Source organism: Eulemur rufifrons, chromosome 10 (genome assembly GCF_041146395.1).
Source record: "Eulemur rufifrons isolate Redbay chromosome 10, OSU_ERuf_1, whole genome shotgun sequence".
In the NCBI taxonomy this organism is placed as follows: Eukaryota; Metazoa; Chordata; class Mammalia; order Primates; family Lemuridae; genus Eulemur; species Eulemur rufifrons.
Window position 1 is genome coordinate 22535822 of NC_090992.1, and position 72089 is coordinate 22607910.

The following is a 72089-nucleotide window of genomic DNA, read 5'->3' on the forward strand; positions in this document are numbered from 1 at the left end:
CACAAAGGACAGAATTTCCTTCTTTTTTATAGTGAAATTGCATTCCACTGTTTTATATATATATTTTTATATATATATCACATTTTATTTATCCATTCATCCTTTGATGGACACTTTGGTGATTAACATATTATTACCTTTAAATAGAAGATCTGTTCCGTATCACCAGCAGCCATCCCATCACCAAAGTGCCTGATAAATGTCTAATCATCCTTCAAAAACTAGTTTGGCTGAAACTCTCATTTGGAGACTTCCTTCCTATCATTCCCCGTGTGTAAATCCCTTATACTTGCACATTTATCAGTAATTATCCGCTATACCTGCACATTTATCAGTAATTATACTTATTATAGGCAATATTATAATTTTAGGTTCACTTTCAATCTCTATGAAATTGTGAACTTTCCAAGAGTATATTGTCATCTTCATCTATGCAATCTAGGTATCTACTTTAGTAGCTGAAGGATTCTTAGAGGTTGCAAATGTTTAGTTTGTGGTTAAATCACTAGCAACTCACAGAGCTGGTATTGGATCTCAGGTCCACTGACTGACTCATGGTCCAGGATGGCTTCAATTCCTCTTATGTTTCCGAAAGTGTCACCTTGAACATCATTAGCTTCTACAGATTCGATTTGCTAACCTTATGAAGAGCAGCAGGGCACTTCTCTTATCGTGCCTGTTAGAATCCTTTACTCTAATCATAATATTTATTTTATTATATGTGTCTGATTTTCTGTCTTCCTTCTACACCAAAACTATGGTTTCCTTAAGGAAAATGGTCATATTTACCTCCCCATCCCCATCAATGAACACAGTCCTTAGCACAGGGAAGGGACTTAGCAAAGTTAGGAGAATTTAGTTTAATTAAATTGAACCAACATTTCAACTTAACTTGTTTGACTGAATTGTGAGGATAATATAATCAAGTCACATATTTGCTCTTAATCATGAGACCTGGATAGATTTTAGAAAACTCCACCAGAAGGTTATAACTAACTGGTACAATGAATTTCAAACAGATGGTCAGCAATAATGCCAGGCCGGTTCTTATTTTGATTCCTTTGATAATTATGTGGTGAACCTTGACATTGTTTGCTTTGATAGCCAAAATAATCATCATTCACTACATTCTTTCTATTATGAGGGCCCAGTAATCAATGAATGTGGTGGTTCACCTCGTTTACATGGGCAGTTTTGTATGCTAAATCATTTTGTTGGAGAATTTTAAAATAATTTTTTTAAGTTGTAAATTATTTTTTAAGGAGAATATATGTTTTATTTGTTAAAATGCAATTTATTTTATTTTGATATGGCCACTATCTAACACAGAAAGATTTTTTCCTTATGTGGTCTGGTGTGTAGAAACTGTGTAATTTTAGGCCTATCATTTAAATAATTTTTCTATTGTCTTTCAAGTGAGTATAAATATTATTTACTTTGATCTATTTGGTTATGGCAATATTAAGGAATTTAATAAAAAATAAAAAAATATTAACAATGTAATAACCTTGGCTACATAGTAAGAGTCATCTGGAGAGCTTTTAAAACTCCAGTGCTCAGACTTCATCCCCAAAACAATTAAACCAGAGTCTCTGGGGGCATATCAGAAAACAAATTCCCTATATTAACAATAGATATGAGCAAACTTCATTATCATTTCAGATTTTACTTCTGTTCTATTTATGTTTTAAAAATTTTGAAGTGCTGCTAATAACACCAGATACCAGGTATTTAGTAAATTTCTATATTTTAAGTAATTGTTTTAAAATCACAGTTTAGGATAATACTATTGAGACATTTTCAAAAATCTTTCAAGTGGCCTAGATTCCTGTTAGCACTTGGTACTTTTAGGTGCTCCTAACCTAAAAATGTGTTAAAACAGGACAAAGGAACGTCCTTTTAATACTATGAAAAGAGAGTCAAGTATTCCATTTTATTATTGAATAATGTTAGCTTTATTATTATAATAGAATACAGTATGACATAAAATTAAGAGCTTTTGCTAAACTCTGTAAAGCAATACATGCATCTGCCATAAACAACCTTGATTCATGTTAAGTTTTATTGCCACTTCACTGCACTAAGGTGCAATAAACATTCAGTGTCATCTTTAAAAAAAAATTCCCGGAGTAAACAGGAACTGTCCCCTATAAGAGTGTATCTTTATTTTCAAGGAAGACTTAACTAGTATTACATGGTTTAGCAAAGCACTGTAGAAAAGCTACATAGAATAATTTGTCTTTGATAAACTGTGCAATCAATTTATACAGTAGAATACCATCCACATATACTAACAAACTAAGAAATGATAGAAATGCAGTCATTGCATAGCAGAAAGCAGACTAATAAGAAATATTCACATCTAATGAACAAAACACACACCAAAAGTTAGCCATGAGGAGTATGAAAGTCAAAAAGCTCTCAATTAACACATTAGGTTAACGCCAAAAAATAACAAGATAAACAGCAACACAGAAGTCAGAGCCATAATTTATTTTATTTTCTATACATAATATCTATACATGATAGCAGAGGATGAGATGTCCTTGGTTCAGCCTTTATTGGCCTAGCTCATGAAATTTAGGCAGGACCAAATCAAACAACGAAGCACATTTAAAAAGAAAACCAGAGTTTGTTGAGGAAAACACAGTGTATTTTCCTACATCATTGGATAGCAGCTTTTTGAGAAAAACATTGCTCAAAACTTGGGTATGGATCCCAACTGCCTCATTTGGCAATTACGCTAACAGTTTATGTTGTCGTATTCTAAATGTGTTTAGACCATGACCTGTGGATTCTGAACATGAAATTTAAATATCTGTGAAACTCTGTCAGACAAAAGGAGACTTCAAAAATACCTTCTGCATAAATATTTATCTCTAAAACATCTGGGCAGTAATGAAACAGACTAGAATTTTTATCGAGAATATTAATGGACCTCTGTAATTTAAAGCCCTTACATAGTATACCTACAAATATATTGCTACAGTATAAATGAAATGTAATAATATTACTCAATAAAAGCTATTTTCTGTACATTCTTTTATGTATTTTATATTTAATGCTACATATGGTACAACACTTATTGAAGTAGTTGGTATCAGCAAATATAGCAGTAATGTACAGTAGATTTTTCTAGCTCCAACTAATGCTTCCCATTTTCTTTTTATATTACAATAGTCTAAAATAGGGAGATGTGGTGTGGCATGACTTGAACAGATAGCAACTGATCTACTACTGTACACGAGACAACGTTTGAAATTATAAGTTTTTTCTACATAAGTGGACTTCATACCCATATGTTTTAAGTTCCATCTGATTCCTACCAGCTGTTCTGTTCTTAAATGCAGGCTCCAAATGCATTTCCATAGCATTTAACAACATTATAACAGCTAAGAGTGGTGATTCCTACACAATATTTTAAGAACACAACTTTTAAAAAAGTAAAAAATGTACAATCTCATGCTGTATATTTACATATATAATTTATATATTCTATTTTTGTTTGCTAGTCATAAATTTCAATCTACAGCTTTTAATGTAGTTATATAAAAGAATACATTCAACAATTCTAGAGCTTGCAAAATATTTTTGCCCCTCTATAAACATCTTTATAATGAGAATCAAATGATAATTGGGCCCATGTGCTATCAGGAAGTCGGGTGGAAAAGGGAATATTTTTAAATTATTTTATTCTATTTTAATTTTTTTTAGTTTCTATTGAGTGTATGTGTCTATTAAAATGATTCTTCCTTGAGTCTAGTGGTAAAAGCTCAGATGATAATGAAGTAGCCTATTTAAAGCATTTCTCTCCATTGGACTAAATGTGTTCTACAGTGAGCAGCTGCACCTTTGCCTATGAAATTTCCATGAATTTAAAAATAGCATTTTATGACAAAATAATGCATTAGGCATTTTTTAAGAGGAAAAAAATTGGGGATTTTTAGCTTTGGAAACAAAATGTTAAAGCTATCTATACATCAGCTTAAAAAACTAAACAAAAACATAAACACGCCATAGTTTGTGCAATAAAGACATAGATCTTTCAAAATTTTTCTTCATGAAACATTTATAATGTATCCTTTTAAACACCTTCACATAAAAATATTTTTCACATATACAGTATCTCTTTTTTTAGAATATTTGGAAATATATATCTACAAATGATCTTGGGTTTATAGTTAAGTTTTATTTTTCTTCTACTTGCTCTCTTATCTTTGAACCTTCTTCCCCCTCCTTTCCTCTCTCATTCTGTCTCCTTCTGACATGGTTTTGCTCTCTCCCCTCCTCTTTCAGAATCCTGTCTCCACACTGTATACTCCACTCTGCTCTGGACTGCCAGACAGGGGTCTCTTGTTCTTATTAGGAATTATGGAAATAAGGAAACCTTCAAATTCTTTAAGACAGAGGCAATAAAGCAGATGGGAATTACTGCGTCGAGAACATAAAGCAATTCCCAGTGCAAAGGACTGAACGATGGAAGATGACTAGAAAGACCTATTGGTGTGGTGTGGGGGCTTTTAGCTGAGGCTCTCTGTTTAAATAGGTAGCCCAATAGACTAAGTTAAAGATTCCAAATAGCAGCGGGAAGGCTATTCTTGACAGTCGGTCAATTTTGCTGACACTGTTAAAGGTTTTCTTGGGTTCTGGCGGTTTTGTTTCGGGCTTGACCTCTTTTGGTTCTATGGTTGCACTTTTAGCAATGGTGGCCAATCCAGGGTCACCCCTGGCCAAATTCGGGGTGTAGCTGGTTGCTGTAGGAGCATAAGTGTTGTTTTTCTTAATGAGAGGATCCTTCACTTTCTTTGGCTGTGGAAGAAAGAAAACAATAAAGCATTTTGTTTAGTAAAACTGTGAGAAGTAAAAATTATAAGTTGTTAAGCAAAGTAGCCCTTACTTTGGAACCCAAGTCTGTGCTTTATTGAAAAATCTAAGAAACATAATCAACGACTGTCTTATTGGGATAAATTTAAAATGTGGATAATATCTTACAGCCTTTGCCATCAAGAGGGGGAGCACCTTAGATTCTATTAAATATGGTAGCTGTTACCACCACAAAGGATTATTTAATCTAATACCTTTGTGTAACTATGACATAAACAGTCAACTGATTTTATACCATAAGACCCTTTCAGCCTCTTTAATATACTTTGACTATGCAATACAGAATGTAGCGATATTCAAGTGGATTTGACCACAGAATCGAATTTTCAGGGACTATCTCAAGACACCACTATTCTGTAGAATAGAATTTGGGAAAAACTGCTGTAGCGCAAGTCCTCCTAGATTACTTCTAAAACATTTCTTGGTAATGTCTGCATGTTATGATCCCTAAAGCAACTGTCTATGTTGGAAAGAGAAAATGTGCCTGCCTTTGATTTCACTGAAAATTGTGGATGGTTCAATTTGCAAACTCAATTCAATGGAAGTATTATAGCTATAAATTTATGCTCAAAGTGATTCGTCTCAGAAAACAACTGGAAGACTATGATTTTCAAGTTACAAAAATTATAATGGACTTGTTAAATAATGATTTGTGTAAGTTTATTTGCTCCTAATTTCAGGTTGGTTAACAGTTTGTCCCTGTTCTCAAATCAATAGAGACAACAGGAAAGCATATTTGACTAGAAATCTTTACCTTCATGTGTCTCCTTTATCTCCCTCACTCTACTCTGCACTTCTATCCACTCAAACAGCCACTCCCTTTGGCAGTAACAAAATTATCATAGCACGTAATTATTTATGATATAAGAAAAAAAAAGAATCTTCATTTCTCCTCTTTCTGCTTACTCATGCCAACCCCCAGGGCCAAACATTCTTTCTCATAGGTTTAAAGAGACATAATAGTTACATATCACGGGGACTAGGAAAGCATTTACCTTTTCTGGAACCACACTTTTGCCATCCCATGCATAACCTCTCTTGGTGAAATAGTTTACAGTAGCAAACTCGATCAGAGCTGAGAACACAAAGGCATAGCACACTGCAATAAACCAGTCCATAGCTGTGGCATAAGCCACCTTAGGGAGAGAATTTCTGGCACTGATACTCAAAGTCGTCATGGTGAGCACAGTTGTCACTCCTGTAAAGAAAAATATTAAATGGATATGTAGGTCCATATTACAAAATTTTATCACTGGAGGTCAGCCTACTTGAATGAAGGGAAATCAACAGTACCATGACAGAATGTGGGTTCTAATTCACCCCATTTGGGTTTGGGATGGATGAATCTTCATTTATCCCTGGTGTAGTTTGTGGTTCATAGTGTATGACAGTACTCAGGGTGATATCTTGTAGGCATAAACTGCTCTGCTATTGAGGAGCTATTGGTAAGATAGTGAACTCCTTTAAATGGGCACTTCGAACATGGTATCCTGGGTGAGACAGGAAATAACACTCCTCACTGTACTCAGCTCTTGAAATATTATACATCTTCACTGCCTCTGATCCATAAGGAATCTCTAAATCCTCAATTCTGTTTAATATTCTGTGTACCCCAAATATATAAACCAAAAAGGCAATGACTTCTTGGTAACAGATAATTGAACAATTTGGGGCTGATAATTTTCCACATCAACTCTTCTGCTTTTATACTAATTTTTTTCTGATTCTAAAATACCTATTCTTTTGAAGAAATTCCTGAAGCCAACACACACACACACACACACATGTGTGTGTGTATATATATATGTGTGTGTGTGTGTGTATGCCAACATACATATAGACATGTATTATACACACAGACATATATATATATATATATAAAATACTAAGTTTCATGTAACTTGCTAGAAGTCACATAGTTAAGAATTAGCAAAACCAACATATAAGCACAGATTTGTCTGATTCAAGTGTTCACAATCTTTCCCTTCCTTCTAATGCTGCCTCATCTTCCCTACTCTGCAAATCTATCCATAGCAGTTTTCAAGTTGGCCCTGTTTAGTTTATTTAGATAATTATATGAGGTAATATGTGAAAGATGATATCCTTTAATGTTCATTTAACAAGTTAATGCTGCCTACCTACTATATGTAATGTACTGTACTAGGTACAGAAGTATAAATCCATAAGGTTCCTTTTAAGTCATTTAAAAATGTTTAATAAACAACTCATAGTAAGCCGGTTGGGGTGGATCAGGCTACATGCTATGGAAACAATCCTGACCTCTTCCAAGGACAAGTCTCAGCCTCACCACTTATTAGCTCTATAATCTCAAGTAAGTGAATTAACTTTTAGGGACCTCAGACTCCATATCTATAAATGCGATAATTTGTCTTTCCTTCTCTCTACTGTCTATACCATCACTGAAATTCTAGGAAAGGGAAATTTCTGCCCAATCATTCACAAGATTATTGTGAGGATTAAATCTAATAATGTGAAAGTATTTTAAAGATTATAAATAAAGTATTGCTGTGGAAGGTGTTGTCATTCCATGTATCTAAAACTCATATCTATGATTCTCTCTTTTGACAGATTTTAGCAAATCAGCATGGTCACATAGCTGGTATGTAGCACAGTTTTGTAAACTGCTCTAAATCAACCAGTATTCCCTAGTTTTCCATGAATTTCAAGGTAGATGGGCTTTGTAACTACATTAGGAAGTGATATGATTAAGGAGAAACACTGTGAGATTTTTTATTAAATTGCATTTTAGACACTTGTTCAGAGTTGTAAGAAATTGACTTACTTTGAGCTTTGGGGATTTGCAGAAAGTTCTGGAGCATTATCCATATTGCATAACTAACAAATGGTTTAAGGAATATTGGCTGGAAAACTGCCTCCAAGCTCACATATCAATATGAACTTCAGCAAATAATAAGATAATTAAAAGTCCAGGGCAACCTAGTTTCAAATACCAGTTCTATAACTGCTGCATGACCTTGGGAAAATTGCCTCAAAATCTTGAGCTTCTGTTTTTTTTTGGTTTTCTCCTGCTTTTTAAAAAAAATTTCCCCATAAATTTATTTTAATAAGTCTAACTCAAAGGACTTTTATAACTATTATGTGAAATAATGCAATAAAGCCTTTAGCACTTAGCCTGATACTTACTAAGGGCAAAACTAATTACTGTTAAATTTACAACATCAATCCTTTTTGATAAATTCCTGCTACAGTGAATTCTATTTTTTTCAAATTTTGGTTTATGTAGGCAGCTGTCAGAAGTAATTTGAGAATAGGTATTCTTAAGCCAAATGTATCCATAATTTAAGAGCAGTTAAGAATAACATAAAGAAAAGTGTTCGTGTGTGTGTTTGTTGCCTTACAATTCCTGCTACAGGGAAAGGGAAAGGAACACAAATGTGTCGAACAGCTATTAAGTTCTAAGCACTAAGCCAGACGATTTATATATTTTATTTTATTGTTCTCATTTGATTTTTTTAAATAGCATTACTTCACTTTTCTTGTCCTCTCATGTTATAGGCAACTGAAGCTGAGAAAGATGAAGTGAATTGGCCCATGTTGTACAACTGGTAGGTGGTGAGACTGAGCCTAAAACTTGGATGCATTTGGCAGCAAAGTTATATGACCACATTGTCTACAAACAGCATGGAAGGCCAAGAAGATGATCTTTTTAAGCACAAAATAGACTTCAACTTTGTTGCATTCTGGGTGCCTTTTAACACACTGTTATAAAGTACAGAATTTAATTTTTCTTTTTCTTTTGGTATTTTTTAAAATATTTGTGATCCCCTCAGGCATATCACAGAGTTCAGGAAAATGTGCTGAGTTCAGACTAAAAAGAATAGAAACGTGTGCTAAATAAATGTTAAAAGGTTAAAGGTCTGGAAAATTGTATTTGTGATTCTATTGAAGTTAAAACATTATAAATATACAACTTGAAACACAGAAATACTTGCCACAGCTGAGTTTACAGATATGTAGCTATGTTCGCTAAAAGGGCATGCGTCAGTTGAGATACAAGAACATTGAAAATGCTAATAACAATGTTTTTCACTTATAAAACATCCTGAAACACTTTACAGAATTTCCAAATACATAGAGTAGAATTTCTTGGGGTGGGAGGGGGAAAAGTCATCATTTAAAAACAATCTTTTTCACTATACTTCTGGGCTCATTCTACAAAAATAAAACAAAACAAAAACACACAAAATAAGCGTATTCTGTGTCCTGTTTTTTTTTTTTTTTAATTATTTCTTAGTGAATAAAGGGATCAAATGGCATATACGTATAGAAGTGAGCACCTTAACAAGAGTTCAGGCTTCAACACTAGTTAATACTGATAAATGGTAATAGGCAAAAATGTGTTCAAAATGAACTGCTCGTTTGCTCTGCAGCTAGAATTATTCTGGATATTCATTTAGCTGTGTGCTTAGGCTATTGTCAGAGCAAAGATTTGGTGGTTTCCAACTTAGAAGCAACTTGCCAAGTTCAGAAGAAAAGATACTTTTCTGAGCACTTGTAGCAGAGTCTTGCTTTTTTTCTGAGATTACTGATTTTTCCTATGTTGCATATTATTGCAGGATGATACCATAGGAATGTCTCAGGACTTAAAGACAGCAGGTGCCTAGTTGGTATTTGTGGAATGAACCTTGATAACTGAACTTTTCACCGAGGTTGCTATTTCTAGATGAACGAAGTTGACCACAACTTCATTCCGTGTCTTGTCATTGTAGTATGATAGCACAGACGTGATGATACAGCGTCATCACTAGGAGCACAGACTCCAGAGCTAAGTGCTTGGGTCTTCTTCCAGACTCCTCTACCTAACAGCTTCTGACCTTGGGCAGAGTACTTAATTTCTTGTTCCTTAGGTTTCACTTTTATACGATGGGGATAATTATAGTATATAGGCTATTAGGGTTAAATAAGATAATGTAGGCTAATTGCATGGAACAGAGCCTAGTATAAAAGCAGTCAACAAATGTTATCTATAATTTTACGACTATTCCAAGGTTAATCTCCAGACTATACTATCATGAGGGGAGTGGTTTATGTTCAGTTCACTACTGTATTCTGTGCCTAGAATGTAGAAGGGCCACTTGTAGGTTTCAAATAAAAATACATTGAATGAATGAATCAATAAATTTGTTATAATGGAATTTTTATCAGTCTGTGAAGTACAGTTGAGATAGCATACTGGGATACAGGCAGGAGATACTTCTTTATATGAAACACAAATTCTATAATAATAAATTACAAGGGAAGTTTTCCTATTAGTAAGAGGTTTTTTTATCCTTTAAACAATTCCCCACTAGATTGCATTAACTTGAAGCATTTAGGTCATTTACAATATTTCAATAGAAAATACATATATTTGTAATTCTTCAGGAGTGCACAAATTAGGTAAATTGAGATATTCCTATTGCTGATATCATGGTCATCAATTAGCTCTCCCTACTTAAAGAAACCCAACTTTTACATATGTAAGGAAGTACTTTTGCTGCTATTTTCTAAGATTTCTAAAAAATGCACTGGTACATGTGATGTATTCTAAATATATGATTTAAATATTAAGGTTTCTGTGTATGCATTTTTGATCTGGTATTATGCACTTTATTCCAGCTTTACTTCTTTTCTATACCCAAATATCAAGTCAAATGTTTATTAATACATCTATTCACATGCACTAAAACAGCATGCTATTTAAAGAAAGTATACCATGAGAATGACAAGCCCTTGACCCTTTCTACTGTACTAACTTCATATTTGAATGTATAATGATTTTTTCATTTTCTTTGCAATGTCACAGATATGATATAACTTGCCCTCCCCACCCTTGCCATGGTATCTTGACTGGCACTTACCAAACACAGTTCTCGCTGGTACAGACTCTCTGTTGAGCCAGAAGGAGACTTGTGAGAGAATAACCGTCATTATGCAAGGTAGGTATGTTTGAATAACAAAATAGCCAATCTTTCTCTTCAAGTGGAAATGAGTGGTCATAACAACATATTCTCCTAGAGAATGAAACAGACAGTAAGGTTGAACAACTTGACCTTGAAAATAAATGTTATCTCTGAGGTTTAGTCTCAGGAGCAAAGGCTTGGAGGTTAGACACATCCTTTCTCCACCTGACACCCAGTTCTTAGAGAGAGACCTTTTTATCCAGAAGAGAAAAGAAACATTTTTAACACACAGGAAAATGGCTCTGAGGATGAGATGGAGGTGCCAGAGTCTTCACGGATATTCTTACCTCCTAATGCTGATACATCATATATTAAAGGGACAAATCTGAAAGCATATTTACAGATGGGCTTTACTAACTGAGAGGACAATGTGCTAAATTTTCTGACATACAGCAATGGATCAGAAACAGATTAGATCCTCAGTGCCTCCATTACAAGGCAAATTCACAAGGTCTGCTGAAGGAGCTTTGGTGTGCAGGTCAGGACAGTTTAATTCTAGCTCAAGCACTTCCTTAAGTATCTCTCTGACCTCAGATGAGTAATTTAGCTTGGCGTGATCTACAAAATAAGAGTAGGCTAGAATCCATTGCTTTGTAACAGATGTAAAGGATGGAAAAAGGGCAATGAAATGTTTTCCAAGTTGTCTCTGAAAAACCCCTCACCCTTTTGGGAATTAAAGCCTGAATTCCTTCCCCAAGGCCAGTAATCAAATGGGCAGAAAAATGTTCTTTGCTGTTTGTTTTTCTAGTATCTTAAGCCACAGGAGATGGCTCAACAGAATTGTCCGACAAGGGTCACCCGAGATAAGGTCAAGCGAAACCACCAATTATAGTTAAACAACAACAGCCCGAAGCCACAACATGTGACACTGGTCATGTAGACTGAGCCTGACTACCAAAAAACCCCTTCTAGAAAGACCTCTTTTTCTGCTTAAAGGCAGGATGGCAGTCTTTGAGATGAAAGTCCACTGCCCTCCTCATTTGCCAGCAAATTAATAAACTTCTCTTTCCTTTTGCTCAAACCACTTGTCTTCATACTTCATTCTCACTGATTTGGCCTAGGATGCAAGTACCAAATTTTCAGGAACAGTTTCTCAAAATTTATTTTTCAGAATCACCTAGGAAGCTTTTGAAAAATGCAATTCTTCAAATCCCACCTAGATTCACAAACCTGTCTTTGAATTGCCAAGACAATCTGTATTTATAACCAGCCCTTGAGCTTCCCCATGTCTAACATGGTCTAGGAAAAAAGTGGATTGCTTAGGCACTCTCCATAGTCTTTATATAATCCAAATTCTGACTTCATTTAAAGGTGTGAAGCAATAGACACACAACCCAAATTGCAGAAGGGTTTTATTTTTCTTTGCTTTATATTTTCTCAGTTACAAATCTCAGCAGTTTTTGTCCTTATTCACTCAGAATGTATGGCTAGCTAACTGTGGGTGGGGAGGAGAGAAACAGATGTGCGCTAGCTAAGAAAATATCACTTTCTTTAGAACTCACCTTTCTCCACCTTTCTCCTTCCTTTCTCCTCCAAACAGAACCTCCTCAACCTAACATTTTTATCTCAGACCATGGATATCTAACTGCAGCCCCTATAATGTGACTACAACTGCTCAGGACTTCATCATTATCTTTGTAACTAAAGCCTCTTTCTCAGTCTTCCAGCAAGATGCTCACCTTCTTCATCGCATCAAATGATGACTGTCCCTACCTTCTTGACAGCACACTCTCAATTTTCATTTTCCCTTTTTTGCTCATTTTCTATTTCTTCTTTTCACTCATTGATTATTTCAATTAGAAATTATTTATTGAGTTTGTCATATTCATCAGATACTTTTCCTCTTTCTTTAATGTAAATGTGGGAGTTCCTAAAGAAAAAATGAGGTGCAATTCTCTCCTCAGCTCTCTTCCTTACGTTTTCTTGACTCTAACAAGCAATTCTCCTTGTTATTCTTGCTCTTAGTGTCATCTTTATCTAGCTGTGCAGATGGCTGCAAAATCTACATTTGTAAGTGACCACATCCTCAAAATTAAGACCTGTATTCCCGGATCTAGACTAGACAATATCTATCTCACAGATACTGATTTCTCACTGATACCACCAACTAAATCTGTTCAAAACTCTCTTTGGCTAACTCTTCTCACAAAAGAATGTCCAGCACATGGCAGTGCTGGTTCTCCACTGGGGCCCTCTTTTAATTAATGGCACTATCATCTGTCTATTTACTCAGGCTAAAAACCTGGATTTAGTCCTTGGATATTGGGTAGTGCTTTGGAAAGAAAAAGGAAGGAGCCAGTTGATCATCACAATTTCAATTCCAATATGCAGTATCTCTGATTCGCCTCTTCTTACCTCATGGTCACTGCACTTATCTCCTTTGTGGATTTATTAGAACAACCTATTACCTGTCTTGTTTCACATTCTAACTCCAGTTTTCACTAATTTTTGATGTAGAGTGATCTTTTACATATGTGATCATACCACTCATTTTCTTACTTACAATACCTCAATGGATTCTCATTATCTACATCAGGGTTTCTCAACCTCAGCACCATTGACATTTTGGACCAGATAATTGTTTCTTGTATGGGGCTTTCCTGTGCACTGTAGAATTTTTAGCAGCATCTGGGGCCTCTATATACTAGATGCCAGTAGCAAACACTTTCCTCTAATCCATGACAATATAAACTCTCTCCAGTTCTACATAATAACAAGCAAACTCCCTGACCTGCTTTCCCAAAACTATCCATGTCATAGCTTTAATATGCATTTCATTCTCATATCTCTCCAGATGCTTTTACATCCCAATATGTTGCCTACAAACCTCTACTTGGTATTTTCTGTGGTTGAATATGTTGTTCATCTATAGGTTGGGTTCAGGCCACATAACAGGTCTTCAGTAGAATAAAAAGGAATGTCCTATAGAGGAATATGTATTTGCATGGGAAGAGAATGTATTTGCATTCAAAACCCATATCCACAATTTTGTTGCCATGTTGTCTTGGAAAACTCACTTAAACTCTCTTGTCCTCAGTTTCCTTGTTTACAAAATAGTTAAAAGTATAATGTGGGGAGAATAAAGAATAATGGCTCCAAATAAGATGATAATACATAAGCATGTTACAATAAATTTTAGTTCTTTTATTCATTTTCTTCACTCTTCTCTCCAAACAGTATTGGTAGAAGTATTAGTAAAAGAACACATTCGCTCTCTACAGCAGGAAATCATCCATGCATCCATGCATGCTTTCATTATTAATTGTTATTAATGATATACCTGCCATTTACTGATCACTTAGTACATTCAACTTCTTAGTTCTTGTTTATATGTATGGTAATATACCATACTTTGTATTTGAGTTATTTATATGCATATATCCCTCCCACTAAACTTCAAGCTAATTGGGGAGAATGATAGCCTTTGGATATAGCATTACCTTCCATATCCTCAGTGCTCAATACCTGCCTATGGTGAAAATGGAGGCTTAAAGGCAATCAATCAAAATGAAATTCATAAGCATCTTTCTTTTGAAGGGTAAACAAAATGTTAACTAATTAATTTCGTTTTATTTTCTGTGCATTCCTTTGGTGACATCTCCAAGGTCATTTGAAAAGAAAGAAGTGATCCAAATTTAGAAAAATACAGAAAAACAATTTTCCCAGGACTCTGTTAAAATATAGCCTTGTGTGGATATGTGACGTTTCACCATCCCTGGGGTGCACATTATTCCTAACAATTCCTTCAATTGTGGCCTGCAAAATGTCACCAGCTCAAAAAAAAAAAAAATCCATCTTTTATATAATGTCAGAAAAATGAGTGCCTATATGTATTCCATTATCTTTTGTTGTTTGCAATGTGACATTTTTGCAAAGATTCTAAAAAGAATATAATTTTTGGAGATCTGAAGAACCATTATTTGACATTATATTTGTTTTATAAACAACTTCTTTCCTAACAGATTAGGGGAGGAATAAGAGGAATTTCAATGTTTTGAAACCATTCTCCTAAATTAAATAAAATCTAGAAACTGTTGGCAAACAACTTTCAAATAAGGAAAGGAAAGGGCAGCAATATCAGAATCATTTTGAATTAGCTTAAAAATGAAAGAAAAACACAGCAACAACAAAAACAGTCTCCTAATTGGATTGAAAGAGTGTCTAGACATCAAGTGCTTATGCACTAAGCATGTCAAAATCCTTTCCTCTAATTCAACAGTCTAAAAGAATTTTAATTCAAATATCCTTGCACATCATCTAACCCTGAGGGAAACTTGTAAATTAGATATGACAATATTTCTGATATACTACAATACAAAAATTAAGGAAAATGGAAGAAAAGAAGCAAGGGTATAATTTTGCAAAGCAGCATTAAGGGTTTCTTTAGACCTGGCTTCCAATCTTTGCCTTCTCAAGTGTTAATTACTTTAAGGTAAATACTTTGCTTAACTTCATTTGGCTTCAGTTTCCTGATTTATCCAATTAATACAATAGTATTTAACTTAACTGTTTCCTGGGATTCTGTGAAGATAAAATTAAATAATAGATGTAAAAGTATCTTAAAAAAAATCAGAGCCCTATGCTTATTTATAATGTGAAGGTAGAAAAGTTAAGTGTATTCTTTCTCCAGCTCAGGAAATCAACCAGTCATTCAACAATTGTATTGAACATTGATTGATTCCATGTGAAGCTGTCAGTTTCCTTCAAAGTAGTCTAAACTCACTGTTTTCCATAGATGCTACCATTTCAAAATGTGAGATATATTAAAAATCTTATTGAAATAATCATGCATCAGCAGAATCAACATTGTTAAAATGTCTATACTACCCAAAGTGATTTACAGATTCAATGCAATCCCTAACAAAATACCAATGTCATTTCTCACAGATCAAGAAAAAAATAATTCTACGCTTTGTTTGGAACCAGAAAAGAGCCTGATTAGCCAGAGCAATCTTAAGTGAAAGGAACAAATCTGGAGGCATCACTTTACCAGACTTTAAGGTATCCTACAAGGCTATAGTAACCAAAACAGCATGGTACTGGCACAAAAAGTGAGATATAGACCAATGGGAAAGAACAGAGAATCCAGATATAAAACCATCCATATACAGCCATCTGATATTTGACAAAGTAGACAGCAATATGCTCTGGAGAAAAGAATCTCTATTCAATAAATGGTGCTGGGAAAATTGGATAGCCACATGTAGAAGATTGAAACAGGATCCATATCTCTCACCACTCACAAAAACTAATTCAGGATGGATAACAGACTTAAATCTAAGACAAGAAACCATAAAAATTCTAGAGGAAAATGTTGCAAAAACTCTCCTAGATATCAGTCTAGACAAAGAATTTATGAAGAAGACCTGGAGGGCAATCACAGCAACAACAAAAATAAGTAAGTGGGACTTGATCGAATTAAAAGACTTCTGCACAGGCAAGGAAATAATCAACAGAGCAAATAGACAACCTACAGAATGGGAGAAAATATTCACATGCTATATATCCAGTGAAGGGCTAATAACCAGAATCTACAAAGAAGTCAAGCAAATCAGCAAGAAAAATATCAAACAACCCCATTAAAAAGTGGGCAAAAGACATGAGCACAAGGTTTTCAAAAGGGATAGAATAATGGCCAGCAAACATACGAAAAAATGCTCAAAGTCACTAATCATCAGAGAAATGCAAATTAAAACCATAATGAGGTATCACCTAACCCCAGTGAGAATGGCTTTTATCAAAAAGCCCCAAAATATTAGATGCTGGCATGAATGTGGAGAGAAAGGAACACTCATACACTGTTAGTGGGACTACAAACTAGTGCAACCTCTATGGAAAATAGTATGAAGATTCCTCAAAGAACTAAAAGTAGACCTACAATTTGATCCAGCAATCCCACTACTACTACTGGCTATTTACCTAAAGGAAAAAATCATTTTATCAAAAAGACACTTGTACTAGAGTGTTTATTGCAGCACAATTCACAATTGCATGCTTGAAGCTCTGACTCAAGGGGGAGGGGGGCCAAGGGCAATATACGTAACCTAAACTTTTGTATCCCCATAATATGCTGAAATAAAAAAAAATCACAATTGCAGAGAAGTGGAATCAACCCAAGTCCCATTAATTCATGAGTGGATTAATAAAATGTAGTATATGTCTACCATGAAGTACTACTAAGCCATAAAAAATGAATTAATACCTTTGGCAACAATCTGGATAGAACTGGAGACCATTTTCCTAAGTGAAGTATCACAAGAATGGAAAAACCAACACCACATATGCTCACTATTAAATTGGAACTAACTGACCAGCACTCATGTGCACAAATGGAAGTACAACTCAACGGAAATCATGCAGGTGAAGGGGGGAAGGGGATGGGTGAAATCATACCTAATGGGTACAATGTACACTATCTGGGTTATGGAAACACTTATAACTTTGACTCAAGCAGTACAAATGCAATCCATGTAACCAAAACATTTGTACCCCCATAATATTCTGAAATTAAAAAAAAAAACTCTCATTGAAAGTGTGGTGGTTGCATTTTTATAACTGCTTCAAAGATATTTAAATAGGAATAAGGAGACAATCATAATTTTAGGTCATTTAGCCTCTCTGGATCTGTTCCCTCATTTGCAATATAAATGGGTTCACCAGATGACCGCATAAGTCTTTGCTTTTTTCCACATCTCACATTTTACGGTTATAATTATTTCTCTGGAGACAATGAAATAGGTTTTATAAATGAAAGCCTTAAGGGTCCTTTGATGAATGTTGATCACCACTTTCACCCGATAGTCAAAGAAGACACTTGCTTTTCTCATTTTCTTGACCCTGCAGGGTCATCCTTAAATCAAACCATCAAGAGAGGACTCTGTGTCTAGGAAAGAGGATCCCACAATGTCTCTTAGTCATCTGTTTTAAGGATTAACAACAGTTACTCAGAAGAAACAGTCTTATTCACCAAACTAACCTAAATATCCTGTGATCAGATTTCCTTAGGTAAATATGGAAAACTTCCAGTCATAATTATGTGTTTTAAAAACACTCTAAATTACTACATTCTTATTGCTTTCTGCATATTGACTTTATTCTTATGCCTAATAACCAATTTAATTATTTTTTTCTCATAAGTTATATTTCATGTCTTCAAATCACTTTGCATGGTAATTTTTGCATGGGATCTTTTTAAACAATTGCTTAGGAAGTATAACGTGGTGTGGTGGAAAGAGACGGGGAGTTATGCCTGGAATCTAGTTCCAAACTGCCTTCCCTGACCCTGAAAACAGAAATGACCACTTTCTTCTTCATGCTATCATATATCTTGTAGTAGCTCCACCAATACTAATATATGATATCTATTGCATAGTTTTTACACACCAGATACTCTTCTAAGAAATTTACACACGTTTTCTCATTTCCGTATCATAGCACCCCATGAAGTAGATATTCGAGAAAAGATAAGCAGATACATTAAAAGACTTTCTAAAAGTTACACAGTTAGTATGCAGCAAAACCAGAATTTAAACCCTTGTAGAGTCTACACTCTTAACGATTATGCTTCCCCATCTCACATGTCTACATTGCCTGTTACTAATATGTCGTGCAGTCGAGAGTACGTACTTTGCAACTAGACCACCCGGGTTCAAATCCCCGGTATGCTGCTTCCCAGTTATGGGCCCCAAATAATACCCCATCTGTAAAATGGGGACAATAAGAACAATACCCATATCCCAGGATGTTTTTGAGAGCTGAATGTGAAGATTAGAACAGCACCAACACATAGTAGCTCCTTATGTCACACAACCAAGATCTCCCCGAGGGCACAGGCTGTGTGTCTTTCACCTCTCGGCTCCGGGCATAGTCTCAGTGTCAGATACAGCAAATGAGCAAATGATTGAAGGAAGAAGTTGAAAAGTAAATGAATAACAGAGAATTATATTGGATTTGAAAGCTGACTGGATTCATCCTTCCTATGTGCCTGTAGTGGTTTTGTTCTGCCAGGCGAATAAGTGCACTTCCAACTAAGGCTCTAACTAAATCTTTCCCTAAATTTAATGGCAGACTTCAAGGAAGGGGTTGCATCTCTAATGTGTTTGAACTGAATTAAAAATTTTAAATATTGTGTTAGGATCCCCATCTTTTTCCCTCTTATGTCAATGAAATGATCTAGAAATATTTGGGCCTGAAAGAGGTCACTGGGACTGTGTGTTTCTGTGTTCACGTGTGTGTTGGTGGCAGGCAATAGGACAACACCTTCTAAGCTACTAAGAGGTGCTCTGACTGATTCTCTCCCGTTGGAGAATTTTAAAGGAGAAGAAGATGCCTTTTATCTAATCATTCTCAATGCATATGCTCTCTCTTGCCATCCTTCTCTGGTCTCCTGGCAGAAATAGGGAGGTGTTAGCACTCAATGGCATTCATCTTAATGTTTTCAGGGCTGCACAAAAAAGATGTGAAATACAGCATTGTAGGCTTCATACAAAGATCTTTGTTTCTTTCCACTGAAATCTATCAAGGTCAATTCTTGATGAGCTGAAGAAGACCCAGAGGAAGTGTAATTGTGTCTTGCTGTGGAGTTGAAAATGTACATCAAACAGAACTTCACATTTGAGAATTTTCTCATTATTTCAACGTAACCTTGCTGTTCTGACACAGAATGACTACTTCTAATGGACCCAACACGTGAGGTCTAGCCGCTTAGTGACAGTGTTTTGGGCCACTGTCTCTTATCCTATTGGCCATTTTTTTTACTGCACATTTTTTCTGAGCAACAGGAATAAAGGTAGGTTGAATCTTTAGGAAACCAAAGGTGGGGGGGGGGGTCTCCGAGCTCTTCTCACTAAGCCACTAATTTTGCAGACATGGATACTGGGCATAAAAAGGGTTATAACAACATGGTCAAGGTCATCAGGGCTAGAAATAGAATGAAGACAACTTTTGAGGCTTCATATATACTTCTACTATTACGTACATGCTACTGCATTTAAGTTGTTTCCCTAAAATCCTCAAACTTCAATTCTAACAATAATAGATGGAGAGTTTCCTGAGGAAAAGGTTTATGTGAATTACTCCGAATGCGCTGGCCTAGAACAGTGATTATTTGGCCCCCCACAGATATACACAAATAAAATTAAAAGTCAACCCCTGCAACAATCCTTCCTCAATCATCCAAGGCTGGATGCATTTGTTTTTTATTCATTTAATTCAAAATATTTATAAACACTTCCTATGTCTCATCTACTCCAGAAAATAATAGGGTTACAAAACATAGACATGGATCCTGCCCTCACAAAGATGTTAATCACAGCACTTGCTACCCATTCTGATAATTATAGTTTATGTGTTCATCCTCTCTTAGACTTCAAATTCCATGACAGCAAGATCTGTGCCTTGTCTATCATTGAATCTTTAGTGCCTGACATAATATCCAGCTGATAACAACATTCAAATTTTTAAAAGTAAACACGAATCATTTCTGTATCTTTTCCCATATAACACATTGTAAGGAAGAACAATCTTCAGCATTTTCCATATTTAGGGATATTTTCAGAAATACAGCAACAGCTATTATATAGCATTTTGAGCACTTACTATATAATACTCTGCAGTATTTTACATCATCTCATCTTTTATTTATTTATTTTTTATTTTAATTCAGGATATAATAAACAAATGGAATGTGATCAAACCAAAAAGCTTCTGCACAGCCAAGGAAACTATCATTAGAGCAAATAGACAATCTACAGAATGGGAGAAAATATTTGCTTTCTACACATCCAATAAAGGGCTGATAACAGAATCTATACAGAACTTAAGAAAATCAACAAGAGAAAATCAAACAACCCCATCAATAAATGAGCAAAGGACATGAACATTATCTCATCTTGAATGCAAAATTATAGGATTCTCTTTCCTTAAATGAGACCAGTTTTCCAAATGGATAAATGACTCTCCCAAAGTCACAAGGCTTCTAAGTTACAGGACCAGGACTTGAGTCCACATTTTTGTCACTGCAAAGCCTATGCCCTTTCCACTATGCCACTTGCATTTCTAAGAAGAGTAAAGCTAAGGAACCATCTTCTCCATTTTAAAAATAAGAAGCACAAACATTTCATCTTCTAGGCTAGCTATCGGTGCTTTTAAGTAAGCAAAGTACAGATCCTATTAAGCAGAACCTACCCAATAATCACAGCAAGAGATGTTGACCTATTACTTGAATGTGTTAGAATTATGAGGGTGCCAATAAAGTCTGAAATCTAAGGAAGAAATTTTTTTCTGAGGCAAATAGCACCACTGCCTTATTTATTACTAAATCATCTTTCTTTCTTACTAACAAATCTAAGTGAATGAGATCAACTTAAATTTTGTAAAACATCCAAAAAATAATTGCCAGCCCTGTTAAAGCTTTCAGTAATCAAAGATAATTAAAAATATTGGCCTTCGGAAGGCATACATTTTTCTAATTGTTGGAGTCCAGCTTTTATTTATAATTATCTGATATGATGATCACATTTCAGATAGTACAAAATAAATACTTGCATAACAAAACTCTTATCTTGGTATTCAAAACAACTTCAAACATTCGGGTTCAGCTTTTCCACAGTATCTGACCTAGCTCTGAGCATATCACTAAATCAGTTGCAACACTAAAAAGGATGGCACCCTACTTACTTTTAATTCCAACATACAGGGAACGAGCAACAATGTGGCTACATTTCTGTTGGTGTTAGCTGTGGAAGATCCTCTGCTAGAGATGCAAATAGGTTTGTAGAAGGAATTGGCTTTTTGATGTCTCATATGTAATGATCACTGCTATAAATTCAGCAAGATCCATTGACTCATGGCGATAAATGGGGCCTAGACAGCTGATGTTTATGAAAAGCTTTTTATGTGCCAAGAATTGTGAGAAATACTCTTTATGAATTTAATTTATTCCTTCCAACATCCCTGGAAGGTGATTACAGGCAACTGGCAAGGTGGAGGAACAAGGAGTCAATTCAGACATTCATCCTTAAGAGTTCACGTGTCTACCTGCTGTGCTGCAGTGATCACACAGAACCAGCCCTTATTTTGCAAACAAAAGAGCAGAGGCCAAAGGACGTTAAATGATACGTCCAAAGTCACAGGTCTACAAAGTTTACTTTAGTTTCCAGCTCAACTGATTTCCAGTTTAGTGCAATTTTCTCTCTCCTTTACTTGTGTTACTGAAGGACTCACTGTGTTCTCACATCCTCACAAAATATTATTCTGCTCCTTCCTCCATATCGGAAGTAACCAAATGACACTTACCTGTACTTGACTGAACAATTCCGGAGTCTACAGTTTGTCCGAGAAGATCATACTGGTTTAGGCGTGACCCATCTTCTGCTACCACCACTGAGCGTGCTGGCTCTCTGGTCCACTCATAAACAACCTCTGCTCTTGTGTAAGCATCTAAGAGGAAAGAATGGAAAATTATCCATATATTGTTCCATTTTGAGTCTCTTAATTAATCAGCTTTCTATTTTCTATTTCATGGTTCCAGAAGGCAAGCTAGGAAAGCAGAGCTCATGTCCCTAATTTTGGAAAATTAAAACACATTTTCCTGATTCCTTCCATCATTTGTTCACTCTTCCAACAAATGCTGTGAAGTATCTACAAAGGACAATGGGCTGTGCTGGGGATACAGCAGTGACCATAACAAAAAAGGCTCCTGACCTTATGAAGTATACATTATAGTGGTGGGGACAAAACCAGATAAGCAAATAAGTATATAATTTTAAGTAGTATAAAGTACAATAAAGCCATACCCAACCTAGTAAAGGGATAGAGAATGAAGGGACGGGGGCTCATTTTAGGTAAGGTGAGAGACTCTGATGGAGTCTCTGAGGAGTGACATTTATACTAGTGCACGCAGAAATGAGGGAGTGAGCCATGGGGAAGTTTGGGGGAAGAGTTTTCCCAACAGACAAATTAACAAGTTTTTTCTTCTATTGCAGAGAAAAGCTTGACTAGTTTGAGGAAGACTGAAATGACTGGAGTGAAGAACATGAGAGATGAAATGAGGTTAGAGGCAGTAGCTTGGGTCCAGATTACGTCAAGCCAGGGAAAAGTCAGGATAAATGTGAAAAGTGACACTGGAAATTTTGCTGCACATCCATTTGCAAAGGGAGTCTGAGTTTACTTTCTTCTTTATTGATTGTCCTCTTTATGGATATTGACCATCATAATAATGATGATGAGAAGCAGGAGGAGGAGGAGTTACATTATAAAGCTCTTCTTCTCGATCATTTTCATTTGCTGTGTCACTTTTAACCTGGCTGTCTCCTATATGAGAGGTTAGGTCATAATCCTGATCTTTAACTCATGCAGGCTGGAGGAGGAGAGTGTATAGAGTGAGAAAGAAAAAGAAAAAGAAGGAATTCCATAGGTTTTCTGATTCTTAGTCACAGAACATCCACTTCGTATAGGTTGGAATGATGGTATATACTCTCCTATATTTAGATGCAGAATAATGTTAAAATTTAGGAAATATCGCATTAGAGAAACACAAGCTGTTTCCAGAGGTTTTGAGGGGAAGGCAGGACAGCAAAAGTTGGCCTTGCCATGTGAACTTGACTCATTGGCCAGTGACCAACTTCTCCATTAGGCACAGTGGGCACAGTGCCCAGGGCCCAAGATACTTCTGTGTTTTAATTTCTCTTAAAATAAGAAGACAACATGAATATAATCTAACTTGGATTATATTCATTTTTATACCAGCAAGTGATAAAATATGATTTTAATTATGTCCTTGAAGGCAGGGCCTCAAAGGCCAAGGGCCCTTAAGAGTCATAATGAACCTCAGCTTGACCCGATCCCCACTGTTCGGTGACCAGGCTTGGGTGTTGTGTCCAAATCCATGTTTGTGCAAGCTAACATATTATGAGATGTAAATTATGCTTGGCTTTTTACATGCAAATGAGGCTGCCTGAAAAAAAGACGCAAGCCATGTCCCTCGGTCTCTGAAACAAAGCTTCTAAAGTGATCACTTTTCTCTGAGGTAAGTGATGCTGAAAAATATAGTCAGTGTTTCTTGATTTTATGCAGGTATCTTGCCAGCTCTGCCATCACTTTTGGATCCATTTGCAATCAGATATATTTCTACATAGATTTTTCCAGAAGTTTGAGAGAATGAACTGGAAATCACTTTAGTGGTTCATGAGACATGTAAAAGTAACACAGGGATAATTTGGAATTTGTCCTCATTAACTTTTCCTTTTTAATTGTGATCTTCCCCAGAGACAGAAAAAAATTTAAACATTTCAGCCTTGTAGATGGTAGGAGTATTGCATGTCAGGACGGTATGAACTGATCTTTTGAAAAAATTCTTAGAAGAGAGCAGAGCACACCAATTTGAGAAGGACTATATTGCTGACAATTCGTAGGTACCTACATTAGGTAAAATGGGCTTTTGTTTACAATAAATTCATGTTTTTTAATGGGAGTGTGTTACCTAAGAAGACATACTGAGTTTAAGGTAACATGGAAAGATTGAATGCTAACTTGGAAGAACCTCCGAAGTCGTATAATTTATTCACATTTTAAACTGAGGCATTGGACATAAAAAGACTTACTAAAGGGCATGTCAATAATTAGTGGGAAAACCAAGTTAAAAACTAGGATGCCGTTCATTTTAATCCACTGCTGTTTGTAAGGTTTTTCTAGGCAAAACCTGTATGTCATATACTTATAAGCCAAACAAGGATACTTAGTAGTCATGTAATTAGTGATGAAGCCCATTCTGGATTTGTGTCATTTCACAACAAACTAATCCCCTTGCTACTAGATTGTGCCACCTTTAGCAACAGTGCTTGCACCCTATCTTTTTATACTGCCTCATGTGTTGTCACTAATACAGTTGTAGAGAGGAAAAATGTCTTACCATTGAGTTCTCATTTTACCTAATTTTGGTGTCTTTATTTCTTGCAATTTGTTCTAAACACTGATGTACATGAAAATGTTTAGACCATCTACCACAAACATGACGTCATTGTGAAGGTATCTCTCCAGGGAAATCTTCCAAAATGAACAGTAGCTTCACAAAATGAAAGTTGGTGTCTTAAGGGGAAGACAGACGTACCTAAGGCCTTACAGTAGGTGATATATCCTATTTCCTCAAATTTCAGTATTCAGAAAGCAGTTCCTATGAAAACTTACATGATTTGAGACTTTAGCATAAGAAAAATAAGGTTAAAGAGGCTTTAACTAGTTAGTCAAAAATTTTAAGCTGTGATTCCAAATAAATCATGTTACCTAAAAAAAAACTTTTTGAAATAAGACAAAAAGTTTTGCGTTGGGGTTAGGAAAGAACTTTGTAGTGGTACAACACTGGGAGCATAGATTTAGTATCAGAAGAACAGCTGCTAATGGACACTATCACTTCACTTTTATGGGCTTTGTTTTCCATTTACATGAGGCAAGTGAACTAAATAATTTCTAAAGTTATGTCTTATTTTGAAATTTATTTAAATTTTGACTCATTCCTTCCTCTTTGCTTACGAGGCATTGTACTTGATAATTAGGCAAGAAACGATCATTTATTAAGTCCTTACGACATCCAGCACTTGCTTAGATCTTTAATATCAGAATCTGTAACCCAAATCTCTTCTTTTAGAATAAAAGCTTTATGTTGTATTTTTCTCAAAAGCAGTTAAAGGATGACAGTAGTATCACACGCATTGTCACTGGGTCACCTGGCCTTAGAGGTGTTGTATCGCTGACCAGCAGAAAATGCAAGCTAGCACTGACAATCAGAATCTAACAGGGAATGGCAAGGAAAACTTTTTTGAGTTCAGTTCTTTTCAACACATGAATGAGATTGCTTCAGAAGCGTCATAAACATTTAGTACAAATTGTTTCACTGAATTATTGGAAACCTCTCTTGCTTGTCATCTTCTCTGATATTTTGGCAAGGTGTTTGCTCCAAAAATCGAGTCAAAGAATTTTTAGCCTGCTTTGCCTCCGTTTCTTCACCTTTGAAATGTGCTAATAAGGCCAGGTCAGAGAAGTGAACAAACCACAGGTGGACCTCCGCTGCCTCTTCTATGCCAGTGGCAGAAGAACCAGTCGTGGTGCTCAGTTACACTGAACATGACCCTCTGAGCCTGCATGGCAACGTCAAGTCTTCTCTGTTTAACTTTGACTCCCCACATGTCTTAACCCCTCTTTTCTGAAGATTAAACATTGAAGGGACATTTAAAGCCTTATTATCGTGATCTTTATCCATTCAATATGTATTTATTGAATGCCTACCTGGTATTAGCCACTGCTAGGGGAAATGTGAGCAACATACACCCGGCTCTCATGCAGATTACAGTCTCCAGATGATGAGAAATGTTAACCAATAAATAAAGCTAATAAATACTGCCATGATAAATGTTATAAAAAAATGTACATTGTGATCAATAAGACTGGTGGACTGTATGCAAATTCAGAAAAGTTTATCAGGGAAGGACCTAGGAAATGATATTTTTGCTGAGATGTGGTGAGATAGAAGCAGCCAGCCATACAAAGAAACAAGAGAAGAGTAGTAATACAGGCAGAGAAAAAAGGGTAGGCAAAGGCTGTTGGGTGGAAAAGAGCTTACTTATTTTTCTTTGGCTTCAGTCTTCTTACATAAGACACTATTTGTTTTCTACTATCTATGTCCTTCTTAAAATACCTCCAATATTCTTCAGGTTGACAATGTGCCCAGTTAAAAATATTTACCTTCCAGACTCCTTTGCAAATAGCATTGGCGTTTGATCAATGAGATGTGAGTAGATTTGTATTAGGATTTTAGGGAAAGTTTTGTCTTTTTTGCTACAGAGACTACTCCTTTCTTTTTTACCAACCATTTCTCTTTATGCTGAAAGAAGATGCAATGGCTGGAGATGCAGCAGCCATCTTGCAATGAGGAAGAATCTTTAAGAACATCTTAAGATATCAGCTTTGTTAAGATGTTGAACTACTCAGCAATCAACCAACAATCACTTACCTTCACACGTCTTATATGAAAATATAAACCTTTCAGCTATCCTCACTGCTGAAAGCATTGCCGATGATTTTTTTTAAATGTAATTCACTATCCAAATTAGGAATCAGGACATTTTTTAAGGTAAACAAGGGCACTATTAGTAATTTTACCAAAATATTAGGCATAAATCAGTACTATCCCAGACAAACTATGATGAATGATCTTCCTAACTATAAGGTTATGTTGTGGATTAGATGAACTTATGAATATACAAATATTTAATATACTGCCTGACATGCAAGTAATATATAATACAAATTATCATTATTAAAAATGGATCTGACAATCAGGAGAAAAGATAATAGTCTACTTGATATACAATGTATATTAAATTAGGAAAAGAGTAGGGAGAAGGGAGTTATCAACAAAGACCTGTTTAACTGACAGTTTTTTCAAGTAGTTTATCCTTCAGTTTCGGTATAGAATTAGATTTATAAATAGAGAAAATTTTCTCTCCATGCCTATTGCTGCTAGGAGGCCTGAAGGCCCTTTGCTATTTTCTTTGCTTGCCGTCTTCCTACACTACCACTATTTTTCTTCTATGAATCATATTTTCACCAAAATAGTCACTCAGACGGCCTGTCTAGTGAGAACAGAAAGATGGTTAGGTAGTCCAGGAGTTGACTCAGTCCTTATATGTTAACTCCCCTGTAGGAAACCAAGAATACATTATTCCCACTCACTTCACGCGTGCAAACTAGTCAAAAGCAGAAGGGTAGAGAAAAGAGCAGAGACCTTGACTCTCCTGGCCACTGTTCTCTTGGCTCCTCGGAGGGGTGCCTGAATATTTTCAAATAGCAGAAACCCAGAAAATTATTGGAAATGGCATTTACCTAGGATACCCTCAAAAGCATTAATATATACATGAATTCCTTGATGTATCCAGACAGATATAGAAATTTTCTAAGACTATGATTAAATTTTCTTTTCTTGGCAACACCTGTTAGGTGTAGGTTTCATTATTAAGAAACACTTACTTATTGCCCTTTGTTACCTACCAATATTTTCATCAGGTAAATAAGTTGAATTATTCTTAAGATCAAACAAGTGCCAGCAAAGATACAAAATAGACACAATGATCTCCATTAACTGGGAGGAAAATGTTATTCATGAGTTATAAGCATCCATGCTCCACTCTTTTTTCTATAAAAACAACTTCAACAAAAATAGGATTTTTCCACTAAATAGTTTAATCCATATTTTCTATTCCAGTAGATAGAAAAGAACCTCTCCTGAAAGAACCTTAAAAAGGGAAGTCAAGGAATACTACCTGCAGAGGCTCCTAGCAGTATATTGCTATTTAAATTTCCTTGATACCCTTATCTATCTGAATTTCGAATAGACACAACTAATTGGAGGCCTCTTGCTTAAAGACTTAGATATCTCATAAAAATGAAGAAAATTTAAAATAAATTTACTCACAGCTTCCAAATTTTAGTGGGCAGGCATGGGCATCCATAGGGAAGTCTTCCAAATGCATTGGACATTCAGCTCTCACCGTCAACCTTAAAGGAAATATAGAATACAAACAAGAGCCCTATGGATTAGATACCTCCTGATAAATAGAAGCAGGATGTTATTAACTGTAGAAAATCTATTAATATTAAACAAGCATGAGAGGCAAGCATAAACTGCAGAGCTATGCTGAGTTGTTAATAATCAAATGATCTACAAAGAATTATTTACAATAATGATTGCATTCTCTCCATCTTTTGTTCATTTGCTTTGAGAAAATAGGCTTCACCTGATTTTGTACAATGGATATGCATTGCTAATGTTTTCCAAAACAAGCACTGTCAACCAACCCACCCAGCTACAGCAAAATCTTCGAGAATAAAACTAGATGGAAGCAAATAAATGCTTGCATAAATACAAATTCATCCTTGGTTGAAAGAAAGACATGGATAGCAAAGAAGAGAATTTCTCCTGTTTTAAGTGCAGCTATCTCTACTTCCTTCCTTAAGATAGTACCAAATGCAAACAAGATAGGAATAGGGGAAGGAAGACGTATTCTCAGGTTTTGTGAGATTAAGATTAAGGCAAAGTCTTCATATGTGATCTTGCTATTTGCCAACCATTTAGTTTGATTTACCAACCACTGCCTAACTGAAGCCAGGACTCTGCTGCATGTCTCTGTAGTCCCTGGGATGTTCGGGAATGTGAAATCTATTCATGTTTTAAAAAAAAAAAATTGTTAAGAAAGAAGTTTACTGAAATGTATTTGCTCTCGGTCTGTAGAATTATGAGAGAATTTATACTCATTTCCCTCATATGAGCTTAACAAGTATATTTACCTGTATTTTAAGTAGCTAAAGAAATGTTGTAAATGGCTTTATGGCCAGTAAAATCACAAAGTGATTATAATACAGATTAAAGAAAATATAAAAAGGATACATTAATTATTAAATTGCATTCTTAAATCCAACTATTAAAGAAAGTAATAATAGATTAGCAAAGATGGTGAGAAATTTAGGAAATGGAAGATACAGGATAGTTAGTGATGAAAAATATTGCATATATAAGAAACCCTTAATCATAAACTACTCAGATTACATAAATCCCTCCCCAGAAAGTTGCCACCTAAGAGGAATGAACTCTGGACTTAGGCTCAAAGACAAGTGTAGGATATTTTACCAGGGGAAATAAAATTTCAAATATAAAAAAGACCTGCTTGGATAATTTGGAAAGTTCTCAACACATGTGTTTGCTGGTCCTTGATTTTCTTTCTCTCTTTTAGTGTTCTGGTTTTTTTTTTTTTTTTTTTTAAGTCCTATTACACATTGACTAGTTGGGTTCAATATCTAAAGTAGCTCTTGAAGCATTTTCTCTTTTCTTTTTTTTTCTTTTTTCTTTTGGATGTTCATGTTTGAAAAGCTAGGCATTATGGCATATTTCTCAAAAAGCAAACTATCACTCTATTTACAAAGTACCCACTAAATTGAAGATTTCACCTTTATTACCTTTTTATATCAAAGGAGTAATTGAACCATCTGAGTTACCAAACACCGATCAGATCTACAAAATAACATCTAACAAGTCATCTGGGAATAAAATACTGCTGCCCTCAAGAATGTTTCCTGGACAGTTCTTAATTTCTCATAAATTAGGTATATTTTTAAACACCTCTTTTCATAAAGAAAATGTTCAAAATGTTATTAGATTCATATTTCCTTCATTCGACCATAAATGTATTGAGCACTCTATAGATGCTTGGCATTGCAGTGATACTGACAAGGGGGAAATGTTAATAAAACAGAATTATATACATAGTCTTTAGTTTAAGAAAAATTAAGACATCTGTATTCTCAATCTAGCTATCAATATTGTTGTGAATTCAGATACTTCTTCAAAGGCATATTTCCACATGAATCTGTATTTTATTTTAAGAATTTTGTAACTTTCCATATTTTCTGGGTTTTTTTGCCTTCATTTATAACAGAAATATTTTCAGATATACACTGTCAGATAGCTTCTAGAAATTTAATCTAGACCTTACCAGAATGCAGGAATATGTGAGTTTTGTAGCAGGGAGAGAAAGATCCTCATATTGCATTAGAACAGGTTGAGAGATATATTGATACATTGTATTATGTAATATATGGTAAACATTTTTCATTTTTATAATCATTTTATTTAACATTTTAATGTTTGCATAATAGTTCAGCAAGTTAGGTTTCACAGCATAGTGATTTTTAAGGTTGAGAAACAGAAAAACAGGAAACCAAATGTTCCACCATGACCCAACAGCTTGAAGACTGCCTATAAACGGAAAGGAAAGAAGTACAGAAATTCAGGAACAGAAGAGCAACCCTCCTTACCTCATTGTGTATAGCAAGGTGCCATCCTCTGTGATCCGCAGAAGTTTGTTGGGCATGGTCATGTTGTGGGCCACAGACTTCTTTCCATTGTGGAAAAAGGTATCCGGTGTCCAGATTTTACTTGCCATTAGGTTATTTAACCGGAGGACTGTCATGGGTCCTTTAAATTTTAACCTCTCATCCTTCCAGCTTTGACGGAAAAATACATCTATTGTATATTCCTAGATAATTTTAGAAAATGACAAACGGTTCACTGTGCTATATTTTGCAATGCAAATATCTCACTCAGAGGATGCACAATTTTTGCAACTTTGTAAGTAAAATGTGAGCTAGGTGACATTTCTGGAAGTAAACTTGCAGTAGTTTGTACATATTGGTGTCAAGTGAATCATTAGTTGGTGCAATAATTTAAAAAAGAAAAAAAGATCGAAAATGTTTGACATATTTCTTGGTCAGAAAAATTTTGCAAATTATCTCCTCAGATATGTGAAAGGAAAGTGACACCCCACCCGCAAACCCACCCCTACCACACCAGCATTGGAAGAAATAGAATACACAGCAATTAAAAAACAAGCTCATGTGAAATGGTATTATGTACAGGAACATGTTTACATCAGATAATTCCAGCCATAAAGATAAAGCATGATGTTTTGGGGGCCCTCTCATGATCTCTGAAAACCTCACACTCACACCCAAGTCAATCATGGTTCCACTGTTGGTGTGAAAATTCCTTTTTTTTTTTTTTTTGGCTAAGTAAACATTGTGTTTTTTTTTTTTTTTTTTTACAAATAATGTACACAGGCTTTCAATTCTCCTACACAATGAAGAAGATTATGAAAATAAACAATCTATTTCTACTGGTAATTTGGATCATTTCCAAAAAGAAAAAGAAAAAGAAAATAATGCATAGTGCACGGGTATGTGTGAGTGTGTGTTTGTGATCGTATGTGTGTATAAGCCACAGGAGAAATGTGTGAAGCTCATCATCATTCACAGCCAGGGAATCTATTTATTTGAATAAACACAGCATTCCTTATGGCAATACCCAGAGACAAACATCTGCTAATCTGAAAACAAGCAATGTGACTTACCAGCTCCTAAAATTGAAAAGGGTAAAATCCATCTTCCTTGCAGTACTTGCTACACTGGCACTAAATTTGAGATTCAATGGTTTGAAATAAATATTACCACATTCTCTATCAGTCTTAGCATGCTACACACCAGAAGGAGGACTAACTTGAAAGCATCATGCTACATTTTCCTAATCCTCTAAGCCCTATTACAGGAGAAAGCAGGTTTATTTTTTTTTAAAAATCTTATATATATTACCTTTGGAACACACAAAATAAATAGTGTCTGTCTCTAGGCATTTTGTGCATGAATTTAACTACCTGTCTGCTTCCCAGGGTTTAAGCAAGACTGAGTAAAGACTGAATGAAGGTGTGTCCTCTGACTCATGTTTGGCATTCTGAACACTTACTGTTCAAGCAACTAACAATTATTATTGGATGATATATAATGCACCGGTACAGTGCTAATTGCTGACTGAGTTAGAAACAAGGAAGTATAACACGATGCCAGTCTGTCTTTGTAGGCAAGACAAGTTACTTTGGGGTTAGGTTTTTCTGTTTGGAAGTGTCAAACGAAAGGCACTACAATCCACGATTGGAATTTTCTGACCAACATTTGTTAAGCATTGGGGAAATTCAGCAGAGGGGGAAACTGTTTAGACATGGGTGCTGTAAGAAAAACTTATGGAGGGGCATAGAGTGGTGTTTTCCATGAGGAAGGAAATGGGGAGGGTGACTGGATTATACAAGGAAGTGATATAATGTGGTAATGCTTGTCAGGGAAACAGGATGGGCGGATCTACTCTGGGCTGTGCGTGTTCTCCCCTATGGACAACAGACAAGCTTGCAAGGTAGGGATGTGATATATGATGCTATTCCTGTTATTTAGGACTTAGCCACAGATGCTCCATGCTCTGCCGAGCCAAACTACTTTAGATTGCCCAACAGTAGAGGGAAAGGCTGCTTGCAGATCAAAGTTCCAGGGATGTCTAAGCTGACCATGTTCCCCGAATCTAAAAATTTGATTAATTTCTGTGCTTGCTCCAAGGAGATTTTTTGAAAAAATAAATGTTAAATATAAAAATAAATTTAATCAAATATTTGACAAAATATATCTCAAAGGCAATAATTTCAAAAAATTATGCCAAAACTTCCCAAAGTCCTGCTGTTCACATGCGTATCACGTTTACCACGAGCTGTATTCACCTGTGCTAATGACGGCAAAGAAATTCCCAAATTCATTTAGCACATTCTTCCTTCATATATTGTACCAGTCATACAGCACACACACACACACACACACACACACACACACACATACACAAACACACACACAGAGTACACACGTAAAAGGAGCAACACTAGCTAGATTAGCTTCATTTCCATTTTCTCCTCTGTTAGAAGTAGAAATAAAAACTGAAATAAAGGCAGTTGGTGATGATCAGCTTCTGCCTAAGCAAGAATATAAATATTTGGTCTCCTATTTCGGAATATGGCCTCTGTGTGGTTGCCGTGGTAGCAGCAGACACCTCCCAGAAGCTACTCGTACAACGTGACCTTGTCCCCATTGTCACAGTTCAGTTCGTTAGACCAAGAACGGGCATCTGGACCAAGACAGGCTACAGCTCCTTCTTCAGGGAGTTGGAACAGGAGAAGGGCAGAGCCCCAGCACAGCGGTTATGGCTGTAAGTTCTCAACCTGCCTGCTGCACACCCTTACGTAATTTTCCTACCCTCACTAAGCCTCACTTTCCTAATCTATAAACTGGGATAATCCACTTGGCTCTTGTAAAAAGTGAGTTGATACTTGTGATCAGCTTCCAAGAATGCTTCGAAAATAGAAAGCTCTTAATAAATGTTACAAATTATTATTTGTCCCCTTTTATTATCTTATCAACGTAAATTTATATTAGCTTTCTATATAGCTGAGCATTTTAAAAATGTGCTATTTCTTTGGAAGGGTTTTCGGGCAGGAAATCTGAGGAAAGTGAGAAGGACGCAAAACATGCACAAAAAAAAAAAAAAAAAAGCAGGAGGCAAAAGGGACTCCACGGAAGAGAGAAAGCTCTGCTGAAGAATTTGCTCAAGAATTTGTTCAAGTTCCAGGGTTCCAGCCCCCACCACTCGAGTGAAAAGTCTCTCTGAATTACTCTGTTCACTAGAGTAGGTCCCTGGAGAATGGGAGCCTTATTCTGAAGATCTAGGACAAAACATCCACTGTGTTCCTAAATAAATATTATATTGAAGTGTTCCTGTTTGCACCATTTATTACCATCTGTGTGTGCTTTGACTTAATACATTTTAAGCACTGTGGAAAACAAGGCTTTATGATTGTGCTGCCTGGATATTTCTGTCAGAACCCAGTGCCCTGGGAATGTGCTGTTTGATTGCCAATTAATGGTTTTTGGAGTTGTCCTAATTTTGTTTTCTATTCCAGATGGAGTCAGATGCCTTGGGAGCTATGGAGTCTCTCAGGATGAATGGCCTGGGTTCAAGTTGCCACACTTAGCTAGCAGGTCACTTTCCTTCCCTGGAAATTGTAGATAAGAATAACACTTAGCTAAAAGGCTTGGCATGAGGATTAGATTAAATATTATCTAGAAAGCCACCAGCATGGTGCCTAATGAATTGTAAGCATTTATAAATATTATTATTAATCAGATATTATATTAATTCTCACTTTTAAAACTACAGAGATTTTCCTGTTTTGGAAAAACAGCTTTGTCATTCTGTCTTCTAATTTTGATTGCCTCTAAATCACACTGCTCATTCTTAGACACAATTCTCTCATGATATGGTTTGAATGATTCATCTTCTAAAGCAAGGTGGTCAGGTACAATTTCTACCAGCCACTAGAAAATCAGTTGTACACCTGTGGCTAACTGGATTCTTTGACAGAACAATTCAAACACTATCTGGTTCAGAAGTTTTAGGCAATAGGGAGTATTGCTGGCTTGGATACTCTATCCATTATTCCTATCTGATATTTGCCCAAAGATCATATATAAAATATAAGTCGTGATAACCACAGGGTTGATGGTGTATCAAAATTCCTACTGTGCACCTTTATCCTAAGATGAAGAAAATCCAGCACTGCTTCATTAAATTATTATTAGTCTGAATCACTAACTCAAAGGCATGCCAAAAAGTTTTTAAGGAAAGAGATCATACGCGGCTTCATTTGGGCGCTGTCACTTAACAATTCCTATTGAACATATACTCTGTGAGGCACACGCTAGGTGCCAGAAACTGATATAGAACAGCTATTTTCTTTTTATTTTTAAAGTATTAGTAGTAGCAGTAAGTGGAGGAGTATTGTTATCAATGTGTGGTGTTTGTAATGAGTCATCCCCTTTCCTGATATTTGCATCAATGAGAAAAGAGCTTCACCAGTTTGAAACTTCTGAATTCTCCCCATTCCCTCACACTGTTCTGGCAAAGCGGGGAGGAGGGAAGAGAATTTACCTGATTGGTGAATTTGGAAGGAGAACTCAGTCCGACCTATTTTAGCCCTTTCCTCTTGTCTTTCCCATTTGGGATGCTGGCTGTTGGTAAGACAGAAGAAGTCTGCAGTGCTCCTCCGCGCTAGGAGATTTCAGTGGACAATCTACACTGCAGCGGAGGGAGGCCCGACTGCCTGTGACTGGGTGGGTTAATCTGGCTGATACTGGTGCTTACTCACTGCAAATCCACTTGTCTGAAGATAAAAGCCACATTCTACAATATCATCACTATTAGTAACATAGATGATATTCTCATTTCCCATGTCTCTTACTCCATTGTCTTATTTCTCCAAAGGTTTAGGACTCCTATAGGAAAGAAGGTGTAATTTATTGGGTTCATAGGACCTCAGTATTTTAATGATATGGGCTCCTCAACCCATCACCTAGTGAGTAGTAATACAACACTGACTCTCAGCCAACAACGGACTCATACTCTGAGAGATGTGAAACAAGGATGTCTTTACGATTTTTGGCAACAATTTAGAAAAAGAAGGCATTTATTTATAAAAGAGAAGTAATTACTATACATGTTTTAAAAAGTTAAATTGTATTTTATCTTCAATAAATGTGATTAGAATGCAAACAAGGAAATTTAATTTGTTATTGGATTAATATAAAAATTGATTTGGGTCTTGATTTGGGCCTCTGTGGAAATACAAGATTTAGATGTGTGAAGAGAAGAGGAAATTCCCAGGAGGTCTAATGGTATGGTAAGAGACTCAGAGGCAAGAATAATAATAGCTATTCTTTACTGAGTACTATTGATAATCAATTTATCCACATATCTCATTTAAATTTCATAGGAGTCTTCCAGGAACGGACAACTATAATAATATGCACATTTGAGAGACTGTGAAACTTAAAAGCTACTCTGCTGCTGGTGGTGGTGAGATTTGAGTTCAGCCAGCCTGAAACCCAGAGCCAGCCCTGCTAACCCCCAGCTACACTGCCTCACAGAATGCAGGACTCATGCAAATAACTAAAACAAATAGTTAATACTGGGAACAAGTAAGGCAGAGTGGCCAAATCATTTATGCATTGTATGGAATACAGGGAAAAGAGCTTGAATTTGACCCTAAACCTGACTGGGCCCTAGTAAATATTCTTAATTATAAAAATACCATGAGAGAATAGTTTTGTGGGAAGACTGAGTTCCAACATGGGAAATTCACAATGGATCCTCAGAGAGTGATCAATTCAGCAAAAAATATTGCATCATACACTATTTCAGTAAAGTGGTCTACAGACTGACTATAACCACAAAATAAGTTGCCAGATGAATAAACTACGGTTGACTTTCATATTCTATTTTGTGCATAGTAGTAATTGCTAACATTTGAGTGCCTATTATATGCTGAGAATTGTTTTCTGCAGTTTCATGTATCAATTCATTTAATGTTTGTAATAACTCTATGAGGCATTATTATTAATCCCATTTTATACATGAAGAAACTGATCCAGAGAGATATTAAGTAACTTCCCCAAGGACATGCCCTTCTATGTGGGGAAGCTGGGGTTATAAATCCAGGCAACCTGGTTCAGTAACCTGCATCCTTACCTAGCACCTGGCTGTCTCATACACAACACCAATTTTTATTTGGCCAGTTAGTACATTTCAAAGCTTGTCTGAAGATCTAAAATATTTAATTATCCCCTGAGCTTGCATTTCTCAATGTCTAATTCTCAGAAAACTAGTTCTACAGAATGTTAACAGTATTGAATGACAAAAAGGGTTTTGGACAAATACGATTACAAAATACTAGATTAAATAAAGTCAAACAATTTTCCTTAGCTCAAGAATTGTCAGAGCTTTTATTCTGCCAAGGTAGGTGCACTGTGAATTTCCTTACCTTTGGAAATGCTGGCCTAGGTTCATATTTTCTGTAACTTTTATCCTCAATCACTCTGAGCTACTTTGAAATCAAAAAACTTTTACATTAAGATAGTGTTAACAAAAGTCATTTTAAAAATAATATTCAATTAATATATCTTTGAAATATATTAATGATGGGATATGTCTTCATCGCCTCTTTATGATGTCTTGCTTAAATAGATGAGTTCAGAAATATAGAATATCTGCAGAGCTCAACTGATTTACCAAGTCCCATCAGCTAGAAGATAAATTCATGTTAATGTATTAGGGTTGGGGAAAGAAAGAATATGTTTTCACTTTATTTCTATTCTTGCTAATAATTTCATGAATGCCTTTTGCAATGAAGCAGAACATTTCCCATTGGTGTTATTTTATTTTAACTATTTCTCTAATTCTGGTCAAGTGTTCACTCAACTTTTATACTCATTTCTTATTGATAGCCAAAAATAATTTAGAAATCACAATGTTTCTGTCCATGCTATAACAGTTCTGGCTACCTGAAAACCCAGCATCCTTGAATCCACATGGCCTCCGAACTAAAATGAAAGGTAACCCACATTGTCTGGCTTGCAGAACATAAACCATGGCACAGCAATCATTTTAGGGATGGAGAAAAACAAGACTGCAATGATTGATAACCATAGAAATAAGACTGATCTGGAAAGCAAATGGGTAGTTTTCTATTACATAAATATTATATATATATACATGTTATATTACATGTTATACACACAGACATAAAGGTACAGCCAAGCCTTTTCAAGTTGTTCCCCAAATACTTAGTCCACATTTTTCTTTCTAAAGTTAAATTTTAAAATTGCCCCAAGAAAACCAAAGATGCAGTGTCACTTACCATATCATGGTCTGAAACGGGTCCGAAACTGGTGACGAAGATGTCAGTCTTCACTTCGGTTACACGCTCTGATGAAGCAGGAAATTGCGCCAGTGAGTGTCTATCAACAGCCCTTATTAGATCTCACCACCACATACTCACATCCAAATGGGAAATTTATTGGCTTTGATTAGCTATTTCTAAAATTGGTCTACTGTGTAGTCCTGATAATTTACTGCTTACACATGAAATTTCACAGTTAATATTTTCAAAGGAGAATGGAGCCTAAATATGCCACCTTGGGAGGAAGACTTTATGGAAAACTCAGTTGCTGCTTAATGAATTCTTCAAGACTAGACACACTTGCCTAAATGATACTACACTACTTCACATTATAATAAAATATGTTAGCATAAGGATATGGCTTAATCTTAAATATTTTTACACAGCTAGGCAGATTCTCCAGGTATTTAGGCTACTCTTGGGAAGTATATAGCATGCTTGAGCAAGCTTTATTAACTCCTTAAAGACTCAAGAGTATATTGTATAAATGTTTGTTTTCTTGTACTAAATCACAACTGAATTATCCAAATTTCTCCCTGGGAAAAATATGACAACCTATATTAGTATCTTCAATTTAGAGGATGAGGAGAACATATTATAGCATAGGCAAAGGCTATTTAATAGATACTGTTTCAAGCTTAATGTCATTTTATTATATTGGCCTCTGATGGCATATAGATCAACCAATGAAACATATTTATTGTACTTCTGTGACAATGTAACAGACATTTTCAAAGGAATACAGTCACTCACCAAGAACAGAAAAACATTGCTTGCAGAAAAGGAAACAATTTGTTGAGGGATGAGAATAAAAATTATGACATTATAATTTTCACCTTTAGTTCTGAGAAATAGCAGTCCAGTATCTTAAGAAGTTTATTTCATTCATCAAGGAACTTGTATCTCTGGCACAGAACACTAAAAATCTGTTCCAATATATGCAATAATAAATTCCTTTGAAAATCAAGAGCTGGCTTTTCTCTCTCAGCAATTCAATAGTTAATAGTTTCATATAAATTTCTCTCAAGGGGTCACGTTATATGCTACACATCATGTGTAACTCAGTTGATAAAGTAATTTGGAGTTGGAGATATTTCCTTCAATAGCCAATATAATTTTTGAGGGGTTGTTTTTGCAAGAAAATTCATTGGCTACAAAAGGCTTAAATGACTCTCTTGACATAAGAATTATCTGGGTTTACCCTTTAAAAAGTTCAATATGAGGACATAGCTGGCAAAAAAGAAGATTAAAAAATTGTGCTTTTAGGACTCACTTCCAACCTCAGCTTTAAGTTGCTGCAGCAACTGGGTGTAGCGTAAGAGACACAGTTAATAGTGGTTAAGTCTCAACTGTTTTAATCATACTCCTCTTATAACGCCCCTGTTTTCATCACTTCCAGCAGCCATTTCCCCAATATATCCACCTCTCTCTCTCTTCCACATTCTCTCTCCACGTATGTTTTCCACTATACTAATTCTTTTTTTAGTTAAAACATCTGTTATTTCTTAAAACTCCATCAAAAGCTGACACTACTACAATGTCAGAACTACCTTTTAATTAAAAACAATAAAAAGAAAATTCTATCTATTCACAAAAGCTAGAATTTATTATATTAAATGAATTAGCTTTTTACTTTTTTTAATCAGTATGTCCCTTTCTGGTTCCAGCAAAGAAGCCATCAAGTAGATTTTCTTCAATATAATAAAATACATACTTATTGTCATGAAAAAAGTACAAAAAGAAAAACAACAAATAGCAAATCCTGGAGCATATTTTCACCTGGAATTCTTTGTGTACCAGGTATGTTCCTTATTGGAAATAATTTTATTTCTTATTATTTATAGATCTATGCCTTGTAATCAAATGCTCTTGAAGCTCTGTGACTAAGGAGAATCAATATTTACATTATCTCTCTACATAAATCTGGATATGGGCAGACATTCCTGTTATGCTTTTTCAGTCTCACTTTGTTTCCAAGGTTCATTTTTGGTTCTCTCCAGATTATAAAGTGTAAGCTTTGTGGTGAATATCTTATGGAACTTAGTAACATGAAATCAAAATAATGTTAGTTTTTTTTTTAATTTCTATTTTTGAGATGCATACTCATTTAGGGAATATCTGCTAATCCCCATCTGCACACTTGAATACACTTGGCAGGCAAGGTCAGCTCTCCTTGAGTCCTTTATCACTATTACATAATTCCTGAGTGTAGAGAGGGCATAATTTATGCACTTTAAGATAATTGCCTAAAGTAGCTAGTTTCACAAAACTGGTTCACCACATGTTTTAGGAGCAACCAATCTGTATTATCTAGCATGCTAAAGATCCCCGAAGAAGTGAGGTGTCCACTTGCCACATACATGGGCCATTTCCCTCTGTTGTTTCTAGTTTGTTAGTAGATGCCCACGTTACATAAGAAACAAATTAAAACCCTAAAAGCCTATTTATAAAGATTATTACACCAATAAAATAGAACACAAAACATGGTTAAGTTTACACACATTTATTGCCATGCATAATTGTTACTGTGTCATATGGAGTTTAGGCATAAATGGAAAGAAATTCGCATAAATAACTATAACCATATTTTTTAAGTATATTGCTTTTATCTTTCAACTATTCTTTCCCCTAAACTTATTTATCATGCCAGTACCTCATCTATAAGTATTTTATCTTATTTGTACAGGCCATTTGTCTCTGAGATTCCCCAAAACTCACTATTGCAACATTCTAAGGCAAGTACCCTGATCAAGAGCCTCCATATCATGAATCTCTTGAATGACCTTCTCACCATGTATATTAATCATAGACATGTCCTTAAAGAGTTTCTGATTTTTGCTATGTGTTCTTCTATATTTTTTTTTCCTCTAAACATATGCACAATCCCTACACTTCAGGTAGCAAAATTTCCAAGTCTCAAAACTTAAGGATGCCAGTGAGGGTTTGCAGTGAGTAGTCAACTACTAAATGGAAGGGATGAGTGAAGGCATAAGAAGGGGAAGAAGAAGAGTGTAATAAAATTCTGCACACCCTCTGGAACTCGGGACTATTGGATAATTAGAGGAGGAGAACAACCACTCTCCATACTTTCCCTTCTAATATATCTCCCTTGCCACATTTTCAAACAATTCTCTTTGATTTGTCATCAGCCTGTGAGTGAGTGTCCAGTGGAACGAAAAGTTTTCATGGCTGGAAAACTCCACTTATTATCTATTCCTGTGGAAGATTCACAGTGAACATTAACATCCTAACATCTGTAAGAAATCAGGTTTTACCTCTGAGTTTCCCAAAATTATTTGAGAATGCTACTTCAAGACATGACAAAAGCTTTAGGATAAGCTTGAGGTCAATATAATACATGTTGTTAGTAAACAAAAAAAAATCTTCATAATATAAGTTTAGAAAACTTAGAAAAAAGTTAAAAAAAAAATCCCTGCAATGCCACCATCCACAGAAATCTACTTTCTATTCAAATATATACTTGATCTTCTGCAAACCACATCCTCATGCAGTCCAATACATTTTCAACAACCAGGCGATGGGTTCCTTTGACTCAAGGTATATCCTTCACCACAGCTCACCAGGAATTTCCTGAGTGGTATGTGAAGTCATTATTTTTTAGAACAGAAGTTTTAGTAATCCCAAGTGCAAAGGCCTAAGATAGAGCATGGTTGTGAATGAATTTCAGCATAGTAAAGTCACTTTTTTGGCAAAGAAGTGGTGGTTTGAAATCAAGATCTCTTTAGGCCTAGGACCAGGCTTAAATGGAAAGTGTGCTCCTATTTATGTGCTTTGGCTAAGATCTAGGGGAATTATTGAGAAACCTTCTTTTCCTCAAGTGCTGAGAAAATTTAGTCTCTCAGCCCCTCCTACAAATGAGAACCCATAGAATATATATACACACACACATCTATGTATGTATGCACATATATATGCACACACATGTATGTATGCATGCACATATATATTATTTAAGGAACATTGAAATCTAAATAATATGCTCTAACACCAATATTTATTGACTTAGCACCAGGCTCTAAAGTATTAGAAATAACTAGAAAGTATCCAAGGCCTTTCTGTTGCTCACACGAGAAAAAGCCAACAAATTTTTATGTTTCAATGTACTCTATTTAAGAGGACACAACATGAATCAGGAACGTCTAATGAAGATAACCTAAAATTATTATACACCTAGCCAAAGAAACGTGAGTGAACTCCTTATGTAACGAGGAAATTGTCTGAAAGCAGAAATCAATTAAAATAACTTGATTGGAAGAAATGTTCAAAGAGCCAATTAATCAAATACTTCTTTCAATCATATTTTCTTCAGAATAATCCTCCCACATTCAGTGTAGAAAGAAAGTCAAAAAATTCTTTAAGTATAAATATACATATAGGTTCACATTTTCAAGGGAAAGACATGGAATAGCATTCTTTAAAATGGGATCATGATAAAGAGAAAGATTATTATTATAGTTTTTGGGGCTATCTCAAAATAATGCATCAATGTAAGTGAAGTATTTGAAGATAAATAAACACACTAATATGTCTTTAAATAAGCACACCCTTCAATGGTGTCTGTCCATATATACAAACACACATGCATACGTGTAAACATGTAAGCAAATACTATATTAGATACTCTAACTTCCATTTTTACTGGGAATTTCCTACAATGTTGATATCCTGCTGATAAGTACTGAAATAACAGATGTTTTGAAGTGATAATTCAAAAAGACGATTAGTACAGGAGGCAGAAATGAGAGAAAAGCAGGGTAGTAAAATAAGTAGTAAGCACATTAGATGAAGAGTTTAAACACTCAGATTTAAACTCTGATTTTCCTCGAGAATAAGCTGTGACCTAAAGTCACAATCCTTTAAATCTCCGAGTGTGTTTTTTCTCATCTTGTGAAAGAAGAAATAATACCTGCACAGTTGAGTTGACGACATAGCATATTGGAGTGAGGCTCAAATAAGACTGTGATGCCAAAAACACTTTGAGAGGCATCTACTGGGTACATGGATTTAGTCAATAAATGTTTATTGAGCATTTTCTATGTGCCAGTTAGGCCCTATTCTAGGGAACAGTAATACAATGATGAACAAAAGTGAAAATTCTTCTCCTCTTTTGTAGTATATCTCATAATTTTTTTAGGAAAAACATGGTTTAGATATATTAGAGATGATAGATAAATAGGTAAGTAGAGAGACATAATTGCATATGTATTCACAAACACATACACAAAAATTCTGCTAATTAAATTCAGATCATTATAAATGCTCTGATACAATGTCTTTCAAAGAGATAAAATTTGAACTGAGACCTTAAGATGAGAAAAATTTAGTGACAGCCAGATCCGGGGAAAAACATCAAGGAGAGGGAAAAAACAGGCAAAGGCCCTGAGGTGAGAATAAATGAGTTATGTTTAAGAAACAGAAAGCCCAGTTTATATGGAGCCTGGCGACTCTGATGATCATGGTACAATATGACACTCTAGAGGCAAGTGGAGCTACACCTGAGAAGCCTTGTGCATTTCAGTAAGCAGTTGACCTTTATTCTAACACAGTAGGAAACCTTTGGGTAATGAAATGAAATGATGTTACTTGCAATTTAAGAAGATAGCTGAATCTGTGTGAATAGCGAATTGTAAAAGCGACTGTAATAAAAAAACGGAGGAGGGAATGAATAAAAAATATTGTACGTGGTATTTTCTTAGGAATGGCTATCACAACAACTTCTTTAATATGGCATTGACCATGTTTTCACTGGAGATGCTCTCTCTGGGGAACTCAGAATAATATTTACTAGACGCAGTTCCACGGGCTCATAACTTATGGAGGTGGTGTAGTGCCTCCTTGAAGCTACTTTGTGTCTATTAATTCATAGAGGCAGCCACTACATGGAGACTAAATGGACTAACATTAGTCATCATAATAAAATGTATCTCAAAACCTTACTTTAAAATGGTCCTGTTTGGAAATTGAAAATATCCTGGGCTCCCACATAAACATGAATGCACACTTCTGGATCAGGCAATGTTCCAGCTCCCTGCCCACCTACCTCGACCAACATTTTTGCTCCCTGTCTTTCATTTCCATTCCCTTAATGCATTAGAAAAATTGGCAACTTTCCCCTAGCTAGTACGTAGAGCTACTTAATTTTGGCTGTGTTCAGCTACAAAATGTGGATATGGGGTAAATAGACACCCAAGTTTCAAGATATTTAACCAATCCCTGACCCTTTGGTGTTTTTGGATTCCAAGAACTCATATGATACAAGCATCTTCTAGGAAGAAAGTTCATTTTTATTGCAGTAAATAACTCACTTCCACTGAGAAATTCCCTCCTTATGTTAAAATATGAGCAGTCTCTATTGGGATAGGTCTAATCTTTAAAGAAGAGTGTGCATTGTGCTGTTAGAGGCATGGGTTTCTTTTGGTCTGTGTAAGTCTTGATCAACATTGTGCAGATGGTGATAGCCTTGAGACATCATATTTCCAGTTCCCAGGGTAGTATTTTAGTGATATGAGAATAATAATATAACAATCTTGGAGGAATAGATTATCATTTAGGACCTTTCTTTCTCTTAAGTTTTCCAAAAATGGCTGTTTATGACAATTAACAATGAGATAAATACACATCTCGGGAACACTACATTATCTTTCAAATATAGAATTCAGAATCCACCACAAGAAAAGTCATAATATATACACAACATTTTTTAAGGATACCACATTGGTACTGCAATCAAGACGAGAAATGGAAACTGTGTAAAAATGTCAAGAGTAGCTACACACAAAAAAATAAACTGCAGTTGTTTACTAATACTAGGGTCTTTATAACTTGAGCATAGACTCAGTGGCTACACTTTATCTGAGGAAATTCTTGGCATTGAATTAGGTAGATGATTTATACAGAACAGGAAAGATGAGAGTAGAAAGTTTTCTGAGCATGCTAGAACATTCCTTTGGGTATCCAGGTTGGATTCATTACACAAACTGTCTTCATGAGCTGACTGGAGATGGCCGGAAAAGGTTGAAAGGTGCTCACTGTTGATTTTACCAATTCCTCTTGGGTTTTTGATAACTGCCTTTTCTCTGAAATTGAATTGAGTTATGGAATGTCTAGAATAATATTTCTGTGGAAATGAGTTGCATTATGCCAAAATCTGAGCATCTGTTCCGCACCTTGCATTAAAAGCACCAGATAAAACTACAGCAAATTCAAAAGGAAGGATTCTGGGATAAAATTGCAAAAGGTAATATTAAGGCCATTTTCTAGTAAAGTAAATGCAACAACAACAAAAAGTGATGGGATAAACCTAACTTTACACTATTTTACTTATATTGTCAGTAATTTAGAATCATTTTATCTAATGCTATCACATTGTGACAGAAACGTCCTTTCTATTTTTCGAATTCTGGCTTTTTAATGTAAATACAAAATATGTGTTTTAAGATTAGTTGAATGTGAATAAAATGTTTCTCTCTGATCTCAATGTCACTTGGGATATAAGAAAATAAAAGATCACATGAATATCAGACACCTTATAATCTTGAGATAGATCAAGCTAAATTTTAAAACATACTAAACTATACTGCTTTTCCTATCCTCCAGTCATCTAAACTTTACAAAGTTGCACAAAATTTCACAAAACCTAATCAGTTTTTTTCCCAGCATTCTTAGTTTTCCACTTTTTCTTATTTTTACATAAAGAAACACAACCCAAATAGTAAGTTAACTCCCTCAGAAGCTGACACCATTTTGCCAGCTGCAGGTAATTTCCAACCCAGTTGCCTTGCTTTAGGAGTTGGGAATTCTTATATCTTAAAGCTGAGATTCTTTGCATTAATTTAGCTAAACTGTTTTATACAGGCATACATAATTCAAGATTAGGAAAATTATGATGATAAAAGAAAAATCTTCTTTCAGACATAAATTGTTTTTTAAATAATGTATTACTGTTAAAATACCTCCAGAGAAAGCTCTAGTCACCGATGCTCTTCTAATTGATACTTTGAAGCAAAAACAAAAATGAAAACAAAACAAAGCCCCCAACACCAAAATATCCAAATCTGCAACACTTACATGGAAATGAAGAAAACTTTAACTAGATCTTGGGATAAAGTCCCTTCACCATCTACACTCTTACCTATTCTCTACTTCTCCACCCATCTATCTAGGTTTGTCATATTAGGAGTATACATTCATCGCTCATTCCCTTGCCATGTTTATCTATGTGCTTTGATGTAAAATCTTTGAGAGGCATCCATCACCCTGTACATTATTGATTGAGATTATATATGACTGCATTTAGAAATTATAACAATATTTCCAGGAACTACCATTAATAGGGAGAGAGATGATGGAAACTTGTTTCTTCTGCAGTTCCTTCAAAATGTGGCACAACAATTTCTTCAGCTCTAAACCATTTGTGTTCCAGTTAAGGATTTGCCCTAATTTGTTTTCCAAAAAGTGAAATGATTTTGTTTTTCGAAGAAAAATGGTTTTTTTTTTTTTTCTGTTTTTTTTTTTTTTGTAAGCCAGATAGGTGAGAATGAGCCCGTGGACAGAGGAAAGGGGAAGCCCTTAGCTTGGTGGCATGTCGCCTGAACAATACAATGAACATCAGCCAGGCTCACGCTGGAATTTCAGCATATCATAAACAAAGTGCAGCCTGCACGTATGGTGAAGCAAAAGGAAAGGGATTTAATTGTCCATAAAACCTGAAACCTCCCTTCAAAATCACTCCTAGACTACAGAGAAGCCAATATGAAAGTGATTGAAATCTCACCGAAATGGGTGCAGCTCAGTGGGATCATTATTTAATTTTTTAGGAAGCTAGAGTACATCCAGTCCCCCTTCATTTATTATAATATAGCTAAAAAGGAAGAAAACTCAGGAAAATGAATTTCCTTAGAAGATTTTTGTTTTGGCCCAGATTTAAAATAAAAAGAGCGTCTTGATTAATCAAGGGACACCTGCGTCTCTCGTCTCTCTGGGTTCATAAGGTCTATTCCTCCCTTTACTATTTCCTCTCTGTCATTCTCCTTCACCTTCTCAATTCTGCTCACTCCCCTCTGTTCTCTCCTTATTGTGCATCCTTCTCTTTTGCTCCCCTTTCTCTGTTAACCTTTTCTTTCTTATCTTCCCATTTTTCTGACTCTTACCTTTTCTTCCCCTATTTCATTCTTCTATACTGACCATGATTAAGCCAAGAGTTCTTTGAAAAACAGGCTTCAGCCCCTAGTTGCAAGGAAGAAGCAGCCCCTCATGTCTTGCCACCAAAGAAACAATTTAGAGATGAGAATGAATTCAACAATTACTGACAAGTTTGATTTGCATTTTATGGATAACTATTATTTTAATTCAAGCCTATTTAAAATTTTCCTCATATACTTTGTACTTAAAATATGAACATGTCCAACTCATTTTTCTCTTTATGATCCTGAAGAGTTCCACATATTCTAATTCATTTTTGTCCTTCTACCAAAAAAAAAAAAAAAGGACTTCCAAGAGATCTCTCTCTATATTACCCATTTATTTTCACTTTTTCAGGGTTGTACTGGGTCCTCACAAGGTAGACATTTTCAACAGTGTTACAATATATGCAAACTGATTTCTATCATCTGATCAACCAAGTTACATATTTTGTTTCCTAGTTATTGAATTCAAGATGTATATTTCTAAAAGCAATCCCATACCTTCTGATGCAGTGTGTGTTTCTGAAAAAACAGGTCGTGATGAATTTGCACATACAAGAGTTTCTTATATTAGTCTCAAGTCTTAGCTTTTCACATTTTCTGAGGACATTCAGAACCCAAAATCCTTGCCTTTGGCACAATGTTATTACTTTTATAAAGCCAGACTTTTGTCATAATAAAGAAGACAGCAGGTCCCTTTCTCTTACAACAGGAGATTAAACTAGCTGTGATCGTGAATTTACTAAGAGAAAACTTTTACCCCCTTATATGCTAATGATAATCTTTTAAGTATTTCCTTTACACAGTGTTTCCATCTAAAAGCAAATGGCTCATGTAAAAAAATGAAAGGGGAGGGTCCATTTTGCAATGGGGATCTACTGAAATGTATGTCATACTTAAATTACCAGAAATTTATGGTAAAGGAATGAAATTCAATACTTCGAATTTGAAAAAAAAAGATAATTTCAATTTATAGCAGCTAGCAATCATGGTGTTAATATGTTTGTCTAATTCTATAGCTGATTATGTCTTAAAAAGCTCTTAAAACTATATTTAGTATTTTAAACTATAGTTCTTTAAAGACAGAGACATTCTCAAAATGTACTTAAAATGTTGATGATTCTGTAGATATAAGTGATAAACACATACCATTCTATCCCTTAAGAATTAAAAAATGTGCTCCAAAAATTATTAAAAAAATACTTTAGTCAGTATTAAAGCTTTTTCATAAATCTCAAGTCTATCACATTTAATTGTACTACATTCCAGTAGAATATTTAAAATAAAATGAGAAAATACTTGAGCTACATTTTTGTTTTGATTTCTATTATACTCTCAAAATCAGCCTTACCAGGAATCAGAAATATCAGAAAATCATCTTCAGTAAAATCTAAAGTACATCCACTGTTTTAATTTACTCAAGTCCTGGAGTTCTCTACCACTATAGCACATTGTATTCATTTCAATTAAAAAGAAGATACCTTGTCTATATTTGGCTAACTACTATTTCTGCTCTTTAAATGCAGGGCTATATTTGTTATTTTCTGGGATTAAACAGATAATAAAGTAGATTCTACAAAAATAAAAAAGTTACAGTATGAATTAATGTAATTACCTCTGTAAGCAAATCTACCAGTATCTCAAGTATTGAAAATTGGCTTTTCTCACTACTTTTAGTCTAATTTATACATTCTCAGGGTCCATATCTCTCCATGGTCTAGGTCTGCATATGATGATTAGGCAAAATGATTCTTGCTTGAACCATACTTGATTACAGATTTGATATATACATTTATTAAAGAGGAGTTATATACAGTTAAATGAAAATGAGCAGTCATGGGTTGTTACTTGTACTCCGAATGAAACACAACCACACAGCTGATCATTAAACAAGATATGTGTTTGTATACAAAAAATTCTTTAATAAATTGAAAACTACGCACAGATCTTTCTGGGGATACTCATATTAACCAATATTTCCTAAACCAGGGGAAAGAGAATGTTTAGATATGTTATGAAATTCTCCTGATTTTATAGGGAATGTAATCACAGAGCAGGAAGCAGATTCATTCAGTAAAGGAATCAGATACACTGAGATCAGTACTTTCAAAAGTCTTGCGTTTTAAAAGTTATATCACTAGCCTATTTCTTCTTTCTATACATTCCTCCTCTAGATAGGCTTTAGAATTTATTACAATTTTTTTAAATCAAGAATAATTTTTGAAGCCAATCCAGTTGTTTAAATGTACGCAGACATTTTACATCATGTACACAATCATGCTCTCCATTTTGTGACTTCCCTATTTTGACTTAAAAGATTTCTTACTAAAAACAAAATTGTAAACTAGGTGGAGCCTAAACCTGAAGAAATTCATATAGCATGTCCTGAAAGGAGTATTTGAAATTGATTAGAAAAGACATCTGGTGAAACCTTTGACATATATTTGAGTTGTGTCTTTGACAAGGCAGTTCCCCTTAAACCTCTGAAATACTAATGACCTTTAGCAGCCTCAGAATAGACCCAGGATGCACATCCGTGTGATTACACTATGCAAAATATTTTTAAGTGACTCTAAATCCATGCTACCATTGTGTTGCAAAATCAGTTTTATTCTTTGCTTTAGACATCTATGATGTCTAAACAAAGAAAAGGTGGTGTCGTTAATATTGCCATTTACTTTTTAAATATTGCTATTAAATGCTTTCTATAAATGCTCTGGAAAAGGTACAGTATCAGCTATAGCTGGGAGTCATAGATTCTAACCTTGATTTCCTGTGTGACTTTGAACGATAATTTATTTCCTTGTTTCACTTGTTTTACTCTAAGATCAGTATTTTCATCTGCCTTCATTAGTCTTTGTTTAACCAAATAAGATAGTTTGATTATCTTATTCAATGGTTCTTCAAATAGTGTTCAATTTCTAGAACTATTTATTCTTACTGTTATATGTATTGTGTTATTAAGTGCTATCTTCTTCCTAAGCAGAAATTCATCAGTATAACCAATTAATTGATATACCAAAAAATAAAATTTTATTACCAAAAATTAGTATATAAGTTTAAATGTCTGGTTAAAAAAAAAAAAAAACCACTACCGTCTCTCTAATTCACCCATTATCCTAGAGGTGATGGTAATCTAACACAAAATAGTGGATCGATATGTAATTTTCCAAAATAAATGTTTAACGCAATAGAATTAGAGATATCCTGCTGGAATTCAATGCAGACATAGCAGTACTAGGTGAGGTAGATGCAGTCTTTGTGCTGGAAGGGAGAATATTACCCCCATTTTTCCCTGTATAATCAAATCATTGCACAGAAAACATTTTGTTTGTCAAATAAATGTAAGAACTTCTTCATGTCATTATGAGAATCTCCTGTCTGCCTTTTACTACATTTGGGTATGTACGTGAAACTACCATAGAAAATTGAATTAACATAGAGTGACCTATTAAAAATAGAATTCATCATTAAACTACATGCTTCCATTCTTATTACTTAACTCTTTAGAGGGAAGGCAATGTTGTAATAGTAAAGATTTAATATTTTCCTCTAAATCAAAGATACAATAATACAACCCACCTCCCAATCCTGGTCTTAGGCGATTGTCGTAACCATCTAGGAGTCTGTCCAAAATCCTGGTGAAGACAGTGGTATTGTCTTTAAGTTCATCTTGCAATGAGGGCTGTCCATAGCTGAAGCAAAGCATAAAGAGAAGCAATGGTTAAATTATACATTTCTACTAAAACTTCTTTCCAAATAAAACCTTTTCCAGATTTTTCTATCTTCCTTTCTATTGAAACTTCATTTGAAAATTATTTTTGGTAAAGTAAAAAAAAAGGCATATTTTAACTCTTCCTCATTGATGATAAGTTCTTTATTCTAATATTTCTAAATATAAAAGGAAAATCACAGAAAATGAGTTCTATCTTCTTACTTTTTGAATTCTCAACATGTATATTATGTTGAAATGCATGTCTTCTCTGAGCAAGCAAAAATGTTAATACACGCTACACAAAAGATGTGAGAAACTTCTTTCCAAATTAAAAAGTTATCAAAATAATTGATAGTTTTGTTTTTAATTTAACATGTTGCAAAACCTTAAGTTTTCACCTACCAAATATCCCTTGCTTCTTCCACTTCATATAGATCTGCGTTTTGTTTCTTTTGATGCTCTTTTAAAATATTTAGATGAGAAGCATAGATAAAACATTTCTTAGGATAATTATATTTTTACATTAAGTGTGCAAATGTTAATTCCCCTTAAGATTTATGAGCCAATTTTTAAAAATTTGTCTATTCAAACATCTAATTAATTGAATTTTTGTCATTTCCGATCTTAGACATAAAAGAGACCTTGGAAAAGATCAAGTTCAATATTCTTAATTTATGATTTACTAAACTGTAGTACAGTTTTAGTGTTTTGTTTAAGAAGACACAACCGTTTGTGACCAAGCTCAACCTAGAACCTAGCTTTCTCCAACTTTTAGTCTAAAATTTTATTTCCTTTCTTCTATATTGGAATAATTGTTTCTATTTAAATGTTACTAGTTGATGATGTAGCTTGTATCCCTTACTGTTATTAGCATTTGCATTTCAACCACATAGTGACTGCAGTTCAAAAATTATGCATTTTTTACATCAATGGCATTGCTATCTATGCTCCTTCAATCATATTTTATTTAATGATTACCATGACACTTCCAAAATCCTTTAAGAGAAATGTTTTCTATCTTAGGATAGATCATATTTACTGATACATTTAAATAATTGCTCTGACCTTGGGTAAAATAAAATGAATATAGGGTGTAAACTAAGAGATGGCCACAAATCTATCACTTTCGTACTTTCTACTTAATATGTTTTTGGCTTGTGTGTTTATATTACTGAAAAATATAAGAAAAATAGTAACATTTGAAACCAGAATTCACTTATTTCACAGCAGAAAGAAATATAATCAAAATATCATTTCAAAAACAAACACTGTTTTGCAGGTAATTAATTCTGTATTGGCAAAATGCAATGGCCATTTTTCTGATAAAATTTTAATTTATTAACGTTATTATAGCTAAGGGCTATCCATAATATTAAATATGTTAAATGTGCCTCTATGGAACAATTTTTCATTCTCCTAAATTCAGCATCCATGCCATGCAGATTAAGGGTTTAGTCTCCTTTGGCAAAATTAAGCATCTTGCTGGTTTTTTAAATCAAATTTTCAACGAGCTCTGTGTCTTCCAGTATGTCTCATTGGCAGATGACAGCAGTAAGGCAAAAATAGTGTTCTGAATGCAATTATTTATAAAAACTCATTGTCACAAAAGCAACTGCCATGCATGCATCTTTCAAGGATGTTGGAAGGTCATCTTGATAAAGATGAAAAAGAAATGCTAGCACACCCTAAGTTGTGAGGAGGTCCTGATCAAGAACTCTAAGGAAGAAAGCAATAAAGCAAAAAGGGGAGAAAAGATGAGATAGGGCAATCAAACAAAGTATATTTACATAGTTAATACAATCCTTACAATATGGGGTGTTTATTACCTTTACCTGCACCCCTGTGTTTTTACAGCTTAAATAAAATTCAGGAGATGCTTTATTTCCAGTTTTATCTTATAAACATTGCTTTCACCAACTGTTTGCATAGCCATGAAAATGTCAAAAGAGACCCCTGACCCTTCTCCAAGAAGACCAGTTCTGCTATCCCAATTGGAATGGAAATCTTTCTTTTCTATGACTTTCTAACCAGGTTCTTCCTCATCTTTACTTCTAACTTACTATGTCAAATTGCAGTTGCCAGAGAAGAACCCTAAGAAAAAGATCAAGACTATTTATTTGGCATTAAACATTCATGCCAAAGTAGTGCTTCCTAAACTGAATATATATTTTGAAGAGAAATGTCAGCTACAGTACCCGATTTTGAGTCCATATGAACCACTACATAATAAAACACTGTGCACTAACTCCATCTACAGGTCATTACAATAGTAACACTTCATATAATTTTTCAAAAGCAGTAAAGCCCATTTAACTTCTCAGATTAAGGTTATCTGACAATAATGCATGTCCTGTTCACTTGGTGGTCAGTGTTTACCCCACACAATAGCAAAAAATAACAACAGATGACTTTTCAATTTTGAAAAAGCTCCCTAAATTCATATGTCTTTCCAGACTACTCTCTCTCTCTCTTCCTTAACGCATAAGAGTTCAATTTCCACTACATTTTGAATAAACCCATGTTTTTATAATATGTCTAAGGCTTTCTTATGGGCCACAGGAACAGGCTACACAAAAAATATAAAAGTAGATAAAGAAGAATCCAAAGTATTTGGTCATTTATATATTTACTACTGTAAGAAGATTATATGTTTGATTGAATCATTAGAAAATATTTTAAATAATGGTTAAGCTTATTAATTTTTTCATAACTTGTCTTCAGAGTAGTTATGCTTAATTAGAGAAGTTTGATTTTACCTACTCAAGTTTCTTAAATATTTATCTAGTATATTTTACCCCTATTGGTTTAAAATAATGGTTTCAAAACATAATATGCACACGCATTTATAGAGACCTGTAACTTTAAAATTACAAATATTATTTTAAACATTCTACTTCTATATATTCACAAGTTACTCTATGAATACAATTGACTAGAAATCTTTTTGTAGGAAAATCAACTCAAACAATATGCAAACATTAATTGGAGTAACTTTTTCTAAGAATTAGTAAGCCGCATGTTTTGTTCAGTCACAACTAAACAGTGAAAAGTTCAATTTAAGGCTTAAATGTTGAATTAACACGTTTCTTAACAAAGGTTTGTTAAGTGTATTCTAACTAACATGCACATAAGATGATTATTTTTTCATACTACTCTTCTCTATTCTTAGCTGGAAGTTTGTTGCAGTTAAGTTTTTTTGAATTCCCTGAGTCATGAATTCATCCAAGGACAATTTTCTTCCCCCTGATGGAATAAATGAAAAGTTACAGAAATTCTCATGCAGATTTAAAATAAAGTGTCCCCACCTTCTTCCAGTCAATGTGCTCAGAAGGAGGGTCCAGACCCAAAGACAGTCAGAGAAACCTGGACTTTTCTTCATTTCGGGCTTGAGCAGCTGAAAAGTAGAATAAGTAGAGATCAATGTCTCTTGCAAGAAACATCAGGTTATAACCACTAGGGCTGACTGAGGCAGTTTAGATGAATGCTTTGAAGTCAGGAAATGACCTCACTGGGATATGACACCTCATTGGAAGCAATGGGAACCTGGACCATCCATTCTCCACTTTCCCTTCCAATTCTCCATTCAGAAATGTATCAGTGTCTTAATTTCTCCTGTAAAAAATATAAGTTGAAATTCTTTCAGTTGACAATACTGCTCCCCATAAAACCTGTAAGTTGTTCTTCTCTAGGTTTTATATTTACCATATAGTTTGATTTATTCTCTTCTTCTTGTTTATCATCCGAACATTTTGACCTTTCTGATTTGAGTTCCCACAACTGACTGTGCATTAAAAATTTTAATCTAGTATCTCTAACAGGGAGAACATGTTTGGGGGTGGGATGAGGTAGGTTAACATGCTCTGTTGACTGAATTTATCTTTGCATTCTGGATGTACCTTTATTTTAGAAGCAATTGTTTTTATCTCTTTTTATAAAAACACTGGAAACACACTGTTGAATGCCAGAATCGTGCTTATATTCTATGCCTGTGATTGTCTTATTAAATATGCTCCCTAAAGCTTCTGTGAGGCTAAAGGACATACTTTATAGTCAAGCCATGTGCTGATCTCCCTCTCACATACAAACCACACCACATAAATGCACACAAACATGCCTACACATATCTTTTAAGCCCTCTCAAATTCTGCCAGGTTGCTGATAGAAAACGTTCCATCTGAAACAGATGGGAAGCTGGAGTGCTTTGCTTCGCATGAATAAAGGGATCTTTTTTCCCTCTTAGGTAAAGTGCAATCAATCACCATCTGATTGTTGAATTTAGACTTGATAGTGGGGTGCTGGAAGAATGGAGTCCAGAAAGCGTAGAGAATTGAAAATATATATAGTCTATGTGTGGAGTTGATTTTGGAGATTCAGTGCACTCCCTGGTTGAGGAGCAGATATGGTAACATTTTACTTTAATGTGCTATAATTAATTCCAGTCATAATATGAGAAATTTATTTGTTAGTACTTCCCTGAATCTATACTCCTTAGGAGGGTCAGTGATTAATGGATTGCAAGTCTTTTAAAGCTTATTTTTTCCTTAAGCACTCTATAGTTTAATGTGATATTCCTCCAAATCCATCTACAAAATGCTTTCCACACTCTCGGGAGTCATTAAAATCAGTAAAAACCATTACAAACAGGCATGTAAGCAATGAAACATAATATGTTTAGAGTGAAATGATCGAGATAAAAACTGTGAGCCTCATCATAGCTTTTACTGAATTTAGTGGCTGGTTTTGACACCGATGAGTTGAATATGGCAAGAAATCTTGGATAAATATTATTACGTTAAAATATTGCATCTAAATTGCACCATTATAATTTACCATTTGATTAATCTTTAACATCTGTTATGAGGAGAAAACAACTTCCCTCAGCCCTATTAATATTCGTTGATCTTTATAAAGAGGTGGAATTCCTGAAGGGGTAAACAAAACACAACAAAACCCTGAGGCAAAGCACCATAGCTTTTTGCCCTCCTCTGACATTTTAAGAAGAGAAAAACAAACCTATCATGGCACTTCGGTTGTTGAGTGAGAAAGTTTCTTGCAAATAAAAACATAATAGTTTAAAAGAAGCTAAACCACTGCCTTAGCACTTTCCACCTTCAACCTGCCCCCTCCCCCAGACACACACTCCAAACGCCACTATCCCATGCCACTCATACCAAAGAATAAGTTGACTTTTTCATGTTCAGAGTGGGAGAGACCCCTACACCAGAGGGCATTTGAGCAACGTCCACTAGAAAGGAAAAAAGAGGCAATTTTGCAGCCAGCACGACTGAGTGCCTTCCCTAGGATGGAACTGGGAGACAGGTTTTCTGTCTCAGCGTCTTAACTTCAGGTGATGGCCCCCAATGCCCCTCCCCAACTCACCCTAGCTCCCCCTTGCAAAAAAGAGAGAGAGAGAGAGAGAGAGACCAAAACAACATGTCACCACCCACCCCTTGGAATAAAATCAAATATGCCTAAGAAAGGGGGGAAAAAAGAGAGCGGAAAAAAATAATGCCCCTATGCTGCTGCGGTTTTCACCCTAAAAGAAAAACATTCGTTGTTTCTACCTGGTATGGGATCAGGCTCTTGTCCTGCTAGCTCTCTCTGGCTTGCTCGCTCGCTCTCTCTCCCCCTCGCTGTCTCTCTCTCTCTTTATCTCTCTGTCTTTTCCACTCTTGCATGCCTGTCTCTCCAGCTAGGAAAAGCCACTTTCAGATCTCAGCGTATCGCGGTCCGAAGCCGCACTTACCTCCGGCCCCCTCTGGGCACGGGATCGCTCAAGACCGGGAAAAGTCTGCGAGAGAAAATTGTGGAGAGCCGGAGCCGGCGCGAGTCTGCGAGTCCGGGCGCGCCGAGCGCAGGGGCGTCCTCGCTCCGCCGCTCACTCACTCGGTCTGAGCCATCATGGACTCTGCGTGCTCCTCTGCTGAAGATTGCACACCCAAATTTGCTTCCCAATATCCAATCTGCAGCTATACAACAAAAGATTTCTCTTTACCAAGACAGTAGTAATACGTCCCAGGGCAAACCGGATGTGAAATAGGCGGTGACTTCATGCCAGAGAGATTTTATTTTAGAAAGGAAGGTGGTACCAGCCTCTGGATCTGGAGACCAATCCGCCCATATTTTATATGCAGCACAATTTAACTTGCACCGCTCTGGTCCTAATCCACTTCTCTCTAGCTGCAGGCTCAAATCCTTCTACAATCTGCTGCAAGCTTCCCTTTTTGGAGGGGAGTGGGAATGGGGGAGGGAAGGGTAGAATGGGAGAGACATAGGGACTACACTTAGCATCTTTTCGCACTTGGCGATTTATGATCACCCTATTTTAAGGTGTGCCCGTTAAAAATACAAACGATCAGTGAAACTGGTCCACCTTTGATCAGATCTTCACGACTGCATACAAATGAATGAACGCAGGCTGTGAAACTGGGAGATGCAGGGTTACACATGTGGAGAGCGCACTCCCGTCTCGCCTCTCTCCCTCACACACGCTCCCACACGTATGTCTAAGTCCCTGTGTCTTGCAGAGTCACGAATGGCGAAGGGATGGCAGGAAGAGTTCTGGCCGGCGGGGAATTGGCTACAGGCTTTAGAGAGTCTTTCGCACTTTCTCAGGTTGGGAGCGCTTTTCAGCCCACCTTGGTCTGTAGCTTAGAGGACAGCAAGAACACCCTTCCGAACCGGGTTTTGATCTTTGGAGACAACTGTTTGTCTGTGTGTGTTATCATGGAGCAAACACAGGTGTCTTTAACTCTGAATTGTATTGGGTTCTTGGACGAAGAATATTTAAGTTGAAATACATCGCCTTGATCCTTTTTCGAGGTTTGAGAGTCCTATCTTCATTTCCGGAATTATTCCTTTGCCTCGAGCTCCATCATTCTAGGATTAGGAAAATGGGAGAGGGGGAGGAGGAATTTTTAGAAGTCAGGACAAAATCCGCTTCTAATTTTTTTTTCTTTTTCCCCTCTGCCCTCGTCTGTTACCCTCCCTCGTAGCTCTCCACCCTAGAATAATTATACGCTAGGGAAGGAGGGTGTGTTTCAACACCAATCTAACTAAATTTCCAAGGAATCGGGGATGACTGTGGTTCCCTCCTCGGATTTTGTGAATGGCTGTGGCATAGAGGGGCTGGGTGCTGTCTTCCTGGGAGCGCTTACTGGAAAGATCTGAACCGCTGGGAGCTGTCCCTTCAACACTTTCGCCCAGACACAGCAGGAGGTCCTGGAAAGATGAAGTTCCCCCATGTAAAGTTTCTGGTGGATAAGGTCAGAGCTTTGATAAGGTCACTGGCCATTTCTCCCGAGTAGACTTCTAGCAGAGGGGATGTTTCAGATGGGAGGAAGCTTGATCAGGCAATGTAATAACCTAAATAGCCAGTCCATACCACATTTGGGGTTTTGATTCTACAAGTGTTCCTTGACCTTGTGCTTCAATGCACTCAGTTTATCTGATTAAAACTTAAGTTAGGTGATTAAAATGATAAAGAATATAAAATTGAAGACCACATTCAGAGTTGGGCTTGGTTACCACCTGAGTTTTGATGTGAATTTTTCACTGGGAAATTATTTTAGAGATTAAATTTTGGGAAGGGAGATTTGAAGATTATTTTAGAATGCCCCTGTTTCTGGGCAATAGTTAGCTGTCTACTCTGTTCAGACACAAAAAAATGCCAAGGTAGTCTTCAAGATATCTGTCAAAGGAAAATCATAGCTTCCCCATGCAACATTAGCCAGTTTTTACTTATTTATTTATCCATTCGTTAATTTGTTTATTGAATGGTTTTGAGAATAAAATTAGCTTTAATAAGGTTTTAAAATTCTAAGTTAATAATTGCAAAAAATATTTTCTTGCCTCTTCCTATATAATGCAATTTCTCAGTTTTATGTTGTTTCGAGAAAAATCAATAGTCATAAAAATATGATCTTTTAGTTGTTTTTTTTTTTTCTTCTCCTGGTTAAATTGTTGCAGCTCTTTTTACCCTCCTCTACAAATCGAGAACAACTTTATATCCTATATGTAATGACACACAATCAAATCACTTTACTGATTAAGTTTATGCAAACAGCACTGAAACTATATCATCTGAACAATAGTCTCTGAGAACAATGTCAATCACACCTTGCTTCAGACTAAAAATGTTACGTGACTATGCAACAGGACACAATTGCACAGCATTTTCATGCATTTAAAAACAAATAAATATTTATAAGTAATTTTGGAGCTATAGTGTGTATATGGAAATGGACATGCTTTTACTCTGATATTCTCTTTAAAATACAGTACTCACAGGTAGATTTTACTAGATGAATTTCTTTGACTATCATCTTGGATTTTATATATATATGTATATATAAAATCTTCTTTGGGACATCTGTAGTTTTATAAATAAATTGTAGGTGTTTAAAATATTGATAATTTTACTGCTCCACAAACAGCAATTGATACTCTAAATTATGAGTGTTTATTAATTCCCATTTGAGATGATATCATTAGCATATGCACATATTACCAGCGAATAAAATATAACAAATTAATGACAAAGAAATAATTTGCTTCATTTTCCTGTTATATTTAATCTTTTAAATAATTGTTGATATTTTTGTTTTTCTTTTACCCAGAATAAATCACTTCAAAGTGTGTGTGCACTTAATTGCAATAAGTTCTTGAAGCAATAATAACCAAGGTGTTTAATATTCCTAAAGTGTTTACTTGGTGCCAAGTAATGTGCTCACATATTTATATAAATAACTCAATTTAATTCTTAAAACAAGTCTCTGTGAGAGATAGGTCTTAATATCCCTGTTTTACAAATAATTCAATAAATTTTGGATTAGAGAGATCATAAGACTTGCCTAATATCACACAGCTAGTGAGTATCCAAACCCCAATCTTCTGACTTCAAAGCTTATTCTCTTAACCACATTTCTGCATTGCTCTATTTCCTTGCTATGAGGTCGTGAATCCATATTAACATCTTTTTCATTCATTTTATGTCCATGCTTGACCGTCTTTATATCAGTCACATAAAACTTATCTCTGAATATTTTTATGATTTATTCATGACAAGATTCTTTCTTTTGATGTTCTACTGCATCAAACTGTAACATAATGTCAGGCTTGCTTTAGTATTTCAGAAGTTTCTGCTACTTTTTTTCTGTCTCACTAGGCCAGTGACAAGGACCCTTCTAATAGTTACTGGTTCCTGGGAGAAGAGATTTGAGGTCAAACTTAGGGCCAGGGAACCTGGGAGGCCTAATAGCTCTATCTCCAGTGCTGCTGTCTGGTACATTTTGCTTTTCCTGTCAATTTTAAATTGCAGGAAGCCCTGACCTAATTGACGAAGTGGTGCTGATTCTTTTCAACAGAAAAATGTTTTCACTTTCCTCAACTAAATGTGAACAAAATGAGAAAAAAAGATAGCAAGAGCGTTCTCATTTATTCAGTGTGGCTTTTTTTTATCATTTACAAAATAATTTTGGGTGAAGGAGAAGAAATAAGTAAAAATGATAAAATATCAAATAAGCTTCAATTGAAACCTAGAATAAATTGATCTTTTAAAATATATTTTCATGGTTCAGATATTTATACTGAAAGTATAGTTTAATGTTATGCATTGAGACATGCTTACCAATCTGCAATAGTAAATGTACAGGTTGCAGTTGAACCTGAGTTCACCTGCATTTAGGTATATATAAATGAATATTTGTATGGAATATTTTATTACACTCATTAAACTAGTCCCACTTTTCTAATTTTTCTGTATATACAGACCACCTTGTTTAATTGACTGTGCTGACATATCAAGAGGATACCGCTTCTTTTATAACTGATATTGAAATAATAGTTCAATTGGAAAAAAGAAACGAAATGTGATTTAAGCATAATAGAGTAATTTTTGTACCTTAATCTAGATACCTTTGCCATCTGAGTTACTCAGACAAGTTGTTTTTCCCAGGTTGCAAGGCCTGGGAGTTTGACATCTTAGCATACTGAGAGACATGTTAAGTAGAGTAAAAACAAAAACACAGCTTCTTTATATTTGGGTCATAAATGTTTGGCATTCTGCTGGAACTTAGAGATAATTTGGCCCAACCACTTTGCTAGATCACAAAAATTATCTAATTTCCCATGATCTTGGCAGAATTAGAACCCAAGATAGCACAGTACAGTTAGTGATTATGCATGGATGTATACCTGAAGTCACTGGCACTTAATAGTTGCATGGCCACGGGTACCTTGTTAAACTTTTCTGAACGTGATTTTCGTTAGTTTTCACATAAGATAATGATAGTTCATAGCTTGCCGTGGCATTATATGGGAAAATAAATGTGAATCAAATAGCCCTCTCACGTGACACTTAATAGGTATCTAATGAATGGCAATTTCCTTCTCTCTCTTTTTTTCTCCCCATAAATGTATTCCTTTCTTAGCATTTTAGTGCATGATCTATAGAATATTCATCTAACTCATAATATTGATGGTACTATACACATTTTACAGAACATATAACTGAAATATAAAATTATCAGTTATCATGCAAGGTACTAGAACAAGCTAGCTCCCATGCCACACTAATCCCAGGCCCATGTACTTATTTTTAAAGTGTTCTGAGAAATAAAGAATGATTCTTATTACATCTAACTTCAACATAAAATATTTTGATGTACCTCAGACTAGAAAGATTTGAAGAGAACATGATTCATGATAGAGCCAACTACAGAAAATGCTCCAACCACAGCTATAGCCATCAACCATGGACTCCTCCAAGATACATTCACAGCGCTATTTTTCCATAATATTTAAGAAGGACCCAACAAATACTCATTAGGAATAAAATACATATGTGGGAGCCAGAGTATATTTAATAGTTATGTAAGTAGGACACTATCCAATTTTCCTTTGTTGGCAGTTTTCAGTTTATCAGCAACTGACATGTAACCCAGATTCACCCATTTTCTTTCAAGGACTTTGCTTTTCACAGATGTCAAATCCATCAATCCAAGCGAGTAAGTAAAGATTTATTCAGAGTTAGGGAAAATGGTAGTACCCTGATGGGTTGAAGCAATTACGTATCTTAAAAATTCAAATAAAATATCAATAATTTTTAAAACTTTGAAGAAGGCTTTTTGACTCTGTATATTCAGTTGGTAACCTGAAGACTGTAATATAAGTCAGGATAGAGGTAAGAAAATAAACATAATTTATTAAAATGATGTCAGAACACTCTAGGTTATATATTTTAAAATACTATATCCTTTGTGACTTGATTGAGGAAACATGCATTCTCTATTTTTATAGCAATATTAAGGCATTCAGGATGTATATGTGCTTCCCTTGGTAAATTTAAGGTGCATATATATTTATGTATATATATATATATATATATATATAGTCTGTGTATAAACTCCTTTTAAACCATAAAAATGCATATTTCCTTCTGTTTTTCTTTGTTAAGGTCAACAGAATGAACAGAGATTCAATCAGTAACATTTATTGTGTCTAGCATACAGAAAGAGAAAATAGATCAGCATTAGAGAATCAATTTAGAGAGATTACTTACTAGAAATAATAAAAAGCAATAGGCATGTTGGTACCAAGAAACTGTATTTAGTTTATGCAGGATCTGCTAGCATGCTTGGGATATGCCTTATTTGAAATATTTAAAGAGTTTAATGTGGTCTCATTATCCTATTGGACATCTGCATTTACATATTTGTTGGAAATCATAAAACACAAAAAATGACACCAACATTAAAGCTTCATTTTTAAAAAATCATTCATCATGCACAGAATGGCCATAGGATTTGTGGAAAGGATATGAAACGGAAGGATTTACTAGAACAAAGATCAAGAATTAAGACACTAATACCCCATCTGTTCAATAGCTACCAATTCTTGATATTTATAAATATTGTGTTTTGTGGAATGAAGTGAAAACAAATTTGTGGATATGGATGCCCTTTTTATTATGGTTGCACATAAATATATCCAAATTCAACTAATGCCCTTGTGTCAAATGTAAAAAATGAAATTAATTATAATTTAACTATAATTTATAACTATACAAAAGAATCTCTTAACCTAACCCACTTCCAATTTTGCTAATAATAACATTCACCAAGATATTTTAAGATAAAATTCTACAACTTCTCTCCCTCCCTCCTTCTCTCTCTCTTTCTCTCCACACACACACACACACACACACACACACGCACACACACACATGCATCTGCTTGAGTGGAGGGGAACTCAAGAGTTTTAAAGATGAGCAATAATCACTATTGAATAAAATTATTTATAAAACAATAATAAACTCATGCAAATCTCAGAAATGTAGACTGCCCCCCATGAGAACTTGGGATTTGGCCCAGAAAGCTTTGCTCTGGTTGAGAGAAAAGATGCAACATCAGAAACCATATAGCCTAAGCCCAACTTAAAAAGAATCAAGACAGCAAATATATTTACTTGTCTTATACTTTAACTGCTTACAAATGACAGCATATAATTGCCCTTGAAAGAAGTAAAGTGAGATTTTGAAAGCAATTGAGTAGGCTTACTGCTTGCCAACAATCACATTCAATGTTAGGATTTCAACATATAGTAGGCCACTCTTAAATTTTATTTAAGGGGATGAAATGATGAACTCTCAAAGAACAGACCCTCCCCTCATAAAGGAGATTACTCTTATTTAGCAACTGTAATGTAACAGATACTGTATTTGGCTTTTTTTCCCACATAATCTTCATAATCGTATTCTTATAATAGTGTTATTTATAGAGAATCTAGGTTCAGTAAGGGTAATGGACATTTCTGTGTTGATTATATAGATCAATTAAAAAAAGAATAGGGGATGGGTATATAACTACATGATGAGTGCATTGCGCACCGTCTGGGGAATGGTCACGCTTGAATGTTCTGACTTGGGGGGATGGGCGGGACATGGGCAGTGTATGTGGCCTGAACTTTTGTACCCCCATGATGATAAGATATAATAAAAAAAAAAAAAGAAGAATGGATGTTCCTAGAGAGATATGGCTTATAAGTCAGATGGATTTGAATCAAAGCATAGATTTTTGTGGCTTCCAAAAAGTCATGATTATAAAGCAGTGAAAGTAAATCCCTTCCATATAGCCCAGAATTAGAATTGTCATGGGAGATTGGTGACACTGTTTGTGATCACAAATATTTGAAACAATGAATTGTAGTTATCATGAATTTTTAAAAATTTAAATATTAAGTTTAGGAGAGCAGTCTAACATAGTATTTAAGAAAGGAGTTTGAAGACAGAACTTTTCTTTTTTTCTCTGTAAATTATTTACAGAAGTTAAGTCTGACCAGTTAACTTCTCTGAATGTCAGTTTTCTTATTTCTGATAGGTGATTAATAATTTCATTTTACATGAAATATTCATGAGATAACCTGCAAAGTAGTGAGCACATTTAAAAATTCTCAACAACTGGTAGCTCCTAGAATATTTCTTAGCTTTTCAAATATTGAAATTAAATTTTTTTACATGACTATCCATTCAGTTAAGGCTTTGTAATTGAACCAACACGCTTAGGCAAAATTTATCAAATATCAGATTGACCACTTGTTTTTTTTGTTGTTGTTGTTGTTCATCATATAGTTATAGCTTGAAGCAAAGGAGCATTGGCCTTTGCAAGGAAAGTACATTCATTATTTCAGAGAAATTCAACTCAGCCAGTGGTAGGACATAAGACATAAAATGCTTAAGGCTGAAGCTACCATAAAACTCAACCATCACCATACAACAGGAGCTGAAAAATTACTCTAACTTCTGCTCAACTATTTTACCAACAGCACAATGTAGGTTTGCTTTTTAAAATGTAGGATGGTTTAATATTAAAATCAAATAAAATGGAATGCAAAATAAATGGAATGAAAAATAATGAATAAATAATAGGCTAAGGAAAATTACCTACTCTTACCAGGTTTTACATATTTACTGATGTTACTAGTTGCAGTAACTATTACTAAAGCAGGAGGCAATTCACAAAACTCCAGAAGGGAACACTGCTGGACAAGCCATTTAGTTGGGATTCAGCAAATTCCAAAATTGAAAAGCAACTTCTGCTATACAAAGAAAGAATCAGAGAAAACTCTTACAGAGGACTTTTATACCAAGTTTTGTGTTTTATCTATTTGGGTAGGAATATTTTAGCAGGCAAATTCACTCTATGATGAACCAAGTAAAATACAAATTAAGCACTAATAACAACTATGACTGCATTGAAAAGCAAACATTTTGTTTTGTTTTACAATTCCTTATATAGAGAATTTGAATTAAAAGTGTGTTTATAGTTCTCCTAAACTGTCAAAGTGGAATAAAGCCAGAACTTAAAAACAGTGTCTGAAAACTAACTTCACTAGACTGATGTTCTGTTCTTATCCTTCATTATTAGCTCTGTGGACCATGTTAAAATATTGTAGTTACTTTTCTGTTGACCTTGAGAGACTTGATACCTCTAGGAAAACTAGCTATTTCATGGATTGAACTGTCCTAAGTTAGTCTGACAGCCATATGTTTAAATCATGATTTCAGTGCCTGGAGAAATTTTTGTCAGGCTCCCAAACAAGTCAGCGGATTCAATAGAATTGCCCTGTGGCTTTGGAGGAACGTGATTGGGGAAGGTCAGTCAAGGTTCAGAAAGCCTTTGTCAAAGGCTTAAGGAGGGCTCAAACACAATCCCTGTTTTCAGACAGAATGGCGCCTGTTTCCCATATATATGCTCATGGAAGGCCTCATAAATTACAAAAAAAAATTACAAAATGAGGTCACCTCTCCTCACATTTCCTAAAATCAATGTGTAGTTTGACTCTGAGCAATATATAAGAACAAAAGAAAATAAAAAAATAAAAACAGAAGGCAAGCTAATACATTTCTTGATTAAGAGCTTGTGAGGCACAGGAAAAATGCAGAGGAAAAAGAAAAGAACATTTTAAGACTAGATTTGTTTAAACCTTACAGTAGCTCCTCTACTACAACACATGGGTACAGGTCATGACAGTGTAAAATTTGAAATTGTAGTCACAATTTTCCAGTCATTCTTTTGAAATATCATTCTTACTCTAAAGTTGCTCCTCTATTAAAACACATCAATTCAGACATAAAAAGAGAGGTACAGTTCTAAGAATTCAGTGTGTCAAATATCATAGAAAAATAAGATTTTATATAAAATTTTACAAAAGCATGACTCCTGGACAATATAAATAGTTACCTGTTTATCCCATTTTTATTTGAAGAGGCCTCAGCAACCATCCATTGTACAGATCATTGCTTTCATATATTTTCAAAATCCAAATCCCAATTTGAAATTTCTTCATTTACCAGCACACTATATTAAAGGGAATACCTGTTTAGACCTACTTTCTCATGCTTGTTTGCAGAATTCGTATCTATATGTATTTACTGCCTTGGAATTTACAGAACTTATTTCATAAAAGAATCTTAAATGTACTGAACTATCTAACTAGATTATTTTTAAAACTAGTTAAATCAGTTCCAATTTCACTGAAACAGTAAATGTAAGCAAAATCATCAATAATTTTTTGGGGGGAAATCGAGGCATAGAGATTATTCTACCAGATATAAAATTATGCATGAAGCTATAGTAACTAAAACTCAATAGTTCTGGCACAGAAAGACTTGTACAGCTATAAATACAAAGAGTCCAGAAACAGCCCCATGCATGTATGAGAAATTCTATATGAAATGGTAATTCCCCAAATCAATGTAATTTATTATTTAATACATAGAACAGGATTACAGACCATATGTTAAAATAAGAAACCATTAAAATTAGATTCACACCTTCAGCTGAAAATAAAAATGGATTCCTGGTGAAGGATAGTCTACAAATATCCTATACATTAATTAAATCAATAAAACACAAATGAAGTACATAAAAATGAAAACAGAGGAGGAAATATTAAATAAGAAAGCAGATACTCAACTGTACTTATGATCATGGAAGTGAAAACTAAAACACTATGATGTCATGGTTATCAGATTAATAAAAACTTTTTAAAGAACTGATAGTATTCAGTGTTTATCTCAGGTGTTGGTAATAAAATTGGCATTCAATCTGTTAGCGTATATCAAATGATAAATACACTGTATACAAAATTTAAATAAGTATCCTATTTCTAGAAATGCATTTTATAGATATCTTAATGCAAGTGTGAAAGGGTATATGTAGATGGAAGTTTAATGTAGGATTATCTTTGAGTGCCTTTAAAATTAGAGGATTAGAAGCATCTTAAATGTCCTCAAATAAGAGAATGATTGAATGAATTTTTGCATGTGCACATCATGAAATTATATGTAGCATTTTTAAAAATGAAATAAATCTTTACCTACTGACACAAAAAGATGCTTTCAATGTATTGCTGATTCAGAAAGCAAAAATCTAAATAGTATGATTCCTGTTTTATGAAGTATATATAATATACAAATAAAATATAGATCTGAAATGGTCCAGGTTCTGGATACATAAAACTGTTGACAGGGATTATTTCTTTTTATTTTATCCTTTCTATATGGTGTATTATTTTTAGTGAGAGTATATATCTTTTACAATTTTTTATAAAATAATAACAAAAAAGGAAAGAATATGATTTCAATTGCTAGATATGGAAGAAATGAATCAATGACATTCAGAGTTCACTTAAAATTTCAAAAGTCTGAACTGTAGAGTTTACAAAGCCAAGGTTGTTATAATTATCACCCAGGAAGAGTTGGGTTCTCAAAATTGCTGAGATTTCATTCACTTTTAGAAGTTGAGGAGGAAGTGGCAGCATTGTGTTAGAAGCTCATACTCACTGCATTTTTTTCTTCCTAATTATATAGTCATCCAGGAGTAACACTTCCCTTCAGAAGGAAGGTAGTTAAGAATCTTGGGCACTCCTCCAAATAACATTGTTAAAGGTCTGCTGTAAATTCAACAACAAATGATTGAAAATAGAGACTTTCAATCAACTTAACAGGTATATTTGAGTAAGAAAAACACTCTAGTGCATGCTATAAATACCAGATCATTTTTTGCAATATTCCCAGTATGTTCTTTTTTTTTTTTTTTTTTTTTTTGGTTTCAGGGAGAAATCATTTTGTATCTGCTAAATACCCTACGGAACATATGCTTAAGTATGTTAGCATCACATTGATGGGAACCAGAGTTCTTCACCTACTTCCCTGTCTATTCACTTTGGACTTCTTTACTAGTCGCGTAATTCTCATAATCTGATTGTTCAAATGAATCCTTCTTATCTCCTATGTTGAAGGACATATAAGTTTGTCTTTCTGGTTTTGCAAAACTGTTATATAAGTAAACAGATCCAAATTCCCACCAAGGATGTTCTTTTCTCTCATTTGCAAATATTTTGTGACACACACCCTCATCAAGGAGAATAAATTATAAGATAAAGAATAAATTTAAATGTCTCAAGTTCCTTTGTCTTCATCCCTACAAAAGGTACCACAGGCATTCAGTATTTATGGAGACATAATCAGTTAACCTCATGGTCAAAAAAAAAAATACAACTCTTGTTTGCATCATTGTAAAAAGGAAGATAACAATTAGTCCATATATGAGTATATATTTTGGACATTTATTTTCTATGGGTTGTAAGTACAGGTTTTTGTCTAAAGGATGAAAAAATCAGGCACAGTCACTGATAAATATTTCTTCAGGATTTTATTGAAACACTTCTAAGTTTAAAACTTTGGCCATTCCATTTTATTGGTAGATGAAGTTAGCATTTGTTATTTGTCACCCAGCTTTATTTGGTTTGCATTGCAGAAGAGTAGGTAAGTGGAGCTTAGCTTGATAGCCCTGTAGTTTGTACAGTGAAGCATGGCGTGCATCCGTCTCTAGATGGTTACACAGGGAAGGATGTTTCTTCTGCTCTTAAGACCAAATGAGGGTAGAGGTTGGAGGCTGAGGCTAAATGCCCAGTCTTATGTGGGGATAAACATAGCAGAGAGGTTTTGTTCAAAACAAAAGCAATGAAATAAATGTCCAAGTGGAGACGCGTATCAGAGCAGTTTCAGGCAAACGTGAGTTCATGTCCTATCTCAGCTCATTACTTAACTGAGACAAGCTACTTAACCTTTCTAATCGCTGCTTTTTCACCTGAATATTAGAGATAATAGCTACCTCAAATGTTTTCTTACGAAGTCTAAATTATATACCTTAGAGAAAGTGGTAGGCACAATGTCTGCACATGATTAATGCTCACTACAAATATTTTAAAATGTTACTGATATTACTTTCTAATTAATGTTATTATCACTATCTAAGAAAACCCCTCTGAGATTTAGTTTTTAGATCTATAGATTAAGGTTAATACTTTTTCCTTACAAGGAGGTTAGAAATCAATAATTCTGGGGAAACTTCATTGTGGTTACCATTACTGGAGACAGTGATATTATAACATTTTTCTTTAGGGAATATATTATGTCACATTCACTTGAGAATATACAAAATTGCCATGTAAATGCCACACATCAAGGAACACATGTCTCTTTGAATACATTGTACAATTTGGGATTGAGTAGATAAATTCAATATGATCTTCTATGTGTACTAGCATGCACAGTCGTTACAGGCAATAGATAACAATATCTTAAAGACCCTTCTAAAGACTCTAAGTCATAAAGGCTTAGAAAGATCCAAGAAATAGGAACACTAATATTATATCAGTCAGAATCAATCAGTCCTTCTACTCTAGGACTCTATGAATATCTACATAAGTAAAAATATGTAATGTTACAGTTTTAAATTCTATATGCCTCTCTCTCCTTCCCCATTTCTATGTTAAATACAAATGGTTATTGGAAAAATTAAGCAAGAAAATTGTTTCACTATAAATCATCCCATACACTCATTATGAATTAAGCAAAAGCTCTTACTGAGCAATTTCAAAAATTTGACAGCTCAGGTATTAGTGCCTAGGTTTCTACTGAACTGAATCTTCCCTCCTCAAATCTGACCCTAAATACAAACTGTGACTGCCTTGCAAACTATGGGAGGCACAATTCTAGCTCCCAAGTACTGAAGCCATGCTGATGGGGAACATTCTGATTATTACAAATACCAATAATAGTTATTCACATGAGGGGACTTTTCTTCGTGCAATGGTGCTTTAATTTCTCCTGCTGGGTTTAATATTTCTAAATGCTTCAGAGGATAACCAGTCTGCCATTCTCATTGGAAAGGATTACTTTACCACCTCCTGTCTGTTATACTTAGGAGATCGGCGTGAGAAATGGTGGTGGTCACCTAAACTACTTAGGAGGCTGTGCTTATGAGAGTGGAATGAGGTAGGCAATACTTGTTTTGGAGCTGGAGAATCTGAGTTTCCTTAATTACTATTATTAGATTGTAAGTTCCATAAGGACCAAAGCATGCAAAGCAAAAAAATGGCTTGAAAGACTTATTTATAAGGTTGAATCTTGAAATGCAAAATAGACATTGGGCTGAAGTATAGGAGTTAGAGGGATGTATTGGGAGACAATTGTATGTGTGTATCTAGCATTTCTACACATCTTATGAGCAGAGACATTGACTCTTGCTGCATGCCTGCTACTGAGCAGAGACAAACACAAATATGTGAATAAATACATATTTTAATTCCAGATGGTTATAAATGCTATGATGCTAAATAAGAAATAATGATGTAATGAAGTAAAGCTTCTTTTATTAGGGTGGGCAGAGAAGTTCTTTCTAAAACGGTAATATTGATATTTGGTGTAAGGTCTTCCATGTAGAATTTTGGGGAAAGGACATCCCAGATGACAAAAAAAAGGAGAAGAAGTAAAAGGAAGTGAGAAGGAAGAACAAAAGAGAGAGAGAGAGGGAGAAAGAGACAGAGACAAAGAGAGACAGAGAGACAGAGACAGAAAACAGCAATAGTAGAGATCCTTAGGATTGAAAAAGTTGGATTTTTTTCCAGAAAGAGAAAGAAAAGCAGTGCGTGGCTGGAACATAATGGGTAATAGGAAAAGGGATACTGAATGAATTTAACTATTTGTGCAGGAATTAGATCATATTGGGAATTATAGACTACAGTAAGTCAATCAGATGGAGTTGATAGTGTCTTTTTTCCTTTATGAAGTTAAATTGATTCACTTTCTTTATTATTTTTAAAAATAAATAAAGTTTTTGATGCCATGAGTATTCTGAAAGTAAAGAATATATTTGCACTGTGGAATGCAGGTGTGTAAATTTCTGGACAAAAATGAGAAAAAATATGTCTTTACCTAGAAACTTCTGGAGAATACAACTAAGTATAATTCCAACTAACTACTGTTACTACTACTGCTAAAACATGAGTACTTCTAATCTTACTAAAAATAATAGCATAAATATGCAGAGAAGGATGAGGAGAAAGAGAAAGAGGTAGAGGAAGGAGAGGAAGAGAAAAGAAGGAAAATAACAAAAACAACAAATTCTGGAAAGACTCTTATATACCAGGAACTAAGCTAAATTCTTTACATACTTTTTGTAAACTTCAAAATTACTCTGTTAAATTTTTTACTGCTCCTTTCAAAGACGTAAATTCATGCTTAAGGAGGGAAAGCCCTTTACTGGAGATTTCCCTACCAGTCAATGCCTGGGCCAGAATTTGAACCTTGGAACTGTCTGGCTCCAGAGTCAGATATTTGCACAATATGCAGCCCATGTTTTAATGCAGCATCTTTATGCTGCAGATGTTCCTTCCCTTATGAAACAGGCAGCTTTGTCATCAGTTGATAGAGAATTGTAGTATTTCAAAGATTGTTAGGTTCAGTCACGGGACAAAATGATTGGTGGTTTTTATCTGCATTGTTTGAAAAGTCTGGCTCTATACAGCAGCTGAAATACAGCACATAACTTTTTTTTTTTTCTTGTGGATGTCATAGCAGACAACAGATGTACCATGTCTACACAATGAGATGGGTAGAAGTGCCTAAATCGATCATCTAGCTTGAGGATACAGCTGACCCATGCTTTATTCCAGGTGCTTCCAGACTTTCGTCTTTTGGAAGAAAAATGAGCTTCTGGAAGATATCTCTAAAGAAAAAAGAGTATTATTATCTTAC

General features: G+C 35.0%; 1 protein-coding gene across 3 annotated transcripts; it reads right to left on the reverse strand.

Moving 5' to 3' along the window:
- Positions 1 to 1914: 1914 nt before the first annotated feature.
- Positions 1915 to 57414, reverse strand: GABRA1 (gamma-aminobutyric acid type A receptor subunit alpha1). Of its 3 annotated transcripts, XM_069484253.1 has the most exons (11): positions 57360 to 57414; positions 56733 to 56955; positions 54292 to 54380; positions 50854 to 50966; positions 38027 to 38094; positions 30729 to 30949; positions 28333 to 28415; positions 22164 to 22307; positions 10767 to 10919; positions 5880 to 6082; positions 1915 to 4809 (listed from the first exon to the last, which is right to left on the reverse strand). In XM_069484253.1, exons 3-11 carry the CDS (start codon positions 54363 to 54365, stop codon positions 4498 to 4500), a joined length of 1371 nt encoding a protein of 456 aa, XP_069340354.1. In that variant the 5' UTR covers positions 54366 to 54380; positions 56733 to 56955; positions 57360 to 57414; the 3' UTR covers positions 1915 to 4497. The 3 variants fall into 3 exon arrangements, with proteins under 3 accessions (XP_069340354.1, XP_069340355.1, XP_069340356.1); XM_069484254.1 differs by lacking the exon at positions 57360 to 57414 and having other exon boundaries at positions 56733 to 57026; XM_069484255.1 differs by lacking the exons at positions 56733 to 56955; positions 57360 to 57414 and adding an exon at positions 56551 to 56613.
- Positions 57415 to 72089: the final 14675 nt, after the last annotated feature.

Coding starts and splice junctions, on each gene's coding strand:
- GABRA1 (XM_069484253.1), bottom strand. CDS start 54,365: ATGAAGAAAAGTCCAGGTTTCTCTGACTGTCTTTGGGTCTGGACCCTC. Junction 6,083..10,766: donor ACCAGCGAGAACTGTGTTTG/GTAAGTGCCAGT, acceptor TTTTCTTTACAG/GAGTGACAACTGTGCTCACC. Junction 4,810..5,879: donor AAAGTGTGGTTCCAGAAAAG/GTAAATGCTTTC, acceptor TTTCTTCCACAG/CCAAAGAAAGTGAAGGATCC.